General features: G+C 38.9%; 1 long non-coding RNA gene across 3 annotated transcripts; it reads right to left on the reverse strand.

Moving 5' to 3' along the window:
- Nucleotides 30,105-60,445, reverse strand: LOC110399484. 3 transcript variants are annotated; one of them, XR_002439236.1, is made up of 5 exons: nucleotides 55,081-60,445; nucleotides 53,234-53,269; nucleotides 52,077-52,212; nucleotides 32,233-32,446; nucleotides 30,105-31,345 (listed from the first exon to the last, which is right to left on the reverse strand). It is a non-coding gene; the product is annotated as an uncharacterized LOC110399484 (long non-coding RNA). The 3 variants fall into 3 exon arrangements; XR_002439234.1 differs by having other exon boundaries at nucleotides 32,028-32,446; XR_002439235.1 differs by having other exon boundaries at nucleotides 32,028-32,446; nucleotides 53,234-53,273.

A 60,948-nucleotide genomic window follows, 5' to 3' on the forward strand; every position in this document is an offset into this window, starting at 1 on the left:
TCTGCATCTCAGAAATATGCTGCTTTTACAGTAAAATGTCAGCAGAAAAAAACATCCTTTCAGGATCAGATTTGAATTTGCAGTGAGATAATGGTAGATCTTGGCTGACAGACTTAATTGACTAAAAGAAGCAAAAGGATGTGGCATGCTTTGCCCTAATAGCCTTTATCTCGTACCAAAGCTTTCCTGAATTAACAACCTGTCCGTATCCCAAAAGAGAGGAAGGAGGGGCTGGGCGGAGAGCAGAGCCAGTCTGCTGAATGGAGTTGTTTTTTTTCCTCTTGCTTACAAGCCTGCTTCGTCCACCTAGTTGTAAACAACCACACTTCTCTTGTATGCTTCCCTTGGAATCCTGGGGACCGCAGAGTAATTGGAAACCAGTCTCAGACTCTGTCAATAGCCTCCTCTTTGTGAATTTGTCTGAACCTCCACAGCAATAGAAGGAGATGGGGTGGGAACAAATGGGAAGGCACTGTGCACACGGGGATGCAAATGGCCCCAGTGTGCAGCCCTGCTCCATCACCCTGGCTGCAGGTGCACAGGTGATTTCCAATCTGGTGTCATCCTTCTTGTCCCGACTTCTTGCACTCTTGGTTGTTGTTACAGTAAATATACATTTTTGATGGTACTGATGCTGTGTACAGTGCTGTAGCAAGCTACTGCATGCATTATAAATCTCACAGTTAAAAAGTTCATTAATCTTATCAGCAGACTGTAACAGCAAGTTGTGACCTTTTTGTTCAATTATGAAATGGAACACCTCAGCTTTGTGTCATTTCTGAGGGAATCTTTCCTGGGACTGGGACTGGGAGAGCACTGGTCACTTAAGTACACTAATTATTAGTCAGCATCTCAAGAAATGATTACAATTCCAACCACGGGGTTGGACAGAGAGAAGTACGTTTCACATGCCCAAGTTACATGCACATGCAGTGGAACTATCCACGTTTTACAGTAGCATCGTTCTCCTGTTTTGCATTGTGCCAATTCTTTTCTTTTTTTTCTTTCTTTTTTTTTTTAATAGTTTTTGTACGTACTTATGATCAGAGCATTCAGAAGGGGGGAGAGGACATGGACAGAGCATGCTGGGTGAGGGAAAAATGAGAATCCTTAGTCAGTCAGAGGTACTATTTGTTTATTTTGGTGGCTCCATGGTGATTGTTCTTTTCACCTTTTATTAACCTGCAAATGGATTAGTCCTCGTAAACTAAAGAGGAGAAACTAGTTCACAACCCACTGCCCCACAGATAAGGTCACAAAGAGGGGACGTGTCCTGGGCACAACCTCGGAAAAGAAATAGAAGTCTGAAGGCATTTACACTAGACTGCCATTGCACTTTACTAGCGCTAGTGTGATTTACCGTATCAGCTCAACTGCTGACACCTTTATGTCCCTCCCTCCTATCCCAGCAGGCCACAGAGACACAGCCCATGATAGATGCTGGTGAACTTTTCCTCTGATCACCTTCTGAAGAACTTTCCCATAATCTATTGTTTTCCATCACAGTGGAAAACAAAACAAGGGTTTTTTTGACTTTCAGTTACCAGCTATTTTGCCCTAACTTTAAAGCAATGTACTGAATTTATTACATCAGTGTGAAAGAAGTTTTAAACTCTTGTCTCTTTATCTTACTCCCTGAACTTAACATGGTCCAGAGTAAATCAACGTAATTGCTGTTAGACCTACATTGTTGCAGGAATGTTTTATATTCCATGTTGTCAGTTATTTAGAACAGTTAATTGAAATTGCAAACATAAAAAGAGGAAAGCTACAGTTAAGAAATTAACTTTTTTTCTCTGCCTGTGTCTACTGTATGAATTATGTAAAGAGGTAACGTTAACTTCAGCATAAGACCAGAAGTGTCTGGAATATCTAAAAGAGAAAATGCAGTTGTGTATTCAAGGCAAGTCCTTTCTTTAATTGACCACATAAATGTACACATACTCATTCTGGAAGCAGCTGACCTAGAATAACTCTAAAACATCCACCTGATCCCCCTAGAATGTTGCATTTGCTTCTGAATAAATAAATGCTATGGGCCACACCTGCTTTTATCTCATCAAAATTCATTATGAAGGCAAAAGTCACGGCAATTTTGGGAAGGGACATATAGAAGAGAGTGCACTTTGAAGAGAAATGGCAAAACCATGCTGCAAGCTCTCCTGCAAGGGCTGTCCTGAGCACACCCTGCTCCAGCTGGATTCCATGTTACCACAGCCTGTGAGCCTATGAGCAAGCTGGTCTCATCTCAATGCACAGCAGCACCAGTGCATATGTAACGGTGAGGTAACTGGCAGCTGCACCAGGAGAGGAGATAGCTGAGCAAGGCTGATTCAGTGCCTGCCAGTAATGTTCTCATTGCTGCACTGATCAGCTTCGTCCTTTCAACAGAGAATTACATCTGAGGAGGTCTATGCTTGAGATGTTTCCAAATACATTTTCCTAAGGCTCTCTGCCCTCTGTAGGTTGTGACAATACATCAGTACATCTATTTTATAGTTCCAGTATATCAGCTATTCCTGTTAAAACATAATTTTCATTGCAGTGGTCTATGAGGCTACACTGTTAGTGTGATGCTGTCTTTCACTCCAAAAGATCCCGCTGTGTAGCTGGTCTGTGCACTGGGGCAGTGGTGAGCTTAGGAAAGGATTAGTACCATGGGTTTCAGCAGGATGTAAAATTGCATCTCATTTCCACAGACTGTGCAGTTTGCCTCGCTATCCTGAACAAGTCAGATGGCCACCACACGTCCTATAACTCTGCCCTGAGGTGAGGAAACAGTGCCATTGCTGCAGGGTTCCTGCCATGTTCCCAGTGAGCCCTCTGGCTGAGGAGACTCGTTTTCCCCAGAGGCTGGAGAAGGCACTGGGATTTCAGAAGAAGCTTCCAGCTCAGATGTGCTGCCCTTGCAGCCAGAGCAAGGAAGATGGAGGAGTGGGGTCAGGCCGCCAGCATGGGCTGTGTGGCTGCCCTCCTGCCAGCTCAGTGCCTTTCAGCAGAGAAGACACAGCTAAATTGAGGAAACAGCAAGTGAGGAGGGCAGAAACCCAGCACTTGCAGACTTTGTGGTTCCTGAAGCGGATCTGGGGTGGTGTGAACTTCCTCATGTCAGCTTCCAGGCCTTCTTTCTTGTCCTCTTGTCCCCAGGGGTGGCTCTGCACTGCGCTGCCAGTGGTTTCCCCCTGCTCTCACAGACCCCTGAGCAGAAGGTAAACGTGGTTTCACATCATCTCATGCTCTCTGCATCTCTCTTCCTTGTATCAGGCTTTCCTGTCCCCTCGTCGCCCATGGGAGGCCCTGGCTCCTAGCACTGCCCGGAGGCTCCCATCCGAATCCCCAGCCTCCTACCCCTGCTGAAGGCAGTCTCTCCAGACTTTATTTGTCTGGGAAATAGCTCATTTAACTGGGACAGGGAGGATGGGCAGAGATGAGAAAGAGCCATTGTTATGCTAAAAGCAGTTAATGGGTGCCACCATACACTTGTGTGATCTACAGACCGTGGCAGGAGTCCCTTAAGCCGAGCCGGTGCTGCCCAGAGCGCTTCTCCCCTCCCAGTTTTCTGATAGGTTTTTCCCCCCCCCCCCCCCAGCTGAAGAAGGGTCTGGTACCAGTCTACACAAGTCCTTGGCATTTCTTCATGGATTGGATGGGGTAGTCGCAGTACACCACACCTTGAGAAAAGGCCTTGCATCGTGCCATCAGTGACCAAAGGCCCTGGCTTTGGAGAGGGCAGGAGCTGCCCTGCCTGGGAAGGACAGAGCAGACAGCGCTCAGCTATGTCTTTTTGGAGTGAGCTGGGCACTTGGTGGCTGTGTGGAGAGAGGGCTTGGGCCCTCACTTTCTCTTGTGTGTTTAAACATGCCACAAAAACAAACAAACAAACAAAAAATCACGTTGCATTTTTCATAGATAGACTCTGAGCTTTCAGCAGATGTGTCAGTCAGCTGCGTACTCCAAGTGTGCTTATTTGATTGAGGAAGTCTTTGAGCTTCTGTACAAATTTGCCTTAACTCTGGATTGAACACTGTCAAATAATTTGAAAGACTAAATTATAACTTTACTTGGGCTTTTACACCAAAAATCATTCACCACTGCATTTCTTCCACTTTCCAGGGGGCTGCCTCTTGGTGGGAATATGAATTGTTGTTGCTCGCATTTTCAGTTCTGCTGTCCAAAGACTTGGAAATAGCTTACATTTTCATCCTTTCTCATTTTTTTTTCACCTTCATTCTCTATCTCACAAATGCTGACTTTAGTATTTAATTCTCCATAAGTAGTAAGCCTACCTGAGAGGCTAACAATGTTTTTCTTGTGGCCAGCAATTTGGAATATGAGTAAGACTTCATTAGGCAGAAATTGAGTGTTACTGATTCATTTAAGTAAATCCAAGTGGCTGGTGGGAAGTAAATATGCTGTAATGAATCACCAGTGACCTCTAAGGGGAAGATAATGTGTCTAAGATTGCCTACAGGTACACCTTCTAGATTGATATGGAAGATGGCTGTTCCCATATTCCCTGAGAGGTGTAGGGAAGAGGCTTGAAATAAATCTTGTAAGAAATAAGGTGGCTGGCATATGGTGTCAGTCACCTACGAGTCACATCCAGCCCAGCAGTGGCTGAAGTTGTTAATATATCATTGCCCTTTAATGGTCAATGAAAATGAACTTTTGATCCCAGTCCTGTTTTAAGTAAATAGATGACCCCATCAAGCAACACCATCCCATTTGGGAGCACAACAGAGGCTAAAACTAGAAGTTAAAGATCTGCAATTTACAGACATTGCTAGTCAACTGTGAACTTTTGTCCGGGGTGATAGCGGTGAAAGGACACAGAAGGAAGAAGGAGTGAAATTTGGATCCGCCCAATTTCTGGTAGATTTTTTTGAACTCTACTTCTTTCTGCCACAAGACATTTTGGAAATTAAGAATATTATTCATGGATAGTCTCAGGAGGCAGAGAAGGTTACTAACCCTGCTGTCTCTCCGGAGGCTGCTTGTGCAGTGGCAGGAGGGAGGTCACCTGTGGTTCAACTGTCCTCTGCTCAGAGGACGGTAGTGACAGCATAGCATTGCTGCTTTTAGTTCGAGTGATGGTGAAAAATGACAGTTAGCACATGTGCAGGCTTTGGCTTTGCTGATCCAAACTCGGTGATAAAGTAAATAAATATTTCTACTGGAACTGGCATGCAGATTGAACTATTTTCCATTTCACTGCAAGGAACTGAAAAGGTGATGCAATGTGCTGCACTTAAGGGATGTGACAGGTTGCTTCTAATTTGATATAAAAAATGTTTTTTTCATGAACAAGAAAATTTACTGTCTATAAGTATTTTATTTTGTTTTATTTTATTTTTTACAGATTAAAATCTTCTTTGGTAAGCCCAAACCAATAGTTAAGAATTGTCTTGTACCATAAAGCTGGATAACCCTATTTTGCTGGGGGGAGGGAAGGGAACTGCACAGCCTTTCGCCCTCCAGCTTTACAAGCAAAGCCAAACTTCTGGGCAATCACTGTGCAAAATGCTTTCTCCCTCCCCCCCTTTCAGCGATGGTTGCAAACAAAGGTCTTTAGGGCTGGCTATCCCAGACTTCAGGACTTTTAAGGGTCTTTACTTGACTGGAGATCAAAGGTTTCTCCTTAAAGAGTTTATCACTCAGACAAATATTCTGCAGTTAGCATTTCAAACTGGGTTTACAAGTCAAATAATTTAGCAATTTCTTCCAACCATGTGGCCTTATGCAGAGGCTGCTGGATGCCAATTGTAGCACCACTTTGACATGGAGTGCAGCAGTAGCTATTGACAATTATGTGTGCCCTTTTCACCATTCCTTGCCACAGGGAAGCGTTTTCCACATATTCTGAGTAGATCTCAGACTGCTCAGCTGGGGTCTCAGTTCCCATACTGGGATTGCTGATTTCTTACTTGTCACCTTCAGGACATGTCTTCACCTCTCTCCCTCTTCAGAAAGCCTTTTTCTCCTTTAAAAGCGTGAGAGCTGTGGAGACATTTAACTGGATGGTGGGCATTTATTGTAATTGGTGTACAGCACAGTAATTGGACTAAAACAAAATCTTAAATACTATTGTTCAGACTACCTTTACTATTAAGCCTTCTCTGCTCATGGTTGTTGTTAAAATATTGTGGCATTAGGAAGAAGAGTTTGCCTATTGCACTGGTAATAAAGGCCAAGCCACTTCCCAAAATGCTGTTGATAACAAACCTTTACCAAGAGCTCTCTCATGCAGGATGCCTTAGCTCAGAGCTCCGTTTGTATTCTGTCCTAGATTTTCATCTAATATAGTCTAGGTGGGTTCTCTTGCTTTTTTATAACTTTAAGCGTCTTCCAGAAGTGTATTGAATAATGTCACTAGCACCTGTCTTGGATTCATGCATTTTTTTCATTTCATCAGGCACAGAAATTGAGTCAATGGCTTGTTGAGCAGTGTTTCCACCATACTGAAGGCCTTGGCAGAAGAAGTCGAAGCAGAGGAAGGAGGTAACTACATCACTTCAAAAGCAGGCAAATTCATTTCTTTAGAGCTTTCATATCCAATGTACTTTCTGGAGATTGTAATGAGATCAAAATCTTGCTTAGTTGTACTGAGAAAAACTGATGCCCTGTTGTTTCATTTCTGAATCCTTCAGAAACAAGTAGCGTTCAGGTGAAGGCAACGACAAGTACTATGTTTGTATCATCTAATATGCAACACTTTAAAATCACAGTACCTTACCCAAACTACCCATACGAAAAAGCTGGCAAAACAGAAATATGGAGAACACTAGATTCTGATTTATTCAGGTACTAACTTAATTACCAAAAAGATGAACAGATAACTGTTATGTATGATATATGTAGTATATAGTGGACTATGGAAGAGTGGTAGAGTGGTAGAGCTCAACTCCAGGGGAGAAAATGGATTTTACTTAACCCATTCATTCCAGAACAAGATTATAAGTATATACTGAGCTGACCAGGAGGCAGTCGGAAAGTAACAGAGCTTGACTCCACTTTTTGTAAAGTAGAATGTCCTTTGAAGAAAACCTCATTAGGCTGAAGATGAGTTTTATGTTGTCATTCTGGCTACTATGGTGGTGAGAGGGATAGACGAGTGTGAAGCTGATGTGTTAACCTCCGTCTGCTTTTTACGCTGCCATCTACTACCTCAGCACTGGAAAACCAGCAGCCACACTTTCTAATGATGAGTGATTTTAATTTTTGAGAGCAGAGTATTTTTTTAAGGATGAAAATTAGGCTTCCAGGAGAGTCTGCTTACAAGGGTTCAAGCCTAACCCTTCATGACTTAGTTCAATTGTTTCCTATAACAGTACAGACCAATGCACTGGGTAGCATAATTGCACATTATGGTCATGAGAATAGTAGTTAAAACTGACAAGAACAATTGAGGCAAAAAGCAGCAAAACTAGCTTACAGTAGACATACTCAGATTTCCTAATGGACTGTCCATGTTTCAGTGCTTGAATATGAACACTGTCCACTTTATTATCTCTTTCTGGAAAGACGAATTGGGTACAAGATAGACCTAAACCTTTATGAGTGATTTATCAAGTAGTAGGAGAATTTGGAATATGAGGGTTAAATCTGGAAAACAGCTGTGTTATGGACAGAATCAATGCAAAATATAAATTCCTTGATCTCTCATATCCTATTTGGTTTATTTTATTTCAGTGTAGTAAATGGAGATTCAGTTTTGCCTTCCTTACTCAAAAGAATAATTAATGTAAAAGACTTATGTTACCTGAAAAGTAGTTGGTCTGATAGGTCTGAATTAAATAGGACAGGACTGAGCAGTAAGTCACACACTACAGATGAATAATTCCCTGACATAATAATATTACGTGCCACAAAAAGTAGAAACTAAAATATTCACACTGACTGTAAAAGTATCTTTCTACACTTCACCACATCCTAAGGTATGTTTTCTTTTGGAAGTAATGATGTACTGAACTTTCAATATAACGGGGTCAACATTTTGCATAATATATTCCTATCGTTGCTATTGCTTTGTGAAATGGTTCTTGTTAAGTTTAGTATCTGATGAAGCAAGTGGTGGGAGGAAGTGAGGAGAGAAAGAACTGTTGTTTCTAGAATTTAATTTTGTGGGACACCATATTAATATGTCAATACTCTGCAGGTGTTATTTTACAGATAACTTTATTTTGGCAACAGTGTGGTAATTTTTATATCAGAGCTAGTGTGTTTTATCACAAGCAATATATCTTAAAGTGACAGACTGGAAGAAACCTGCTTTGATACTGCCATTGCAGGTATCTACTATCTGGTCACAAAACCCATTCTCAAAATGTACCAAACTCAACAACAGTAAAGATTTTTGATGCTACTAAATTTAATGGAAAGCGGCACTTGACTGTCACTTTTCTAGTAGTTCAAACCTTTGAAATCCAGAACAAAATGCTGATCTAGATTATATTTACTTATTCTTGCACTAATTTGGTTTAAAATTCAGTATGGTTTTTTCCATCTTGAGTAATCTTTTTTTTAATGTGCTCGTAGAGAACCATCTTAGCAGTCTTCTCTCTGTTGTACCACGTGAAGCTTTTCACTCTTGTCTCCATTAGGCTGTTGGTGAAAAAAGTCTCTCCAGTCATTCAATTCTGAACAAAAAATAATTTATAATATGGGAAAATGTGAACAGTAATCCAGATGAGGCTTGAAAACACCTTCTCTGGTGTTATGAGAATTTGACTATTTCCACTGGAAATGCCTCGCCTCATATATTCCAGGATCACTTCTGGCTTCTCATGGTTGTATCATGTTGGCAATACAGTCTTTCCAAAAACAGGTAATACCTCCTGATCTTTTTCCCCTTTGATATTTCCAGTTGATGAGCCCCTTAACTAATTTAAATTTTCATTATTAGTTGTTAAATATATACTTTTACTTGAAATAGTACTTTTCTTCCAGTTTCTACTACTGTAACTTTCAAGAGCATCTGTTTCCTCTTGTGTTGTTCTAATCATTTTTTGCACACACCCTCTCCCACAAGCTTTTTGTCATTTTATGAAACAAGATTAATCACAAAACTGATCATTGCAAACTTAAGCAGTAAACCACCTCCAACCAAATACTCCTTCTTTCAGCATTTTGCCCCTGGCAAACTTTTCATCCACCTCACAACTCTCTCAGCTCCTGCTTTCACAGTCTTAACTAACAACTACTTATGAAGACAGCATGAAATGCTCCAGCACAGGCTTTGCCTGTTGCCCAGAAATTCTGTTATTTTCTCAGAACAAGCCATAATAAAATGTATCATCCACTCTGGCATATTTACTATAAATTTTCAAAGTAAAGCTGAGCTTCATGTTGGTTCTGTAGAGTCTTCTACAAAACAGTCCTTAGGAAAATGGAAATCATACAAGAATTGATCCAGTGTTATCACAGAATGAGAAAGAAGAAAAGAGATTTTCTTACAAAGCAGGTTATGTGTTTTCAACTTTATCAATGTTATCAAATTTGGGACATTATTGTGGCTCCTGCTTAGGCAAAGATCACTGGAAGGATATTCTAGAGAATGTTATTTGAGATGTACAATGGTATGCATTTCAAATATTGGTGATAGTATTGTTAATAGGTGTAGCTTTGTGATGCATTGGGAAACATTAAACAGTCAATTCCTCCTTTCACAGAGGAGATAAAATGCACCAGTAGGATAATTTTTTTTGAAATCTTCATCTGACTTCCATGATTGTCTGTTGGTTTATCCACCCAGATTCAGTGTGGTAAAATTATTTCAAAGCTGATGAAAAAATTCTCATGATTTTGAGTGGTCCTGTGGAGTCAGGAGTTGGGCTCGATGATCCTTACAGGTCCCTTCCAACTCGGGGTATTCCATGATTCTGTGACTTCTGTTGTGCAAAACATGTTTATTTTTTGACTTGTTAAATCTTTGAAATAACAACCTGGCTCTGCTGATCTGCTTCAAGAAAAAATAATGTTATCCTAATTACATGGAGTTGATGTAAAATAATGCCTTCATTTCTGTATTGTTTTATTATTTTGTGTTCATTTGAATACAGATTGTCATGACACACAACTGAATTGAGAACATTGAAAGGGAATTTCCTGCTTTTCTACTTTGGCCGACTTCAAGCAAATATAATTATCTATACAAAGCTGTCTGCATACCATTAAAAAATATGAGAGACTTCAAAAAGTTTCCATTCTTGGGCTCTCTTGTAAAATATCTTCTGTAATTTATATAGTGGCCATTTCTTAATAGTGGAAAAGGTTTTTAATTCTTTATGTGCAACCTCATAGTTGCACATAAAGAATTATAAATATATATATTTAATTTTGTCATTAATAATGATTTGGAAAAGGGAGTAACTATGTGGTTTGGGCTCATATTTGATATATATCTGATATATCTATCAGATATATATCTGATAAGTCAACAAAATCTTTTCTCTACAAAATAGAAAGAAGCCATGAAAGACAGATTTTTCTTTCTCAAAGAAAAGTATCTGTATTTTTCTAAGTTCTGAAGTCCAGCTAAAAACAATAAGGAAGTAAACATTCAGACTTCAGACTTAGACACCTGGTTTTGAAACACAAAACCACCTGTGCTGTGTTAAACATGAGAGGAAGGAAGTACAGTATACAAGGTAAAAAGTACAGAGTGAGGTGATGTGATGTATCCCTTAGGTCAAACAAGAGGCTGTTTGTAAATGACCCTTCTGAGGCAGACATATGACTTCCCAAGATTGGAGCTTTCTACAAAGGGATGCATAAATAGCAGTTGTTCACAGCAAGGGTTATACTATATGGCTATTAGAGTGAATAGAAGCAGCTCACTTCTTGCCAATGACAGGAAATAAGGTCAAGTAAAGATAACAGGTCTTTGAATTAGAGGTTTTCAAAATATTAGTCTTATGCCTTCAGTATGGAGTTGAATGAGTGGTTCTCTTTTAAAATGGTCTGCTTCTAAAACTCAGAGATATTTGAGACCAAGGGCATGAAATAGCAATCTTTAGATTTTATACTTGCCTTACCCAGTTTCACTTACTCCAGAAGGCAGTACAATTGATAGCATAGCCAGCCTGAATGTAAATAATTAAAAAACACAACAGAGGGGCTTGGGGCATGTTTTAAAATATTTTTGTTTGACACAATTGTTCTCTCTAAAAAGAAAGGAGAAGAAATCGTGAAGTATGTCAGTTCTGTAATAGAACTGATAAACATTTGACTTGATAAAATTTTTGTAACAACATATTGTCATTTATCTTTAATATCTGTATTCCTGTGGTGCACGTATGTTTCTCCTTTTCCATGACCTTTGAAGGGATTAACTACTTAATCCATTTCCAGAGCATCCAAACACTCAGCTTTCTTCTCTGGCATTTGATAAAGCAAAAATTGATCTTTTCCATTGTTTGTTGCTGAATATGTCTCATAAGTCATCATCCAAAGACAGTCATCACAGTGTTTTAGAATGCAAGCATTTTAAATCAGAATTTGTTAGAAAAATAGATTTTAAAGTGATTCCTACAATTTCAATCTGAGCAACTGTCCTCTTACCTCTTGAAATCTCATGTGCCTTCCTGTGAATAATTTAAAAATGTAAAGTGATTAGATTTGACGGGTATATAAAACTAAATCACAGACATAACCTCAGGATAATTTAAACTCCTGTGTGTACATATTATGTTAGTAAGAAAATAATAAGTAAGCCTTTATATACTTGCTGCATAACGGGATGAATTGAAAATTAGTAAAACTATCAGAAGAAGAGAGGATCTGTGCAAAACATTAAAAAAGGCAGATCTTGTTTTGTAGCTCCCTTACTAAATCAGCAGATTCCATTAATTTTATATAAATATTTTGCAGTCCAAATCAGAAATTAAAAAATAGTTAAATGCAAAATAATTTATTCAATTTTGCACATATGTTGTTATTTCAGTAAAATACAAGTTGTTGCTAAATGAATAATTTCTGGATAGTTAGTAAGGTCATGTAGCGTGAACAGACAGACTTCATATTTTCAGTGTTTGCATATTCATTTGTGTTTCAAATCAAATGTACAAGAAACAATGGATTTGATCATTTATTTTTTAGAAAAAAGTAAAAAATCTGGTCTTTCGTTTAGCAAGAGAGGGTAAAAACTCTTGATGTTCATTAACATGTGTTAGGTGGGCTAGAAAAAAAGATTAAACATCCTTTTGTATTATCCCTTAATCATAGGCAATTTCCTTGATGCAGGAGTTTCATACCTTTCATAGGGATGTCAAAGTGACTTGTCTAAATAGATCAGCTGCAAGACAAGGGGAGAAAAAGGTTCACACGTTTGTGTTGCTTTTGTAATGCCGCAGTCCTTTAAAATGACAGAAAGCATATTTCCACCTGGAGTTTTGCATTTAAGTGAAAAATCTTTCCCCTTCTATATTTTCTGCTTTGTTCAGCACTGACTAAATAAATATTGTGATTACATGAGCATAGTATTTGTTTCTGGTAAAAATGTGCTGTTTAGGCAGAATAAATCCAAAATATTATAATGTGTTTAAAATAAAAAGTTGTAAGGATATATCATGCCTACAAGAAATATTCTTATCACAGAGTGATCTATAACTTATAATGAAATCTACAGTAAGGAGCAAATGCTGTAAATAATTATATTCCAGCTCTATTTTAAGGAATTATGCTTTGAAACAGTGCTAAGACAAGGTTCTTTAGCTAAAATAGATTTCTTCACTACTGTACATCTCAAAATGGTGTGAATAAGAAAAAGACAGTAGTCTCCATCAGCTGTACTATCATATTAGAAAGTCTGAAAATCTGAATTGTAGACTGAGTGCACAGGCTGGGAGATACTGTCTTCTTAAAATAAAGACACTGTGCCAAGTTCACAGATCCAATGGCTTAAAAACTGAATATAGCATCTGCCTACTATCAAAACTTCTACTAATTACTTTTTGCACGTTCCAGTGTCTGTCTTTGGGAGGATAGAATAACTAAAAAAAAAAAGAAAAAAAAAAAGAAAAAGAAGCTATGTTATCTAATTTGCAGCCTGACAAATCTAAGCAGATCGAAGTTCAGTTTTAATTGTTCTCTCTTCTGTTCATATCTTCGCCATTTGGTGATATGATGCTTATTAATGACTACAGAGTGTCAGTGGGGTGTTGAATGTCTGAACAGCATAGCAGAAAAATTTCCTGCTTCTCATCCATTTCCAATAACAAATATGTTGTTCACGAGTGAAATGTAGAAGTATTGTTGAAAACCATGAAGCCCAATGTGTAATAAAATCCAATAAAATTATAGAAAAGGAAAAGAAGGAAAAAGAAAGAGGAAACAACTTACACTCCCCCACAGAACTGTCTGAACTGGTCAGTTTAGTATCCTTAGATTCATTAGCTCATATGAGCCTGAAGTTCTGTCAACAGTACATTCAGGTAAAAGCTAGGTGTACTGGAGGAGGATATCAACTCCATATCTGGAATTTCTCAGTGTTTAGTAGTATTTGCCTCTGAAGTTCTGAGTCTACGCACTCAGCAGATGCTATTCAACAGTCAAATTACGTTAAGGCATGAACAGTGATCTGTATTAAACTTTCCCCAAGGCACATATATCCACGCATGCTGTAGCAACCAGGATTGGTTACATTGCTTCTCCCTGTACTGCTCCTGCCCTAGGAAGCTGTTTCTTATCTCCATTTCCTTACAGAAAACTCCATTCTCTCTGTCTTCTTTTGGCCTTACTGAGGAAATGAAAGAGGGAAAGAAAAATATTTGCAACTCTACTTTGGCTCTTTTCACAAATGTTATTGTTTATAAACGTCAGTCAGTCAGTGCTTGTGCTGTTTAGACCTTTTTCTTTGTGTCAATTTGACTTTTTTTTTTTTGCTAGTTTTGAGTAAAGGATACCTTCAGTTTTCTTTTAAATAATGTGTAGAATATTATCAGCTTGACAATATGTTCTTGTGCTTTGTATTTCAATATATATGACAGATTATCTGTCTCACATTGGACTTTTCTTCTACTCTTCATTAACTTTAATGATTGCTTATTTCTACCATATATTCTATGAAGTCCCTGAAGTAAATTTCTGAGTGGTATTTCATTTTCCTTCTTCCTTGATTTTTTTTAACTTTTATTTTAAAACATTTAAGAACTGGTGCTACATTTTCCTGTATTTGTCATCTTAAGTTATTCCTTATTCTTTAAAACATTTTACTCAGAGCTAACTGATTCTGCTAACTCTTTTATTCAAGTCATTTGGGGGCAAAGGATGGCAGTTTTCCAGGATTTGAATGATTTTTTTTTTGTAAATGTCTAAAGTTAAATACTTTCATACGTTCTTGAGAGGTTTACCACTCCTCCACACTTGCCACCTCTACCTGGAGAGGATGTACTAATTCAGCATGCTTGGCTGTGCTTCTGCACCATGACAACCCTCAGCTCAGTCATTCTGCTCAAACTTTAATTCCCAAACTACTGGAAGGCTTCCTGAACAGCTCCACCTGAGATACATCTTAAAATTGGTCTGCTCTGTGTGTGGTCACTATGAATATAAAACCTGAGTACTGCAGTCCCAATGAATTTTTCTTGCATTTTCCTTAATAAGGAAAGTAAGTATGTGTTGTTATTCCCATTTCACACATGGCTCTTCGTGCTTCAGTTTATAACCAGCCTAGTCTTCTGGTGGATGACACCCATTGACACAGATTTTCATTTCTTCAACTTACATCCTAACTGCTGAAGTCTTAGGTTACTGTGTTGTATGTGCAGTTTCTATCTTAACTTTTAAAAATAATATTCTTTAAAACATAGGAGCTCCTACAACCCAAAACTATTGAGTTTTTAGACAAAATATGCTTAGAAATTGTTGCACAAAATTAGTATGAGTTTGAATCCTTCTGCTTTGTCTTATTTTCTATCTAGGCAGGTGCAGATTTTTTTTCCTCTTGCCTTACATGTATGGACTTTCTGTGTCTATTGTAGCAACATTCAGAAACATTAATATTGTATCTGAGGTGCCTGCTGAGTGTTTTTGACAGTTAGCCTGGGAGGGGCACATATGTTAGTAATGATATCTCCAGCTGCTGCTAAATAAATCATAATGCCATCTTAAAAACATTGACAAAATAGAACCAGATTCCATATTGAAAGCTGGCCAATGCTTCACATGAATGTCTTTTGCAGAAATTGCTGGGCACCTGTTATAAGACTTACTCTTCACTTTTAATTAAAAGATATACATAAGTATTTTTATTAAATACCTAAGCACAAGTGGTCATTTCTTTTTGTCTTTTGCTTCTTTTCTGTGTAAAATCATCTGCAAAGCATTGTAATCTGTGTGAAGTCTGTGCCTTGAGGGTCACGCTGAAGTGGAGAACCTGACAGATGAAAAAATTGATGTACAATTCTGAAACTATGCTTGTTTATCCAGTGCATACAATGCTGTCTTCAAATACAGGCACTTTTGTTTTATTTTGTTTCAGGCTGTATTGACTATAGTTCTGTTACCATTTCCTGCTGGAGAAGCCTGAGGGAAATAAGAGGGAAAAAGTACTAAAAGTGATACAAAATTAAGGAATAGCAGAACAGCAGTAAACTAATGCTAGCTGTCTTAAGAAGGTAAAATGAGGGAGAATCTTAGGATATCCAGACTAAGGAGACAAGCATGTATATACCAAAGTTTTAAAAACTTTCTACATAATTCTCCTTAAGAGAAAGATTCGTGAAGCTGAAAGCCAAATAGAAGTAAATGTTTAATGTCGACTAAACAAGTTACATAGCTGTCACCTGCGAGGAAACAGTCTGTAACACAAGAAACATATTTAGACCGTTGACTCTTCTGTACAGTGGCAGAAGTAGGGTGTGTATTTAGAGGCAACCAATGCTGCTAACATTAAACTACAATTTTCAGTGTGTTAAGTCTGCTGCTGTGCTGAAATTCTGTACTGTGAGAGCTATTAAGAGATGGAGTTAGAGAAGCAGTGTAGCACTGAGTGTTGACATATACTCACTCCTGATGGTGGCTGATCCACAAAGTTGTTACGAAAATTTATTTATCAGCAGCTCTTAAGAGAGAGAGGACACTTGGTCAGGACAACATAATCTAGCAGAAATTAGCATGGACTTGTCACTAGCCAATGGAGTGCTAGTATGAAATCATTCCAGCATACCTTATATCAGAGGTAGTATGTCATACATCTGGCTAAGTTCTGTAGAAAACATTGCCAAACCAGGAAGCCCAGTGTACCTATGTTGAATATGCTGTATTTATTGCCTAACACCTTGAAGAAACTGTTAAAAAACTGTTTATGCAAAGAGAATCCCTGAAATTGTGCCAAGGTTAATGTTAGTGTGGGTTATAGACCATTCCAGAGCCCATTGGGCTAGAAAGTCTGCCCAAGGGCATAGGAAGGGTGTAGCACAGTTTGGAATGGATTAATATGATAAGGAATGTAATGTAATTACTGGATAATGAAGAGTAACAAAGCATTTCAAATTAAATACAGGACTTACATTTTTTTTTCTCCAGTTTAAATATATGCAGTGGAAAGACAACTTTTTCAAAAAAAACTTTCTTCTTCTAACCTTGTACTTCAAGTGATTATTCTTCGTGAATATTGCATAGTTAACCATCCATATTTTAGAACCTTATTCTCTTCATTAATCTCTTTTCTTGAGGTAAAGTCCTTAAAAGCCAATACTTTAACTGTGAGCTCATTTAACATCGTCAGTGGAAGTGTATGTATATTGACAGCGTAACATAAAATGAGTTTAAAGTTAAATTTAATGAATAAACCACAGTGACTATTTAAACTGTTTCATGTAATAAACAAAAAAGGGGAGTAAAAACTGTCTGGGGCATTGTCATACACAAAGTACGCAAAACATCTCATCTGCTTTCTGGCATTAACCCAGCTGAGACCTAGCTACCATGTAAAAAACAGATTAAACTAACATCCATCAAGGTGAAAGATAATTATTGCTTGTGTCAGACAACACCTGTTTTTGCAGCATTCCTCAACTCAGTTAAACTAGAGACATGCTGAAGCTTTCCACTGAATTTTACATTTGACAGTTCCCTGAGGCAATTGCGTCTGCAAAACACCTTAAACACCTTCACCTCTTCCTTTGTTTACATTTTGGGTAGACTAAAAATGTTAAAATACTAAACAGAAAATTATTTAAAATTAAGCAGAAAATCCCACTGCAGAATATGTAAAGACAACGATGGACATTTGCTGGAAAAAGTCCACATAAAGATCTGTTGAAAGCATTCATTTGAGAATGAATTGTTTACCTTACTCATGTGAGTAATTTCACCTACCTCACTGGAAGTTTGTAAGATGGAAAGAAGTAGTCCGTAAAAAAGGCCATAATGCACTCTTGCTATCTTTGATTGCACTGCATAGGTTGTAAAGCAAAATGTTCTTCCTATGTGTTATCTGTATTACAGGCCCAAGACTTCACAACAAAGTCATGATTCAGATGTGCCAAACCAGCTTAGGGCTTGTGGATCAAAGTGCATTCTGTTACGTGAAAAGGAATGATACGTATGCTTGCTATAGCTTTTTATAGGTCAGCTCACAGAGGGATTTTGTATCTTTTCTGTTTTGTTTTGCCTTTATTGTGAGGTGTAGGATAAAGTTTGATTTTGTGATTGCAATATTAGCAGAGGTCTTTTGAAATTGACCTTTTTTGAAATATAGCTTATTTTTGCTGTAAATGGATTAAAAAAAGTTGAGAACTCTAGGACATCAGCTACTCTGCAAGTAATGACCTGACTAGATCAGGTTAAATACTGAAAAGTCCAATCCAGACTGCTTATGTCAGAAAGGGTCTTTTAATCAGTTGGTGTTTGGATTATACCTGATAGAAAGGCTGGGTGGATGATTGTGCTAAACGTTAGCCCATACACGAATTTGACTGGAGGAGATGCGCAGCCTCTGGTCCAAAATGCACATTGAGCCGAGAGCGATTGGAAGTGGGTAGGAGTGCATATAACCGAGTACCAATCATCCTATTAAAAACAAAACTGCCAGCACACGGTAATCTATGGCAAACTGTGTTCAAAGGGTGAAGAAAACCTCTCTGCAAAAATGTGCTTCCCAAGAGAGAAACACAGAGGTACACAGAACAGAATGCACTGAGGTCACAGATGTGATATTTATTGGGGCAATAGATCCAGAGACAGCACAGCATGCCTCATTGCAAAAGGAGGCAGCAGTTAACAGTGATTGGTACTAGATGTTTTTAATGACACAGTGCTTCTAAAGGCTGCACACAGATTTGAAAGCAATCATGTTCAGATGGGAAGATGTGAACAGCTAAATATATATATGCCTTAAAGGAAAAGGTGCTGCTGCAAACAAGTTAGGGTAGGCAGTTGCACTACTACTGACAGAAGTTTTAAGAACATCTTGTGGGAAATGTTCATTAAAAGACCAGGTAGAGGAAATATTGGGTCTATCTCAATTATTCTTAAGGGTTTTATCTGGGAGCATGTCAGGGTGATATGGTCAGCAAGGGCAGTGCTGATGCCACCCACAAAGAAAAGGAGTTGAAGGGACTGCAGTGTTACCTTTTCCTTTTGAAACTCATTTTGGGGGCAGACCTTGGTTAGCAGAGTACATCCTTAAATGAGTAACAATACTCTTGGTAGAATTAAGAGAGCAGCAAACACAACAAAATCAACAGAGGAGACCACAAATTTGTTAAAATGAAAGGGTATCACTCTCAACAAACAAACAAACATAAAAACAAACAAACAAACAAAAAAAGCAAAAATCTGAGTGATCTGTATAGATCCCTGAGTTTTTGTTAAGATTGTAATACAAGAGCAGCATTAGGTACTGATGGAAGAAGGACAGCTGGTGACACAACAAGCACAAACATTTCGTATAAAGGATGCTTTACAAGAATCCATGGTCTTGCAATAGATGACAGGATGGCCAAGATATATGCATTTCAAAATATTTTAGTAACATCAACACAACAATTTGCAGAAACTTTAGAACTATGGATGGAGAGAGACTCAAACCTAATGTGACAATACAGTAACTAGAGGCAGGAGTTAAGAGAATGCAAACAGCAAGAGTGTGCCTCTGGAAAGTGTTTTGGAGACAATGCATCAATAGAAGATGAGGTCAGTGGAGAAAGCTGTCAATTATTTGAGCTGGAAATCTACATCGCTGTGAGCTGTATTAACAATACAGCTGGTACTGATTACATAAAAGCAGTACAGGAAATACCAGAAACACAAGATAAAAAATGTCCTTTGGCTTAAATATATGAAAAATACTTTTTTGTAGTTACAGTGATAACTGTGGAAGGTCTAGTGCATTTCTTTACATTTATTTTAATATACTGATTCTATGTTTTGAATAATGCGCTTAGAGCATGACTCAGTTACATCGAACCTAACTAAATAAAAGGTGCAATTGATGATTAGAGAAGTACAATGAGATCAGTGTGAAGAACCAAATAATTAGGTCCTATATGATGTTTTTGCGCATTTTATTTTTCAGACAAATCTGAGTACAGACCTAACATGCATTCTTTCAAATCCCAGACATAAAAAAAAAAACATTGTTACGGTTATGAAACATAATAGTCTTAGCCCTGAGTTTATTGCCTAGGACTGAGTGCCAAGTCTATATTTCTATCTGTGTTAAAACTTTAACCTCTAATACTATCTGAATGACTGAAAACTGGTAGAGAGTAACCAAATCCCTAGGCCAACAGCCAACTTGAAGAACAAATCATTACAATTAGTTGCCAAAGAGGAGATGATCACAGCTAGATCCTCATTGAAGGAACTGGCCCACTGATCATGTGCACCAGCTGAATCCCATGTAATAAACCCTCACCCATTTGTCTGCATACCATGTACTTGAGTTGGTACCAGTGTTGAACATGGCACTATATTTATCTTACAGATTTGTTTCTGATACACAACTTCCAGATACCTACACAGCTAAAACCTTTTTATAAAACTCTCACCCTCTCATATCTCAGTTCTAAGATACCTTTCTGTCTGGTTTTCACAAATTCACTTTTTCCATGTTCATTTCCATTCAGAAAGACAGCTAAAAACTTCATTTTCCTACACTGTTATTTCACTCATCTCTCTCTCAGAGCCATTCTCTCCATAGTGTAAGTCAGTGTAAATGATTTGTCTGTGAAGGAGTTTCATAGCTTTATCTGAGCTTCTCATTCAGCATCTAAAGGTCGACTCCTATTTTTAACCCATTAATAATGCCAGTGTCTATTTTCCACTTGTTACATTTTCAAAAGAGCACCATAGTGCTTTCATCCATATATTTGGCAGAAGAGTCATTAAGAACTTCTTTAGAAGTGGAACCTATTTATCTTCATTGCCCTTAGATACAATGCCTACACAAAAATTGCCATCAACAGACCACTTGGGGTCCTGAGATGCCTGCTCCTCAAGCTGATGAGTATTGCTCTGGTGTTCTGTTGAAAAGCTCTCTCTGTAATTTGTTCTCTTCTATGTAACAGTAGAGCTCTTTGGGGCAGGGACTTAGGGATTTCTTCTGCTCTGTGTCTATGCAACATTATTAGAACCTGCAGTGATGCCAACAGATAAACAATTGATAAGGTAGCATCCAAAAGTATGACTCCCAGAAGCCAGGGTTATTTACCACTATCTTATTCCTACACACCGAGAGTTACAGCCAATAAGTGGAAGACTTAACTTTTACATAATCAACCAGCTATCTATCTTGAAGTCCTGACCTTTCTTTAGCACCAAGCATGGAGTTTGTGTGTGATTACATACATCATGTCTGAAAATGGACTTTAAAAAAGCCTGCAGCATAGCTCCAAACATCATACTCTACACGTTCACGTGTATTTGGCTTCTGCTAACTCCAGGATTTATAAAATCGGCCCTGAATTTCAGTGGCACTGCTCCCTTCTAAACTTGCTCCCTCCTAATCTCTTAAAAATGCATGCATCAACACAGCAGCCTAGCAAGGCATTTTAGGGGCTGATTTGATTGATGCTTCTGTAATAGGTTGCCAGTACAAGTCCTACAACAAATTAGAAAGAAATGGGAGAGCAGCAGCACACACAGGGTCTACAGAGCAAGGGTCAACTTCCTAAGTCTCACAGAGGGTTCAGTGTTTCGGTTGGGGAATGGGTTTGATATACTGTTCTGAACTTCCCAGAAGGAAGACAAGGGGATGTGAAGGATTAAACACATATCGGTCATCACTGCGAAGGTAACAGCAGCCTCAGGAGACCAGCAGCAAAATATTTCCTGTGCATTATCGTTACAGATGCCAGGGGTAACCCTCCCTGCTCAGGTGCCAGCAGTGCCTTCCTCTCCACCATCAGTCTGGATGAACCACACGGAAGGGCTGGGCTGGGCTGCTCGGGCTCCATCGGGGTCTTCTGCGGGAATGTCAACTGGTGGAGAAGGGTAACTTCACCCCTGGTAAAATTCAGCAGGTTGAAAATTCTCCACTGCACGGGGGATACTTAGAAACAGTGAACAATTCAACTGATTTATTTATTTGTTTTCAAATTAGAACGAGTATGGGAGGGTACAGAAAGTTCTCGCTGTAGGTCAGACCTCCATATGGAATTTCACCGTGTTATCGGCCTTATGACAGTGACCCAGTGCCTCGCTGCCCGGGTCTTCGTGTACCTTAGGACACTGTGGCACACAGGTGGGTCCCCAAACCGAAAAAATATTAAGAGAAAGCAGCTGCCATCGTTGATGGGACTCCCTGGCTAACGAGAGTGCTGGATTCCACCTCCAGGTGCGATGCCCTTTTCCAGAGCGCGCTCCGCACACTCTCACGCCCCGCACCGCTCCCTGCTCGCGGCGGGGTGCTCTGGTGGGAGCGCGGCCGTTGGCGGTGAGCCGTTAGGGCAGCGCGTGGCCGTGCGCAGGTGCGCGCGACAGGTGCGGGCGGGCAGTGCTCCACAGCGGGCGGCCCGCGACGCACCGCAACCGGCGCGGCCCTTCTCTGCCGCCGGGCTCCGCGCCGTGCTGACGGCAGGGCTTCCTCTGCTGCAGGCGTCGCCGGACTCCGGCTCTAAAAAGCGACTGCCCTCTCCTCGCGAGCGCTGCGCGGTTTTGGTCTCCTTTGGAAGTGACGTAAGAAGACGGCGGGACTGCTCACCGCAGGTAAGAGGCGCTCGCTGGTCTGACTGTTTGTAGTTTAGCGGCTCTGCGGTTGGCTCTGGGCGCCGGTTGCTTATCGTTATTTGCATCTGTATAACCCGTTAATTGCACGATCGGGTGGCTCGGTAACTCCCTGGGCGCGGGCCCAGGGGGTAAAGCCGCTCGTTTGTGCCAAGCGGTGGCCGGCTCGCACCTGCGCATCCGAGCGGTGGAGCCGGGGCGGCCCGGACGGCTGCGGGGTCAGAGCTGCCTGCGGATGAAGTGGAAGGCTTAGAAGCAGAGCTACGCCACTAGGCTTTGGTGCTAAACTCTGGAAAATAAAGTACTATCGAGTGTCTTTAATCTGATGTAGAAGTTTTCTGGTGCTCAGATTTGTTTTGGTGTCACTGTTCAGCTGAATGAAAAGATGGTTACTTCATTAGTAAGCTTTGTTAGAGAGGTGACACGAAATGCAGTATTGTTAGTGATTGTTACAGCTGCAGTAAGTAAATAATTACAGTAAGTAATGTCTGAGTTGCCTTTTCCACTCTTTTCAATGGAAGGAGGTACTGAGTGACTGTAGCCCCGCTGATCCTTGTGTGGTATCATTATTTTTGCAGGCAATTTACAAGAGGCTGAACAGTTGCAGGGCTTTATCACCCATCTGATGATATCGCAAGGCTTGTTTGAACCCTATGTAGTATGCAGTGATCACTTAATGTGGTCAGAAATCTTTGTCATTATATGTGCTGGTGAGTTACAAAACAGTGAACTTGAAGTACGGAACATCTTGCAGAGTCTTAAAAATAATTTTTGAAACCTCAAAATATTTTCCGAGTTGTGTTGGCTGATGGGTCTAAAGTTGATAAAACATGAATTGAGGCTGCTCTAGAATTTTTAGTAGTTCTCTTTAAGTAGATCTCTTATGATCTCCCTCTTATGAAGGGATCATAGCAGTTGTGTGCAAGCAGGCTGAAATTTAGGGTGTGTAAGGAGCATCAATAAGAATCTTAAAAGCACCATGTTCTCTCCCTGCTCTTCCCTCCCCTCCTCCTTATTTTTTTTTTAAGGATATTAGTGTGAGATAACTCAGGAATGACTGTGACAACCTTTTTCATTGGGGGGGGGGGGGAATATTTCAACTTCTCCATAATAAAGAGAATCCAGCATGAACTTAAAAATGAAATTGCAGTGCAGGCAGCCAAGTGAATTCATGTGTGCAGAGTATATGCATTTTAACTAACTTTATCTGTGAACTCCCAGCCCTGGGGCCTATTTGAAATAAGATAGGAAGCTTCAGTCTTGTCACAAATGCAGCTACAACTTGTCCTGGGGAAGCCTTCGTAATGGGGTCAGGTAGAGTTCAATGAACTACCAAACCAGCACTATTTCAGAAATGCTAAGGTGCTCTTTCCGCTGATCTCTCCACTCTCTCTGGCTGTTATTAAACTGGTAGTTTTTACAACATCAATAAAGAACTTTCCTACCCAATTGCCCCAGACAAAGGCCTGAAAGCTAGGTTTAAACTATGAAAACTTTGTGTTAGGTTCATTTAGATTGTTTTGCTGTGTCAAATACTCACTTGAGTTCAAAAGTTCAGATGAACCATGAACTTTGTCATTTCACAGCAGGCAGTTCTACAAATACAACCTGAAAGTGAAAAAACTCACAAAATTTGGGGTGCATTTGTTGTTTGGTACAGAATATACTTGGAGTTTTGTGTTTGCAAAGTTTTGTCTGATTTAAAGCAATTTTTAACCCTTTAAAAGGAGGGAAAAAACTAAACAATTAAGCCAAATAATTCCTTGATCCCTGACCTTTTAGGCTTTCAAACCAACACATATTCAGTGACTAATCATTACTGCACAAACTAAACCCAGCTAATCTTCTTAATAAATTGTGAGGTCTTGTATGTCTCATGGTTTCAATGATGGCTTTTCTCCCCGTCTGGAACACTGTGGAATATCAAAACAAATGGGTCATGGCTTCACGTATTTGTTTAAGGCTTGAATCTATGTCATCTCATGATACGGTCTTGTGTTGAGCAGATTTTATAAGTGTGTGTGAAGTAGAAGACCATTAGGAATGAAAAATCAGTCAATGCAGTTTCATCTATTTATTAGATAAAAATGTGGCAGCTAAAACAGTTTGTGCAAAGCTGCTTTTTAAATGTGGAAACTTACCCGACTGAGGAGCCTGTAATAAATTCAGCTTCTTTTCCATGGAAAGGAATTCTTTATGCCTACTCCCTGTGCATCTAGTAGGTCTGGAGACTCGATCTATCAGGAATAAGCAGCATTTTATTTCAGACTTAAATTTGACATTAAAAACAACTGCTTTAAATCTGTCATCCTGTTCAAAAGTTTGTTCAAAAATTGCTATGTCTGTTTTAAATAAATAATTAATCCATGACGTCTAAACTGTATTATTATCACACATCTTGTGATTTTTACACTAGAAAAAGCTCAAATTTTTGAAGTTATCTTCATGCTTTATAAGAACTGGGACCTTGTTTTGAGGGCTTGTCTTATAACTACAACGCTCTTGGAAATCCTCATCTAAGGAAAATATCAAATAATTATAGAGTGGGGGTTTTTGTTTGTTTTGTTAAAATTGCTGTATTTGGTCACTATATGAGGCACATGTTCTTTGCAGAAGGAATCATTTGATTGTTTAAAATAATTGATCACTATTGTGTTACCCTGCAAAGAACAGACAAACAAAAGGAAGTAATTAATAGTCAGGTCCTTTCTGAACAACAAAGATGGGAGAATGAGGAAATGTCAAATTTGTGGAGATCTGCAGTAGTTCAAAATCTATGGTGCTCAGCCAATAGTTGTAGTTGAGATTGTGATCAAGCTTGTGATGTGAGCTGTGATTGTTGCTAGGATCATAACCCTACCTCCTCCCCCTTGATTCTGTTAAGTGGAAATAAGTATTTGTAAGAAAGCTTTCATTATCTTGGGCAGTTCTGTTACATCAGAAAAGGCTGCAGTATCTTAATGGCATGCACCTATTCCAGGAGCTGGTACTGCTTATCTTGTGGGGCTAGCTGTGCTGCAGTGTGAACATCCTGCTTCCAGGATGTTGTGGAATTAAGCTAGTAAAGGAAAAGCAGTGCATCTCAGTGGCAATAGCTCCTTTTTTAGGGCTAGCAGGAAGTATTATATACCACAGACCTCTTCTGATGGTTTGTTTGTAACCAACCTAGCTTATGTGTATGCATATATAAGACTCTCCTCAGTCCTTCATGCCAGGTAAAAATCGCAGTGGCAGAAAAAGCTCTAAGAATTCCAGGTCTAGGTAAGGCTGTGACTTCTGCTCTCTTTTCCAGCACTTGTGCAGATGGGTTGGTGGTAGGAGAATTACTGGAGGTGAGGGCTGTGGCCTACGTCATGACCATAATTTTGTCAGGGAGTAACCCTAGAAACTGTGAGACAGCCTAACATCAGAGAAGTCTCAGAGACAGCTTTAAGCTGGGCATTCTGAAAGCTCTGTGTGAATCTCCGTAGGGATACAACATACATACAGTCTCTTTGAAGAGCTGTGTAACTTGAACTGATTATTTGTTGTTGTTTTGCGATGTGTAGTTTTGGCCAAAGTCCTGTATAAATGTCTGAATGAAGGTTGTTAGCTAACACCGAGGCAGCTGTTCTTTGCTTCCAGTTGCTGACATCGGTACAGGTAAAGACACAGGAAGGGAAGGTTATTTTTCTCCCATTCTGAACCTGGCCAGTAGTTTTAAACATCACCTTCTTCCATTTGGGAACCTGTGTTTTATCTGAAGAACGTTCTGCTGAACCAGGCTGCAGTGCTAACAATGTTTATGCTAACAAGTACAAGTACTTTAGATTTGATTAAAATAGACAATGAAATTTACTGAGAGCAGTATTTTTCTACTTGCAGATACTTCTCGCATAAATAGATGTTAACGGTCCAATTGACCTTGGTGGGTCCTACCAGGTGAAAACTTCTTTATAGGTCTCCTGTTTTTATTATCATTTCTCCTAAATGTTTCAGGAGTGCATTTAATGTATCATAGAGTTACAGTGAGAAAACTGAAATTCTAAGAAGAAACAAATGTGACTCGTTTTTTTGTTAGAAGTTTCTTTCCATAGGTCACCTTGCTAAGTACAAAAGAAAAATGATAGATGCAAGATTTCTTACTGAAGCTACATAAAAAAGGTCTAACTCATGTAGTACCGATCCACAAATTAGACTATAGTGATTTCTCATTTTCTTTTGACTGAAATATTGTTGGTGGCAAATATAATCAATTTTTCCTTTCAGGTTGCTGTTACTCGGAGTGATCTTATTATTTGGTGAATGGAAATAACTCTAGGATTAGAGAAAGTGACTGACATGGGATTGAATTCCTTGCAAATGCTTGAATTACTAGACTTTTCTAGTTATTTATTACATTTATAACTTATTTTTAACAAATGTAACAGATGTGATATGTTTATTTATTGTAATTACCTGAATGATTCTTTTTTTTATTGTTTATGTTGATGGACTGACAGTGTATCAACATAAAAAGAAAGCATGATTCCTGTTTCAAGATATACTGAAGTTCTGATTTGGCAATTTAGGCACCTAAAATACAGTCGAGTTTTCTCAAGCTTCTCGAGACTTGAAATGTTGGACAGGAAGCTTGAAGCAGAAAGTCAGTTTCTGAAATTAACCTCTTACTTTCTATTTGGACGTATTTGGTGAAGAGAATTTTCAGTGGTATTTTGGCCTTTTGGCTCTGCTTGCAGGGTAAGTAAGATTGAAAAATCATTAGGGTTATTTCAGAAACATTCTGTTTAGACTCTATGTAAAAACATTTAAAATATTTTTGGATGACGGTGGTGGAAAATTTGTACATTTTTTCCGAAGTGCTTGAACCATCACTAACTCTGTGCAGTATTACCCATAGAATGCAGTAGAAGTTTTGAGCTTCTTTTTGAAATAGTGTCCTTTAACAGTAAATATTAGTCTTATGCTCTACCTCCATAAATGTTGCATTACTTTGGTTAGATTTGCGTTACTAGATCAACTAGTCTTTTGGGATCTTACTTTAAATAAGAGCTGAACAATAGAAAGGCTGGGACTGGCAGTGAGACTACGGAGAAGGTAGCGGTGCACTTGTTTCCTGCATTAATAGAAAGCTCACCAAAAGATGTGCTTAGAAATCTGAAAATAGTACAGTAGTATTGGTGTGCTCCCAAGAGGAAACAGGGAAGTGGCAAATTGCAGTTCCAACTGTACATGTTTGTAGTCAAGCCTCGTATGGGCACAGAGACAGCTGGTGTGGTGCGTTTCACCATTGGTGTGCAGGAGCAGGGAGAGGTTTCTTGTTGTGACTTGCAAAAGTGTTTGCCTTTAACAGGAGTGTTTACATACATAGCAGTTTACTTGTGAATGGCAAGGAAAAACACAATCAAAACAGTGGAAAGAGAGGAATGATAATGTAATAGCTCCAGCAAGAAGTTGGTCTGTCTTCTGGAATGTCAAGTGTTTTCTCTGACATCCTGTTAGGGATACTGTCAAGATAGGTCTTTGCTTTGACCTTACGGAACAGTTGCCGTTTTCCTGCTGAATGAGAGTCTCTCCAAGCAGGTTAGTCATGAATTGATGTAGTTTCAGCTTTCATATCCTCCTCCTTCTCAAATCGGATAACTCACCAACTTGTGGTTAGCGAATCTAGTTCTTTGGATGGTTTGCTGACTGCAAAGCTGCATTGCCTCGGCCTTTAGCACTGTCTCCTGTCCTTCAGCCACTTCTTCAACTGCTACCCTCTGTTCCTCTATTCTTTTTGAAACACATTTCAACTGCTAAAAGTGATATTTTTACCTCTATTTTCTCATGGCTAGATGAAAATGAAGAACTGTCAGTACTGGCTTCACAGCCCATAAAAGAATCTGCAGTATTGCTAGTTTTCACCACAGTTTTTTGGGAAGTTTTACTGTTGTAGGAAGCTGCTCCTGTGCAGCTGTCTGAGGTCATGCAGTAATGTGACACTCATTGTTGCACGTTTCCACCTTGGTAGGCTGTGAATGCTGCTGGCCTGTCCTGTGCCCTAGGAGATTATCCCACCAAAGTGCAAACTGCAGAGGCTTAACTAATTTGCTGTACTGAGAATGCTAGTGCCTTGTCAGGTCATTCACTGCTGCAGGTTTCTGATGTGGCCCGTCTTGATTCGCTAGTTGTTTGGGAAGTGAAGCTGAATTTCAAATGGAGCTTGTCAGCATTTTTGTAACTTACTTCACTGAAGCAATAGGTGTATCTGTACGATTGACAGAGATCCTATGCATGCAGACTGACACACTTTGATTGCCTAAAAAAGAGTTTATTTCCAGGCTTTCTTGCAGCTGCAAAAAATCTTAATGTAGATCCACTCCTCAGGTGTCTTTTTATGCATTTCACTGCCAATTTATACAGGAAGCGTATTTATTAAGGTCCCTAAAGGACACCTTAAGAGCCTCAAAGCAATGTTCGGTTGTGTAGACCCTTGTCTCTGGCAGGGGGCCTGCTCTGAAATCATCTGTGCTAGTAGGAACCCTTGAGTCCTTCCCCAAGTCAGAACCTTGAGATTCTCAGGATTTTGTGAAGAGAACTGTCCCTGCTTGCAGTCATGTCTGGCAAGTATGCTAAGCTGCATGCATGTGCTTGCTTTCTGGTGCGCTCAGAGTAGGCCCAGCCATCCCTGCTGTGTGACTGAGACGCTGTTTCAGAATGGAGTGTTCTGCTATGTGACAGGGCCTTGAAGTTTCAGAAGGGATAAAATAACTGAGAGAGACCTTTAAATAGTTGCATTTTCCGAGTGTATTCAGTGATATTATGTCATTACTAACAACTTCTTACGGTGAAGTCTGGTGGGAATAGGAAGAAGGGAAGCCGCTACTTACTTTCAAATAAATCCATCGCATCTACAACCTCTCTTCAGATAAATCCATTATATTCAGAACTTTGATTCTACTGACATACTAAGGTTTTACATCTTACTTATATATGAATATTGTTGAAACAACTTCATATAAATACATATATATGTTTGCTGGGAACAAACATTTTAATGAATAGCTTTTCTTCCAGTGTCAGCTTTTGTATACAAATCCAGTCCTTACCTGTCTTTATGCTTGTCTTTTGAGGCTTTTTCTTAGATTGATAATGAGCAGTGTTAAATGTCCACTTTCCTCTTTCAACCAGAAATGAAAGGTTATGCAGTGACATCCTATTAATCTATGTGGAGTGAGTATCTTTTGACTTTAAATATTGTTTATTATATAGGTCAAATGTATTGTGAAAGATGGTATTCTTTTCCGAAACAAAGGCACACCTGTCTGTCATTTGCTAAAATCCCTGTGCTGTAAATTCTGTAAACTCAGGTTTTGCAAGTGTTTGCTTTTTAATGTTCTGAATAAACTTACTGATCTTCATAGGAGTTGCTTCTTTGGTTAGTTATATTAGTGGACTTCCTGATGTTATGTTTCCAACTTAAGATAGTGTTGTTCACGCAGTACTTTCACAATTTGTTTTAGTCAGTCCAAGGAAATCACTTTATTTAAATGATTCACTGTGCAATCTGTGCACTGTGTAGATGGATGCTTCTCAGGCTGTTTCATGTAGCTCACAATTCAGTAGTGACACTGATGATCTGTTCAGCCTATATTTTACTGTGCAGACATCTGTCCTTTTTGTAGTACTTGTGTTCTCTAAAAGCATAATGTTGTGGCTGGTAAATCTGAAAGTTTGTGGTCATGCTGGAGGGTCAGAATCTGTTTTAAGTTCAAATGATGCTGTACTTATTTCCTTTGTTTGTATTCTGTATGCTTCTGGAAGGTATTAATTTTTCTTTTAAAAATGATCTCTTCTACCTGCTGTCTTATCTATTCACTTTCATATTAGCCTCCTAAATACTGGTAAGAAATGGCTGCTACTTCAGCCATTCTGTGAGTGTAGGAAATATACTTCTTTCAAAAAACGTTTTAATGAAATGGCTTTCTGTCATAGAAAAATGCAGAAAGCACAGCTAAGGACAGACAGAACAGAAGAAATCTCATTTTTATACTACCTCACATTGGGATCTAGTTATATTCTGACACAGGCATGCTTAGAGCAATCTTGTATTACTGCTGATGGGTTAATGTGTGGTCCAGGACAAGTAGAGTATATGATAGCCTCGAAACTCATCTTCTCATCTTCATAGGTTTTTTTCAGTCTTGGGTTTCTGTAAAGATGTTATTATGGCAGCAGAGTAGCGATAATCATTTTTGGAAGAACGGCACTTGTACCTGTTGAAGAATGTGCAAGTATAGAACCTGGCTGCAATGTACCCACTATTTCCTAGGAAATATTTGATCTCCTAGTATTAACGTGTCTGTGATATGTGGGTTTTAGAAGAATTGTAGAAGACCGGGATTTTTCAGGCGGTTTAATATTTAGAACCATGCAGAGCTAATAAAGTTAGGATTGTAATGTAATGAAAAGACTGGATTCCTGGGCAGTATGGAAACCTCGGAAACCAGGTGTGACTGCTTAGAGAAGAGGGGAGAAGGAAAAGGTAAAATCAAGAGTTGATGAGAAATTATTTGGCATGGGAGGATGTATTCATCATATGTCAATGGCACTTTCAAATAACAGTCTACCTTTTAGATGTTCTTGCATCTGTGATTTCTACTCTGAAAAATCTCCTCTTGCATTCTTTCATTTTACAGCTGGAATATTGAATAAGTGACCTTTTCTGACTCAGATATATTGTTCTCTCTGACCTCTTCAGATCATGGTTTCACCTTTGTTGCTGCCAGATGCTTGACTACCTTCCATCTCCCATTTCTCTACCCCTCAAAAACTGTCCTTCATTGCTAGCTGAGGCTTTCCTGTTGGTCTGTCACAGAGCTGCTTTTCTCAAGACTTGCCTCTCAGATAATTGTAATTGACAGGCATTTACATTTTGTTCCACTTTAGGAAAGCAACTTCCATATGGAAAACACATTTTATTTGATGCTTGTTTTATCCAGGAGCTGATCTTAGTCATAATAACTGTTTCTCATACAGGGTTGCTGCTTTTCTTTCTGTGTCTTCCAGCTGGACTGTTTGAGGTATAGGAGGTCAAGTGACTTGTCCCAGACTGAGTCAGTGCTGTAAATCTGGACTAAACCCAGTATCCTAATAGCTCTGTCTTCTCCTCTGACCATCGCTAGACCATGCAGCATCTCTGAAAGGCTTGGCTCTATGGAAGAAAAGAAATAAAGAACACAGAGTTTGAATCGTTAATTCCCAGAATGTAGCCATCGAGCCTTACTCAAATTACAATGAAAACATGTTTTTGTAAGTAAATAAACCATGTAACAGCTTTTTTGGTTTTGAATTTGTCTCTTTTGTGTCTTCCTAAGTCCATAGTAGTGATAAAATGTTTTTTATCACCAACTAATTCAGCCAGGAAAGCATGAAGGGGAAGAAATCTAGAAATGTTTGCTCTGTCAACTATGATTTAACATATTTTGGGCAGTCTGACTCCTTCTGTAGCTGCATGCAATTGTAGTTGGGTAACTATTCCACTTAATTTGAGCATAATGCTGTTGAGAGTTTGAAGGTCAAACCCTCTTCTTTATCTGTGATATATACCATGTTTTTTCAGAGATGCCTTCTGGAGTGCTTAGGCTTCAGAGACCACAGTTAAAACATTTTGCTTTCAGGGAAGCTCCACAAGGTGACGGGGCACTCCTCAATTTAAATGAAGTATGATTAAGGTGAAGAGGGTTGGTTCAAGAGTGTCTGCTCAGTTTGGGTCTCCAGTCTAAAGACTTTAGACTTGAATTATGAGGGGAAAAAAAATTATTGCTTATGCTTTAAAGGATTTTTAAAAAACAACCAGCCAATAATAATTAAAAGAAACTGAATACAAAAATTACTTGTTCACAACATCATTGTGATTCCACGAGATGGAATTTCTAAGAATTCATCCCATAGGGACTTCTGGCGGAGTTTTTGGGTTGGCGGCACTTGTAGTTTGTTGTCCTCTGCCACTCAGTAAAGAAGTAATCTGCAGACATCAATCCTTTTGCTGAGGTCCCATGAAGCCTTTTCTGCTTTGTTGTTTTTGTTTGTTTTCCTCACCCCATCCTCTGGCTCTTCATCCTGGTCTCCAGGCTGAGCATATGCATATGCAAAATAATGATCTCCCATCTAAGTCTTAAGTCTTTGTGCTTAAGTGTGATAGTGCCAGTCATTGTCATCTGCATGTCTTGATGGAGCAAAGTTATTCCTCATTTCCTGATCTCATTTCAGGGAGCAGTGGTACTGTTGCACTGAAGCTGTCCAGAAGACTGTCCTAGGGCAGATAAGAGAAATAGGAGCATTCAGGTTAATCAGTTGAGGATCTGGAAAATTAGAGGCCGTTGATAATACAACGTGAAATATAGTATACCCTTAGCTTATTTTGAATCAGATGTGCATAGAGTGAAGCTGCCAGTGGTAAGCTGGTTCTGCAAGAGCTACTGTTACATTATTAGTATGGCTATGGGGATGAGTTCTGAAGGGAAACAGCAGAACTTGGCTGACAGACAGCAAGATTTTGCTAGGTACCTGTGCTCCATCTTTGTATTTCCTGTGTTCTTCTGAATAACATGCAGACCCATGGCTGCCTCCACCTCTTTTATTACCTCATATATGATTAGGGCTAAATTTACTTTTAGCCCAAATCTCTCATTGACACTTTGAATTTCATATCTGTATTACTATAAACCAGTGGTAACAGCAATCCTGATAATGCATTATGTAGTCTTTTAGAAGATCTTTAAAATACAGAAGCTCATCTGGTTTTGAAAGTACCTAAATGTGATTGTCACACTGCTTTTTGTCAGCTAAGATTGCTTGAGTTCTCTGGTTCTTATGTCAGGTGTTTTTGATGATGCTCAGAATTTATTCTGAACTGGTGTTTACCTAGGGGAGAACATCTAAAGGGAGATGGAAGATCTGAGACTATCACCACACAAATTACCCAACTGTATTTTAATTTTTTTAATTTTAAATTTGTTTTGTAAGCCTCTAGACTAAGGGGAGTACGAATAGTACTTGAACTAGCACTTCCCTAAAAATAATTGTTAAAGAGGTCCAGTGTAATTTAAGATTGAATTGAAAAAACGGGCACGTAAGAAATGGCATACTGCAAGATTCCAAGGGAAATATTTCAAGATTAGCAATTCTTGTAAGACGTTTGCTCTCTGAAACTCAGTCCTCATGGAAATTCATATTCTCATGAATTTTTCAACCAGTGAACAGACTAGAGCTGGAGCAGATCTGTCTGGTGTTGATTTTAACTGTAGTCAGAGCTGTTGGTTCAGCACTGGGCAACTTCAAGGAGACTGGCTTTCATATCTCAAATCCTTTTTTCTGCTGAAATGTTAGGCTGAGGCTGAGATACATAGCTGAGGTTCTGACTAACTCCTGTCTAACACTTTCCATAATCATGTGTACGATAGCTTTTTTATAACTAATTTTGTTTATCAGCTTATTCCTGTTGCAGAAGATAAACACGGGGTGAGGAAGTGTTGCATGTTGTGGAGATTTTGGGAGGGAGAGTGCTGGTGTGTTGCTTCTATTTGTACTTGTTCTGTTTAAACTTAAGATTGAACTCTGGAGGTAAAACTTTCCAAAGAGTATCTCTCTTGGATATTTTTTAGACATAGATACTTATGAAATGGGGAACATCTGGTTCAACATTGTTAACCTCAGCTTAGAAAATACCAGTTACAGTAATACCATTACTCAGTCTTTATGGTGAAAAGAAAATATTTTATCTTCCAATGCCATCTGTTGTTTTTCTGTGTTTGAAACTTTTCTGAGGTAGCGGAACAGGAACGGTACATACTTAGTAAATACAGTGAATGTGTTACATAAGCAATGAATTTTTTAGCTCTGCAACTGTGAACCGAATAGTTCTAGTGCCAGCTCTGTCTGGAAGGCTGAGCTAAATAGCAAATTATGGTTCTGCTTACTTTATTGTGGGACCACAGTATGCAAACTTGCAGCATAAACTGTTGCATTCAAATGAGAGAAAATGAGGGCGAGGGAGGCTTGCCTGGTTTTTCACCTGCTGCTATGAACTTCTGACTTCACAGAATTTGTACAAAGCTTAGAAAAACGTTAAAGTTTAACAGCTACTGGTCCTTCATCAAATCATTTGTAACAACCGGTGCATAGAATACTAGTTGCTCCCTTGAGTTTTCTGTGTGCAACACGAGAACAAAGTTTTACTTTCACTGTTTCCTGTATTGCTTTTTCTCATATTTAATAAAAATTACCAAATGCTTTGTAAGATCTGCTTTTCTGCATACATTGCCAGCCTCCTACAACTGTAGCTGGTAAGGAGAGTAAAAATGTTTCAGTGCTTTTATTTTTATTTTGTTGGGTTTTTTTATTTCCCTTCTCCTTTCTTTCTGCTTGGAGCAGCCCTTTTATTGTCATTAACACTTGACACTGATATTTCTTTGTTCCTCTACAGTACTTTACAAAGTGGGCAAATAATTTTACTCATGACACAGAAATTAAAGCTGTGTATTAGATGCTGCTCTTAGCTATTTGAATTTCCTCAGTCCCATCTACTTCTTCCAGATACCTTGCTACTGAGGTAAGGTGCTGAACACAGGAACAGGTAGTTTGCGTCAAAGACTGCCTTACTGCAGCTGTAAGTTAGTGTTAGGAAGGAATAACCCTAACCCATAATACAGTTCCTTTAATTAGTAGGTGTAACTTTTATTGTGGTCATCACTGAGGTTTGATTTTGAGTTGAGGGTTTTTTTTGTTTGCAGGGGAAAAAAAGAATGAAAACACAGAATATCCTTTGGAGAGGATTTAAGTAAAAACAAACGACTTTGACAAATTTTGCTACCTTCATTAACTGGGAAGTTAAACGAAGCAAGTTGTGATATTCTGTTGCTTTAGGGGAAGGAGGAAGGTGACTAATTGCTCAAGATCTCTGAAATGGGGGAAAGAAATCTGTGGGAAATCTGTTTTATCTTTATTGAATTTTCTTTTTAATCAGTTATGACATGGTGCACCAAGAATGGCTATTTCTCTCCTTCCTCCCCCAATGAATTCTTCAACAAGTAGCAAATTATTTAAGATAAATGTCTACTGCTGTAGACAGCTGCCAGAATAGAAGTGAAAATAAACTGGTGAAAGGAAACTGCCCAGTTCATGGAAAGGGCAGCAACGATATAGTGCAGCAAGTCCATGACACTTCTGGATACACATGCTGAAAGACTTACCCTGGCTGGCCTGCTACAAATCTCCCAGTAATTCATTAAGGGAAACTCTCCTTGCAACATTTCACTCCTATTTTTACACCCTTTGTCTTTACTTTCCATACTCAGTGGGTTCATTCCTATGTCAAATGAGCCTCACTGAAACCAGTTTTTCATTCCTGATAAAGCATTCTGTTTTGCTCAAGTAGAAAGAGTAGATGGATGCTTTTACTGTAAGTATTTTAACAGTCTGCGGTATTTTTCAAGGTTTGGGGTCAAAAGAAGGATATGATCGTTGTGATCCAATAAATAATGTAGACTAAAGTAGCGTGACTAGTGACTGTAGCAGTGATGAATGTTGTCATGTTTTGCCATAACTTTGAGAGACAGCCTTGAAGAAACAGTCATCCTCTAAATACAATGCAATCTGATGTATATTAAGATGGAAAGATAAAAAAAATATTGTGGTGTTTCTGATCTGCTTTAAATCTCTGAAATTACAGAATTAATTTATTTTCATTATCACAGAGAGCAATTTGAGGGCAATTTGCTATAGCTGCTCAGGGAGGAATCCCATTAAACTCACTCTTGAATTTTTCTGAATGCTGACCGTGAGGTTTGTCCCATTTAAACAAAGAAGTTTGCCATTTATGCCAACTAGTATTTAGTTATATCAAGTGTCTCTATTCTTCCTTATGTAACATGACTACCCTAAAGAAAGTCATAGCTGAGTCCTGGTTTAGTAATTTTGTATTTCTAAAACAGATCAGAGTGAGACGAGACAATACTTGAATTTACACAATAGTTTCTGAAATATGTTGGCAGAAACCTGGATCTGGATAACCTGAGTGCGTGTATTCACTGAAGTCAAGAATGTCATCTTTTGCTTACAGTTCACGGTGTTATAAGATAAGGCAGAATGGGAAGGCAAAGAATAGGAATACCTGTGCTTCTGGTACACTTTTATTTTAAACTCTAATAAGATGCATAATGGAAAAAGGTGCATAATGGATTAATGGTGATTGCTACTGTAGCTAGAGCTAATTTGATTTTTCTGAACAGCAGTGTGCAGATCTTTGATTGTAGTTTGTAGAGAATGGTTCTATCAGGAGAAGGCTTCAGAATTGTTCTATCAAGCATGCAATTCAAGAAGTGGTCTGTTTAACTTTAGTGCATCTCTAGCTACAGATTCCACCTTCTTATATACTGGGAAAAAAAAAAAAAACAAGACTCAAAACGCTTATCATTGATGGCCTTCTCTGGGGCGTCTGAATTTCATTCATAAACGTGATGAGATTTCCCTGGTCTGGAGATATATCCTATTGTGCATATGTGCTCATATATATGTGCGCATGCTGTGGTGTTACCTCCATAAAGGAAACTCCTTTTTAGTGGATGCGTATAAATGAGGCATCATGTGGCTGCTGGATTTTTATATGGGGCCAGGGTGGATTGTATGTTTATACTCATCCCTAATCCTGTAAGAAAGCTAATTACTATAGTACTTGCAAATTTTATTGGCTGTGTCTTGTGTTGCTGGCATTATGCATCATTATTGTTTTGTTGTGCTTTTTAAAGTTTGTTTTTAACACTACTAATCTATGTGACTAGAATCTAGATTTCAATAACTGCTGTCAAATCTCATGTGGATTTCAACTTGGAAATCTGGTGAGCTGCTGTTTCCGTGGTTTAATGCAAAAAGTTGTTTCATTTGCTTGTAAGTCATTGGGATGGGAACTGGTAGCATTATAAAACAAAAGGATGCAAACCCTTTTCAGTAGGTATTTTCTTTTACTCTCTGCTTTAAGTTTGAGGTACTAACATCTACTTCTTTAAGTCTGCTCCACCTTTCTAAGTGATGAGAACATCTAAGTGATTAGGTTTTTATGTGAGTGTTTGTTTTAAGTTCTTAGAAAACGTGAGGAATCTCTATTTGGCATCATACCAAAGTCCTATGCTTTATGCTTTCTTATTATTCACGTAGAACATTATTAAAATTTCTTTTTCACTCTTACATATTAGCATTTCTGTTTTTCCTTTGTGATCGTATTTTGTGTCTAAATATTGTTCAATGTGCTGTGGTTCGTTTAGGCTTAAAAAGTTGTCCCTGCTCTGTCAGATACATGCATCACCTGCTTGGTATTGTAACATATGGTTTGTACTTTGAGAGTAGAATGCAATGATGCAGTCTGAATTCCAACAAGTTAAGAGTATATTTAACACTCTGTACAGCTTTGGAACCTGAAGTTTCCTTCTCCCAAGGTGAATAAATTCTCTGTTTATCTGTGCGTTCTTGTAAAGCCCACCATGTCCCACAGAGTAGGTGCAATTACAAGGCTCCACACTTGTAACTGGGAGATAATTTTTCCCTTTGTTCTGTGTGGAAATATCTCCTTGCTTTTCAAGTTCTTTCAAAGTACCCTCTTTATTTGCACGTATGGCTGCTAAGTTAGTCAGTTCTTGTCATATATGGGCAGGAATATTCTTTTCACTCATTACCTTTATATTCTAACAGACCAGGCAACTTTCATAATCACACTTTTAGTTAAGCACATGTTTCAAACTGTTTTAATTTCTTGTGTCTTTTATTCCAATTGATTGTATTAGCCTTCTGCCACTTTACTTCATATTACCAACCCACCAACAGTATCTCCCTTTTTGGTCAGCTAGCATAATCTAATCAGAAACAGGCTTTGAGAGCAATGGCAAATCAGTGTGCTAATATGAAAAGGAAACAGTAATGAAGGTAGAAGAACTAAGGGCAGTAATAAATTGAGTAGCTAACAGAGGAAAAAATATTAAGTAATAATATTATTTTTGGGTTACTGTGATGGGTATGGTTTTAGCTAGAGCCTATTACAAATGCCTCAGTGAAATAAAGTGGTATCAACTAGTTAAGAAGTAGTTCCATTGATTTTTGTAACTCTAAAAATAGGTAAGTAGCAAACTGTGATTAGTAACTGCTTACAGAGGTGTTCTCATCTGTCAGATGAGCTGTGGTAGCAGGAGTCATTACAAACACAGAAAGATTTAACCTACCTGAAAAATGCAGACTGATTCAAAGTGAAATAAAAGTAAGGGACTATGCCACATTTTGGATCACAAGGAGATTTTTTTGCCTGCAGTAGTATGCTGATTGTAATCAACTTTAAGAAATAAGCAAGTATTTATTAAAATGCATAGGTTGTTCCAAAAGTAATGCCTCCTATTTATTTCCATGGAAACTACAACAGAGACTACAATAACACTACTTGGTAGAGCAGTTTTTCAGCTACAAAACACTGTTTTTCAACATAGTCACCACCATTAGCTATGCATGTTTGCCAGCAATGAACAAGAGCTGTATACCATGCTTGTAAACATCTGCACCAGAGGAGACTAGCCACTGCTGCCGTCACCACTGCTGAAATGCACCACCCACTGCCTCGCTGTGCTCACATCCACTGTTTGGTCTCCATAAACATTATGCAAATGTTGATGAACATCAGTGGATGCAATTTTCTCTGCATGGTGGAATTCAGTGTCACACCTTTGCTTCACAAGCACTTCCATGTCAAATGCCATTGTGTCAGACTGCCCCTCTGCTGCCATCTGTCACACGACAATGTATAATGGAATATTGGTGGGAAAGTACTGCCATACCACCAGCATCCACCTCTGACATCGTGGGCCAACATAATTAAATAAGAGGCATTACTTTTGGAACAGCTCTCTTATTACGTGTACTTAGATGTTTTCTATGTTTAGACTTTTCAGAATATTATTAGAAATTGATTGCGATACGCGTACCTAACACCTTACTGAGAGCATGCTTATAAGGACATAAATAGTAATAGGCATTTGTTTTCTGGGGGAAACAGGGCCTGTGACAGCCTTTAGATCCATGTTTTGTCTTGAATTTGTTTCTTGGTGGGAAAATAGAGGTAGAAAGGTTTGTATTTCTACTGGAGATGTAGTAGCGTGATTTGTCAACCAAGTTGTGGGGGAGAGTTTCAAAAACTTAGGGAATAGAAGTGCCTGAAGTCTTACCAAGTCTTTCAAGGAGTTAGGCACCTTGTGTGCCTTTGCCAGAAGTGTAATTTTCTTTTACTTCTTTTAGCAGTCCTACAGATTGAGCTTAATGTGTTTCACGTGACGAAGTAGACCTTTTTCAATAGCAACTCTAGTTAGTATTTACTTCCCCTGTTTGGTTTATAGTTGTTTATGAATTACTTCTTCAGGGGATGACCAGCTTTGTAGAGCTGTGGTTAGCAAGATCCATTAAATATATACACATTTGCTGGCAGAGAACAGTGGAATCCGTCTGTTTCTTGGTACAATGTGCTTCATTAGTGCTACTGTATTTTTCCCCTCATGTTTAACTTGTGTTCTGTTACTGCTTTGGAATGTTAACTCCTTGCTTTTTGCTAGATTGTTTGTTTTGGTAGTTGGTTGGTCATAAATCTGATTTCCTAAATAGATATGAATCAAGAATGGTTGTTGCAGTTCTACTGATCTGATAATTTGTGCATAATCTTCTTTAACTGGCAGAAAGACACAGCATACGTACTTGTATGCAGTTTGCTGCGTAATCAGAGAAAAGCTTACTTTTGTGCTTTTGGAACTTCTTACATATAGTCTGCAGACTTTTAATGCTAGATTCCAAACTAAGGGCTCTTTTCATCAAAACCCAGGAATTAATTTGAAGCTCACAGGAGATGAATGAGTGCACTTAGAGAGGCTCCCAACACTAAAAAGAGAAAAATGTTTGGGCTTGGTAATTTCCTGTTAATTTCTTACTGTTGGTTTTTTTTTTTTTTTTTTTTCCCATTTGCCTTTGAAACTGAAAGGAGCAGTGTAAAACTAGAGTTATGCTCAAGGAATTAACACTTGGCTGGAGTCAGAAAGGGCTCACAGAAAGGGAGTCACCAGCAGGCTCACTGAGATGCCTCCACCTCTTCCTCTGTCTCCCTCACAAGGTTCTAGTCTGGAGTTGTAGCCAAGTTATACGTCAGTCTGTCTTCATGGAGGAATGGGCTCGTTTCACATACATATTTATACAAACAGTGGCCATTTTTTCATGTCCATGTTGTGCTTCTAGAGTAGGTGGAGATCTAGTTAAAAATTTTTGAGAGGTCTTCTAATTAGCTCTGATGGGCTCTGCATGTTATGGGGCAAAATTTTTTCTAGAAAATGCCATCTTCTTAAGCAGAGCCTATATTCTGATCTCAGATATATGTTTATACTGCCTTCACATGTAATTCATATATAAACTTCAGATTTGTTTGGCAGTTTAAATACATGAAAATACATCTGAAAAATCTCTTGTGTACAAATAAGGTGATGCATGACCTTAAAATTAGCATTGAATACTTTTCTGTTATTAAGATTCTATGTTTATGCAAATAGTCCTTGTTCTATGTGAGGTGGGAATGGAAATCATATATTCTACAGTCTTTTTGCAAATGAGATAATTTGCTCTTAAAGTATGTGATGTTTTTTGCTTTTTCTAGTGCATTCAGTTTCTGAAACAATGAGTAACTTCTAATATTTGGAAAGCATTTCAAGAACATTTCAGATTCAAAAAATCTGTGCCTTACTGATACAATACCAAATGTTTTTGTATGTCCAAGGCTGCTAAAGTAAAGCTCTCTAATTTGTAAACTCTTTTGGTAGATAAAGTGATAGATTGAAAACCTCTGTTACATAAATCATTGTTTGCACTTAAAGATTATTTGCATGCCCCATAGTTTGAGCATGGCAATAGTACGCTAGCAAATTATTGCTTCTTGTTTACCATTCATTATGAGAATCCACAAGTGCTGCTGTGTTATCCAACTTCAGACTGATTGCGGCACTGGTTTTATGACTTTAGGTTTTACTGCTGGAGTTGCATTGCTTTTTTGGGAGTAAGGTAAACTGTTACTCCCCTTTTTAGCAGGAGGTTAATGAATAACAGGTACAAGAAACATGTTCTTATTTCTGTGATTTGAGATGTCCTTGACCACAGTGAACAAATTAATCTGTTAGTGGTAGGAGTAATTTGTTTTCTTGCAGATTTGTGTTCTATTGTGTCCCTATTTCCTAGCTAAACCCTAACTCCCTCTTAAACTGTATGGTTCCCTTTGCAGTGTGCTGTTTCCTTGTCTGACAGTTGCTCCTCTACTGAAGAACACCTGTGACTGTCCTTTGTTGCAGCATGTCCTTTGGCTTAGATTTTATTGTACTTATTTGCCAGTCTGTTTGTATGTCCAAATTAGCCAACATGCAGGCCACACAGAATGGGTGGCTATTAAATAAAGGTTACAATGTTGCAGTGATGTTGCTGGTGCATACCTCTTTACTCATCTTGAGATCCGGAGACCACTACTTGGCTTTCTCCATTTGCTTAAACCAGTTAACAGGCATAAAAATTCTGGGGGAAAATGACAAACTATACAGTTTTAAGAATCATAGAATCATAGAATGAGCTAGGTTGGAAAAGACCTACAAGATCACCTAGTCCAACCATCCACCTACCACCAACAACCCCACTAAACTATGTCTCCCAACGCTATATCTAAACATTTCTTGAACACCTCCAGGGACGGTGACTCAACCACCTCCCTGGGCAGCTCGTTCCAGCGCCTGACCACTCTTTCAGAAAAGTAGAATTTCCTAATGTCCAGCCTAAATCTCCCCTGGTGCAACTTGAACCCATTCCCCCTTGTCCTGTCGCTAGTTACAAGAGAGAAGAGGCCGACCCCCAGCTCACTACAACCTCCCTTCAGGTAGTTATAGAGAGCGATGAGGTCTCCCCTGAGCCTCCTCTTCTCCAGACTGAACAATCCCAGCTCCCTCAGCTGCTCCTCATAAGGCCTGTGCTCCAGACCCCTCACCAGCTTCGTCGCCCTCCTCTGAACACGCTCCAGGGCCTCAATGTCTTTCTTGCAGTGAGGTGCCCAAAACTGGACACAGTACTTGAGGTGGGGCCTCACTAGGGCTGAGTACAGAGGGAGAATGACTTCCATACTCCTACTGGCAACACTATTTCTGATACAAGCCAGGATGCCATTGGCCTTCTTGGCCACCTGGGCACACTGCTGGCTCATGCTCAGCCGAGCGTTGACCAACACCCCCAGGTCCGTTTCCTCTACATAGTCTTCCAGCCACTCTGCCCCAAGCCTGTAGCATTGCCTGGGGTTGTTGTGGCCGAAGTGCAGGACCCGGCACTTGGTCTTGTTGAACCTCATCCCATTGGCTTCAGCCCAGAGATCCAGCCTGTCCAGATCTCTCTGTAGGGCCTCTCTACCCCCAGGCAGATCAACACTTCCTGCCAGCTTGGTGTCGTCTGCAAACTTACTGAGGGTGCTCTCAATACCCTCATCCAGGTCATCAATAAAGATATTGAAGAGGACAGGCCCCAGCACCGACCCCTGGGGAACACCACTCATGACTGGTCGCCAGCTGGATTTAACTCCTTTAACCACCACTCTCTGGGCCCGGCCCTTCAGCCAGCTCCTTACCCAGCAAAGGGTGTACCTGTCCAAGCCACAGGCTGCCAGTTTCTCCAGGAGAATACTGTGGGAGACAGTGTCAAAGGCTTTGCTGAAGTCTAGGTAGACCACATCAATAGCCTTTCCCTCATCCACCAGATGGGTCACTCGATCATAGAAGGAGATCAGGTTGGTCAAGCAGGACCTACCCTTCGCAAACCCGTGCTGGCTGGGCCTGATCCCCTCACTTCATGAAGAGCCTCACTTCATGAAAACTAATTAGAACAGCATCTTTTAAGCCAAAATATCTTCTCTGTTTCAAGAAGAGCTGATGTATTCATAGCACTTGAAGAGCTTACCCTACCATGTTCTGTCACTTAACTTATAGATGAGTCTTGTAAAACAAATGAAATTAAGTAGCTGTTCAAGTTGATGATGAATTTGATTATCAGTGATGAACTTTGATCAACCTCTGCTGCTGTTTTAGCAGCTCTTTGTCATCTTCTGTTTTCACGTTCCCTAGCAATGAAGAATTAAAAGTTTTATTCTTGTGTGCCCTGTGAGAATGTCTTCTTTTTAATGATCCATCTTATAATTTTTCTTCAAATTCTCTGGTATCTAAGCAATGATCTTACTGTTGAATCTGAGGAAATATTCACCCTTTTAGTTTATGCATTGTTTCTTTTTTTTTCCCCTGTTCTTACTTGATCCTAGACAGAGTTAAAAAGTTCAAAGGAAACCTGTTGTCTTTTTTGCATTTTAGCTATGTGGGTCAGGAGTTTTTCTCCTATAAATTCTGCAGCAGCTCAAAACAAGAGTAGAACTGTCAGTAGCACATGAGAGGGGAATCAGTTCCTCTCTACAGACTGCTGAGCTTGTATGGAAATTTGTGAAGGCATCTCACTCTGAATTCCTAAGTCGTGTCGGGAAGAACTGGTCTGCTACCATTTTTGAAAGCCTACTGTATATATACCACTAAAACTTAGCAATGAAACACCACTGTTTTTGTGCACAGACAGCTACCATTTATATATTTATTCCAGCTGTAGATGTCCCTGTTCATTGCAGGGGAGTTGAACTAGACCTTTAAGGGCCCCTTCCAACTCAAACAATTCTATGATTGTAGTCATTGGTGAACTTTCATGAAGATGTCTTCTTTGTGTGCTGTTTCCTTACCTGGCTTCTAAGTAATAAACCAGCATCTGGGATTAGCATGTTTGAACTGGCTGAAGCTCAAACATGAAGCCACATCTATGATTTTTATTTACTTGTGTGGTCCTAGAATAGCACAATATTAGCTTTCTTTAGGCTGAGTTCAATGTTAAATACCCAATTTAAATGTGTAGCTTTCCTAAATGTTATCCTGCAAAGATTTGATTTGTTCATCATCTCCTTGCTCATGCAATGGGCAGTAGAAGCAAGGAGGGAGGAACAAAAGGCCTTATTAATCTGTGTGTCTCTGTGGTCAGGGTGTACTGTCAGCCTTTCACTGATCTGTCAAAGTTCACAGGGGAAAGCAGCCTAATGATGCAATGTTCCTCTCCTGTCTTTCATCTTGACATTGAGATTGTAGTGTTAAGCTTCAATTTTTGGCCTGTGCTTTCTGAATCTAGCAGATACATAACTCGTAAGAAAACCCAGACTCAAACAGTGATGAGATGTAGTGAGGGGAGATGAAAGGATTCTTTAATGGCAAGTATAACAGAAGCACAATGATGTTATAGCAGTCAAAGAGGTGCTGCATTTAAAGCCACACAAGTGTTGTGAAAGGCAATCCTATCTTTCATTGCAAATGCACGTGTTTATGATACAGTTTTATTAGGAACTCTTTCATGGTACTTCTAAAAGCCTGTGCTTTGCAAAGAACTATTTCTCATCATGCAGACCTGTTAATCACTGGCTCCATAGTTCATCCAGAAAACAGCAAAAATTGGTGTTACTTTCCAGAATTTCATCCGTTGATACCCTGATGATGTCTGCCCAAAATTTCAGATAACCCTGTTTTTGGAAAATGAAAGTATAGCTAGCTTCTCCTTTGAGAAGGGCTTGAGTGACCTTCCTGCAGGAAACCTTACAGCTCCAGAAGTGCCAAGTGCATTGCCTTGGAAGGTTTTAACTTGTCTGTACACTGTAGCAGAAGTGCTACAATCTCTGGGTTGACACATAGGGTTATTAATACAGGCACATATTGCTTGTGTTTAAAAACAAGACTCCCAAAGCTAAATTTTAAGTATGTACATTTTGCACATATAGACCTATAGGATGGAGTGTCTGCCTTACCAAAGTATCTTAGTTTAGCATAGCAAGAAGGAAACTCTGTAATGCATAGTGCAAAAATGAAGGATCATTGTGAGTGGCAGTGCTTTGCTGGATCATGTTCCTGCTTCAGGAAGTCATCCTTACTTTAGGAAGCATCAAAAATAAAAAAAAGTGAGATTAGAAATGAATCTAACTGGGCATGAGCATACACACGGATGTGTGTTAGAAACATTAAGATTCCGTAAGATTTTTTTCTCCACTGAAAATGAAAGAATGTTTCAAATAAGGAACTTGCAGCAATTCAGTGCCACAAGTGTGTGCTCTTTTAATTGCAATAATTATTGGGGTAGGAGAGGAGACAGGAGAGATCACTTTTGTCATGCTGTTTATTCTTTCTAGCACGTTGTGTTGTTGAATGTCTGGCAGGAGGGGTGTCCTGACAGGCTTTTGTGACACTTGAAAAATGATGGATCAACAAGAAATCCGAGTTTAGTGTACTATGACCAATGAGTTACATTTTCATCTGGCAACAATGTCAATTGAGGCAAGTGTTAGAGGGAAAGGAGGACTTTCACAGAGCAACAGGTCTTAGAAATACAAATTTCCAAGTGTTCTTAAGTGATAGAAATGTATAGATATTAGTAAAATAACTTTCGAGAACAGTGTATGCTTTAGTGGAATAGCTGCATATTTTCTGAATTAGATCACATAAAATGCTGAATTAGCTCATCCCTACCTCAGCCACTTCAGAGAAGAGCCAAGAGCCTGTTTATCAGACAACTAGCAGTTCACCAGGGGAGCAGACTAAAGGCACAACCTGGTAGGTGCCCTTTCATACACTTAATGTTCTCATTCCTTTCCTCTGGGAGTCTCTCTCCATCAGCTACTCCTGGGAACAGCCAAGTGTGTCCTGTGAGATAGAGAAGCCATTTACTCCTACACTCAGAACACTGGCTCATCTAGAGTTGGGCTCAGGTTTCAGAATTTATTGTGACATTAGAAGTGCCATAGATTTGTCTGCTAGGTAAAGTAAAACCCTCAGACACTTGAGTTTGGATTTGTCTTGCTATCACATCACAGCACTAAACAAAGAAATCAAAACCAATACCACTAAATTTTATTTAAACCATCAGTTATCTATGACAAAGTTGCTAGCAATACTCATTCTTGAGCATGAATATTTACTGAAAAGAAGAGAAATAAATAGAAGTTTCAGAGCAGCTGAGATTACTTCAATCCGATAATGAGCGGGTCTGATTTTTAAGTGAGGTCTCTGCAAGCTTCTGGGGAAATTGATTACGAAATTCCCTTTGCTTTCATGATACTTCTGGATTCCTATTTGTTTCTGAATTGTATTATGCACGTAATCAAAAGTGCATCTTTTTTCTTTTTGTGGAAGCAGTTGGGTATTTGAAGGAAAATACATTAAAGAAAGAGTTCAGAAATCACTTTATATTTTACACTTAAGAGTTGAGTTACTATTGTAGTTCAGATACTGAATATCTGGAATACATTCCTGCCACCTTCAAAGAAAGTGCAGTGGGAAACAGGGATGTCCATTTATTCTTGGGAAAGAAAGGTATATACCTGCAGGTTTGTGCTTAGCCCATGATCATGAAAAACAAATCAGTTTGTCTCCTGCTCAGATGAGAAACCATAGTACCTCCACCAAAGTGTCTAAGACCTTTATTATAACATAAATGAAGAGATGGCAGTCTTATCTTAAAGAAATTTCTGAAGAGAGGACTCTCTCTGTTCACAGAGTGAAACTGAGCTTAGAGAAGTTCTCAGACTTGCTGAGGAGCCCTTAATACAGGACAGCAAATGCTAAAATACAAAATTAAAAGTGAGCTTCAGTGAGCTGCCATGGGAACTTCTTGGGTGATTAAGAATTGCTGTGAGTAAATGTTGCCCGCGCAGGTTTACCTAGGATCATCTGACAAGTTAATGGCTGTGCCAGGAATAGAGCCTGGATCTCTTGGCTTCTGATCCAGTGACTTATCCATTGCTAAAAGTAAATGGTGATTAACGAAAAAGCATCAATATCGATTTTGGCAAAAATAGGAAGCCATAAAATGTTTGAGATGGCAAGTGCCAAAAAGCTGCTTAGTCCACCTCTTAAACACGTTTGAATTACAAGTACATTAACAAATCTTGGTTAGACAAATGAGCAAAAGTCAGGAAATGTAACATTTCTAGTTAATCTTATTTTATTTAGTTAATCCTGTAATTCATACAAAAGGGCTCCTGCTTATCCAGAATAGAAAAACAAAAGGGAAAAGAAACCCAAACTTCACTTCTGTTGAGATTTTAGTTAATTGTTAGAAATGTTATGTTCCATTGATATTTTTTTTAGTAATTTTTTTGTTTGATTTTTTTTTTTTTTTAAATATTTTCCCCCTTTGGTGTGTAGTCATTTCTAGATACTTTTTGGTCCTATTTTCAAGCAGCATACCTGATTTACTGTATCCCTTTTAACTTGAGTTACAAAGTTTTAGAAGTTCAATAATTGTTTTTCTTGCTATGAAAAATGAAGTTCTCAATGAAAAAGGCTTTTATATGTTGATTGATAGGTCTACTGTATTTCTGGTTTTAAAATTCACTTTGTTCATTTTTTCCAATTTTTTTTGCAACAAAGAATAGTGTCAATATTACATTCTATTCAGACGAGTCCACTATAGGCTCTCAGATGTCAAAATGTTTCAAAAACATATAAAAAATAAAGAAATGAATAGAAGCTTCCTTGTTCCTTAAATTATTACTGTGTTACCCTGAACTGTAAGTGAACCCTTTTTGCTTATAAAAGAAGCAGCTGTTCATGCGATTGAAACCATGGTTCATTACAAGCTGACCTCAAATTCAGGAGTAAAACTTCCTCTATTTTACTACAACTATTCAGACGTGGACTAGAGATAAACAGTAATCAAAATCAGGATGAAACTTGACTGGGAAACCCTCTATACTCTTTGGCAGAATTATAGCAGCTCTTGGATCAGGGAGAGTGATATAATGTTAAATGACCCTAAAACATTCCCTTCTCAAATGCAGCAGGTCTGTGCTGCCAACTCTGTAGCAAACAAAGGCTGATTGTAATGACTCCTTAAGCATAAGAGTATAGAAACGTTAATTATCACATTTTTTCACATTAAACATTTACAGAGAGTCAAGATGTAAGTGGGCCTGTTTATGTTCATTTTACACTTATTTTTGGGTGAATTGCGTCCTATTTGAATTTCTTATCTTCCCTAAATGGTTTTGCTTTTTACCTAGTTTTGTAGTTCTGTTGCGTGTAAAACTAATAAAAGTAAGCTCCTGTGACGCTACTCTTTTGACTGAAGATGTACGTCTCGAATAATGTCATACTGTTTAAAAAAAAAAGTAAACTAAATTAATGCTCATTACTAGCCAGCTCTCCTTTATAAATGAAGTAGGGCAGTGACATAGTGCCTTGGATGTATGTTTCTCTCTTTTGGTCTATTGTGTTTGTTATCCCTTTTCTGTAGCTCCCTTGTTTGTTGTTGTCCAATTTTGAGACACAACAATCCTTTCTAATATTATTCATGACCCATATAACAAGACTTAGAGATATGATCATTTAGTATTAACTAGAGTGCCATAAGATTTCCTTCTGAATGTGTGTTTGCCATGATTCATTTAATTACATAGATTTGGGGTAACAAGTTTGAGTCAATGAAGTACAGGATGCATTAAGTAATAGCAATATTAACGATACTTGTTCAGTAATTTGGAATTCTTCCTTGTGTTATAACTGTGTTCAGACCACTCTTTTGGGATCTGGCCTAAGTGTGGGAATTTTAAAAACTCTGCAATGAGAGATGTCTCTGGATTTTAAAAATGCATTATGGAAACATCTTAAGAAATGACAGAAGTAAAATAAAATAAAATAAAAAAAAATAGGGAAGCTGTTTGCTGGCTGGGAATTGATGGCGATTTGTAATGCTGTTCTGAGAAAATCTGTACACAAAAGCTGATATTATCTCCTATTGATAGTTTTTCTTATGCCTTAGTCTCTCACTGAAGTGCATGTGGCTTGGGACTCTCATTATTGATAATGTATAACATTGTTGATTTCCTTTATCTGCAGATTATTGAGAGGTAGTGTTTTTCTGTTTTTGTTTTTTTTTCCCCACATATGGGGTCTAGTCTTTTAATCTTAGGAAAACAAAAATTTCTTCTCCTTTACTGAGGGGTCATTTTGAGTGAAGATCACTGAAACGATAAAATGTTAGATTTCTCTGAAATGTTTTCTTAAGTTTGTTGAATTTTCTTTGCTCATAATGCATGCACTGCATGCAGTGTCACCTTCCCTGTTCTGTAGAATTCCACACTTTCTATGTCCAGGTCTCTCCTGCTGTTTTGGTAAATAAGCCAGGAGATATCAGCTAACTTTTACATCAGTCTTACTAATTCCACTGTTTGGTTTGATCTCAGCACTTTCAGACTCCATCGGGTTACTTAGTCTTCTTGCTAGAGTATTGAGGAGTCTCGACTGAAGCCACACATGGGAGAGAATAAACTACAGTTGACTGGGCTTTTTTCCTCTCTTTTTCTTCTTAAGCTTTGCCCTACTGGTTCAAACTCTGCCATAGCCTAAGTGGAGAAGATAAAGGAAAGGGCGAAGGGAGGCTGCCTTTCTCTCCATCTGGACTCCAGGGATGAGTCCCTTTCACAGGCTGCATGTATCCTGTTATCCATGTCTTACAGTTTCCTTTGTAGGTATCTGTTCTGCTAGAGGAATCAAAGCAATCTTACATTTAAGACTGGGACTCCACTTACATTCTTTTGGTAAGTCAGCATCCACCTTGGTACTGACCTTCTTGATATTTGATGGGCATAAGCTCATTGGTCATTGAGACAACTCTGTGGTGTTTTAGAGAGCTTCAGGTAATTTCAGAACTTTTTGAAGGCTGTTCTATGTGGAGCAAATCTTAAGTCAGCTAGTCTTGTATTTTCTAAGAACAGCTGAAACTTTGCAACAGATCTTGGAGGTACCTTTCAACAGGCACATCAAATATATCAGGCTGAGAGATTACTGCAGAGATGGATTAGGGCAGAGCTTCTCAGTTGGAAGAGATTTATAAGTTACTCAAAATCACTTCATCCGCTCTTAAAATGGAACTGTGTCACTTCCAAGAAAAGGAACAGAGGATGTGTGCTCTAGGAGAATGAACAGGACTGTCCAGAGAAATTAATAGGCCCACCCCTAAAGATGGCCTGAAATCATTAAAGATCTAAGAGACCAGGAATATTTTTTGTGCCTGTCATAGTGCATTGCTCTAAGTGCCTGGTTCAGAATGCTCTAAAGCCAAAGGAGCGTGTTTTCCTTGCCTGGTGGGAGTAGTGTCACCTATTGAACCACTGTTTCTGTTGCTTACAGCATCCTGGATTGTCTTGAGTGTTTTCTTGTCTGTCCAGGCTTTACCAGGCTAGTGGTAAACTATTTAGGTGTCAGTGTGATGGTAGAAATTGCAGAGCATCTGCAACATTCTGCCTCTCTATTCAAACTCACAGACAAATTTTATAGATAAGAATATTTGTAGCTTTAACCTTTCTTCTCCTTTGCAGTGGTTTGAGTTAAAAATGAAGTGTCAGATGTAATTTTTAATTTCCTGTCTATTTCATTTTTTCCCAGGTCTTTTTGCTTGTTTTAATCAGTGTGATATTTAAATGCAGCTGTTGACAAGTGACTCTTGCTTGGGCATGTTTTAGAAACACGCAAAATATCTGCAATTTAAAAAGCAAATGAAGCATTGCAAAATTGAAGAGTATAAAGAGCAAAGTAGACTTATTTGGCACTACATTGCTAGAGAACAACAAAAACAGGTTATCTTAAAGCAACCTAGAGTGGACTTTAAAAAAAAAAAAAAGAAAGAAAGAAAGATCATATGTACTTGGAAGATGCTGCATAGGTGTGGCCCGTGCAGATGAAAAAATGGTTTAAAATGTGAGGGATGATTTTCATTTATGAGACTTCATAATGTTTTGAGGCTTTAAAAACTGGAAAATGGAAAAAGTTATCCACTGCTATTGATTAATTGTAAGAACAAAACAGATAAATGTCTGTATCAAAACTGATATTAGGATAAGGCCTACACAGAACTTAAGTAGCTGCTTTTAAAGATAGAGGTAAGATGTACTGTTTGTTGTGATTCATGGTCACTGTTTTAGAGAAGTTAGGTTTCCTTGTAGTCACATTGGATTTGCTCAGGGAAACATAAGAGGGGTCTAGACATCTCGGAGAGGTCTTCTGGTGCCTGATGCAGAAGCTGCTCTTGTGGTGATGTAGATTGTATTTGTTTTCAAGAAGAGTCAGAACAAAACCACATCTCCATGACCAAAGCCAAAATATAAGGTACCTGAAATGTATTAATTTTTCAGTGCCTTCTTTGTTCTGATACTGCACCATCTGTAATTCTCTTGAAGTATTTCTTTATTTCTTACTGTCTGAAAGTTTTTTGCTTTCGTACGCGTTAGAAACATTTAAGAAGGCAGCACTGTGACTAAAGACCTTACAAGCTAAACAAATGAGATGTAAAGGGAGAATGGACATTTCTATTTATTTGTGCTTGTCTTTGTTATTATTTTGTTTTCCCCATCTGCTGCTTTACATAGCTACTCTGTTTTCTAGCAGATTTCTGTAGTTACTGGGCATTTAACTGCTCACGTGTGCCTTGTCTTGTGTAACCCTTTCTTAATCTGTTGTACAGCTCTTATGAGCTTTTCCATTTCCCCTTAGATTTCTTCAGTTTTAAAACTTGCGTACACAACATTTCTTTCAGCTGTAAAAATGTAATGTTCTGCTTCAAACTGGTTGGTTATCCCAGGCCTTTTTGAGAATGGCACCTAACATGTAGGTTTTTGTTAAAAGTGCTTATTAGTCTGCCAGTCATCTTACTATGCCAGAGCCACTGGGTATCTCCGTCATGGCTGTGAAAGATATGCCTACAGCAAGAATGAAACCTGCGCCGCGCTTACTACTTACGATCTACTCTGTGCTTGCTAGTCCCAGGATGTTGCAGCCTGTGACATCTTTTACTTGCTTGCCGGAACATTAACAGTGTGGTCTGCATACAAGCGCCAAACAGGTGATTCATCCCATTTTGGGGATGCTAGTGTCCCTAGGCAGAAAAGAACAATGGACTTTGATATCCTCTGTGGTTATAGAGAAGGTAGTAAAGAATGCAGGCACTTGATTTCGCAGTTCAGATATCTTATGAGACAGATTATTTGCAGAGGACATGGATATTAAGTCATTTTGTTTCTGTTACGTTAGCTACTGTTAGTCTCTAATCTGATTTTTAAAAATAAGACAATCTATCAAGAGATGCTGATAGCTAAGCCCAAAACTGACAACCCCTGCAGTATTTTTTTCAGATCTACTCTTGGCTTTTCTCATAACTATTTTGATCGCTGTCTTTCATTCTCTCTTCATTGTCCCACTTCAAGAAAATCACACTATTTTGTAAACTATCAAACTGTTAATGAAATGAATATTAATACTTCCAAAACAATTACTAAATGAACCAAAGAGCTTGGTTGGCAAAGTCATATTTCAGCTCAAAATTCAAGATCAGTTAAGTGGCTTAAATCCAAAGGCTTTGATGTGGTTTTATGCTACTGCAGATTTTTTTTTTCACTTATTTTCTGTATGGAAAAGCAGACTATGCAGTGTGGGGAGTGAGCGGAAATTGTGTGGAAAAAGGTTTGGGTCTCAGAAGTCCTTAAAAAGGGCTTCTTATTCTTTTAAATCAAAGAAGAAATTTGTCAGTTATTCTGCTTCACAGCAGTGGGACAAATTTGGTGCGAGTGAGGACTTCTGGCCCAAAGCTACCTGAAGCTGCAAGTTTTGGCTTTGTTGTTGATCCTTGACAGAAACTGTAGTCTAAGTTCCCCTCACCCTCCTGAGACATCAAGAAATGATTCTGGCTTTCTTCCAGCTAAGGCAATATTCCAGAGGAAGGTAGAATAGCTAAGCCAGGTAACTGTCTGAAAGTAGCTGAATTAGAAAGGAAGAGTGAAAATAGAGAATGTCTTTTCGTATAGAAATAAGAGTTACTTTGATACAGGTTTTTAAATTGATTTATTCTGACTTCTCTCTAAAAATATCCGAAATAGGTTTCCCATTGGAAACACGCTTACCATGTCCCCACTGGAAGAGACTGGCTTGAGGAAAACCTGGCTTAAAAAAATATATATATATATTATTATTAAAAAAAAATCTAAAAATCAAGCAACAAGATTTAATCAGTGAGCATCATTAAAATTTCATTTCATCTGAAACACTTCTCCAAAGCTGAGACAGGAGAGAACGATGATAGTTTACAGATTGGCTAGAGACAGTTAAAATTAAATATCACTTAGTGCTGGTTCTAAAGTAATAGTTCTTTTCAACCAGAAGATTAAATGAAAGAACACAAACTTCTGTAATAAGTGATTGAACTGAAACATCTTGCAGGGAAAGGTCACCTGCTTTCCTGTCCTAAGCCTTGCAGAGCATGGATTTCAGATGCATGTGACCTGGGAGCTCCTCTGATGGCCGGGTGTAGGCTGACTACTTTGGCTTTCCTTTCACATCATCTCATACACTCTGTACACTTTATAGGGAGTAAAGACAACTAATAATAAGATCTGCATGCTGTCTGGGAGGAGAGGTACACCACAGCATATGTGAAGATTAGTTGTTGCATTGTCCAACATGAAAATGCTTCCAGCTTTTATTGGGTCCGTCCTGAATTTTCTTATATGCTGCTGGTCATCTAGAAGCCTTGGGTATATGAGATGGGATCTGTCCAGCAGCTTCAAGCCTTAGTATGAAAGATCTAACAAAAGATGGACAAAGGAAATATAGTAGGATAAGCCTCTTTTCATAGGATACCAAGTTAAAACTCTGAATTGGGTCAGTGTTTTGAGATCTTCTCAGAACTGTACCTTAGATGAGATTTGAAATAAGTTATTACCTCCTGGGTTGTTTTTTTTCCCCTTTATTTGTATGACTTTTTTCATGCTGCCTCATACTGGCTAGCTTAAGTAACAGAAGTACTCACCTTCAATGAGCTTAAGGTATCTTGCAAGCCACTCAATCAATCTTTTCAACTAGTGAGTGCATAGAAATAAGAAAAGTCTAGTCTGAACATCATAATCTTGAATGTTTACGACAGGTGATTATGGATTCCTTTTTTCAAGTCTAACCATAATACCAAACTCACTCAATAGGTCAGAAGAAATAGTTCATGGGGCCAGCCACCATCTTAAAAATGGTGGGAATGTGTTGTCTCTCCCTGGCATTGCCACTGTTGCCTGAATGCTTGCTCCCTCTTGTATTCCCCGTCTATGCCTTAGTGGAGATTCCCACTCCTATTGCGCTGAGGAGATGTCAGCCTTGTTTAGCATCAGCCAAGGTTAGAATCACTGAAGTTGATGCATCTGCACAGTTCAGCGTAATTTGCCACAAAGATATGGCTCAGGTCCCAAAAGCAGGATATTACCGATACTAATGCGGGGCTGCACTTTTTCTCCAGAGAATTTATTTGGGTATGGCACTGATTTTGGCTATAGCAGGTGAGAGTTATTATTTCTTTTAAAAGCTCTTTTCAGGCAGTGACTCTATAATTGTTACCCCGAAACCATGGAGAAGTTTTGTTCTGGTGGATTAAAGCTTGGGCCAGAATTTAAGAAAACTGACTCCTCTGGTTCCTGACCTGTTGATGACAATGAGCAAAGCTTGATACTTAGCTCATAAAGCATGTTCACATGCACTGAAGCTAGATATCACTCTTACATGCCAGAGCCAAAGGTAAGAGTGTTGTACTAGAATATGAGCTGTTTTAGCCTGATGTGACATTTATCTTTACTCATCAGAAGTGCGATCAGTGGGGAGTTACCCAGGCCTTTGTTCCTGAAGATAAATGTCAAATGTTGTCAGTCCAAATTGTCATACATTGTCTATTGTCACGGTACCTAAGTGCCTCCGAAGCGATAATACTCACAAATTTGCACCTAAACCAGTCAGCAAAAGATGATCATAAAGATGTCTCTGATGATTTTTCTGGCAGTGTCTCTTTGGATCAAATCTTTCCTGTTTCCTTTAATTCTATAACAGACAGAGATAAGCTTGTTTAATTATTTTGGGAATGAGGGGAAGGATTAAAAAAAGGCTAGATATGGACTCAATAATGGAGTACTAATTTCATAATGAATTCTTTCTTTTACCTTCCTCCTAGTTTATCTTTCTACCCAGGGCGCTAAGGACATGTTCTCTTCTGAAATCAGTCTGGAGTAAGCACTGCCAACAAGGCCAGGTGTAATTTAAAAATATTTATGCGTTGTCAGTTCTGGAATTAATCTTTCTTAATTGAATTGACACGAACGCATGTCTGCAGGTAATGTAAACTGTCAAACACTCTGCCAGTGACAGCATGTTGGGGAGGGTGGTGAAGTTAATGAGAGGTCTAAATTGTGATGGAATATCTCAGTGTTGGCTTTGGAGCCTGGTGTTTATAAATGCATTAGTAACATCACATTAACTACAGGGTACAGGACTCCTGGGTTCAGAAGGGCTAATTATTTGTTTGCAGTTGCTGAAAGAACCAGGAACAAGATGTTTGTACCTCAGAAACAGGAGGCTGTAGTGAAGTTTCTTTCTCTTGAAATGCATATAATGGAAGTTTTAAGCAGGGTATGTTTCATTTGATAATCTGTTTTTATAGACTGGATATACTATTTTAAAATACATGTATTGCAGCATTCATCAGTGCTGTCTAGGAGTGTCTTAGCCATTTCCACTGACAGCTAGATCAAGCCGACTGCTACCTTACTACAGAGCAGATAGTCTAATAATGATGCTTTAGCTGTCTAACATCTGGACTAGTGCAGGAAGGATACTGTGTGTATAGCAGAAATTGTAGATAACACTTGAGTTGAAGGAACAAAATTAGCAGATGAACCGTTGCTCACTGTAGACAAATGTTCATAGGGGTTTTCCAGGTTCCTCCAAGCTTAGCAAAGTATGCGATCTGCGTGACATGCTCAAGAGCTGAGGCTGCAGCCAAGTTATCTGAGTGGAGGTTGGAGCTCATGAATGTGCAGCCTGAGTGATCTATATCCTGAGAGAAATACTTGCTTAAGTGCTATAATAAATACTAGTATCACGCTGCTTTCTAGGCTGGAGTTCAGATCCTCTTTACTATATGCAGGCTGAGCTCGGTGGAGATCTACCATGTGTTCCTGGGTGGAGCCCTGGGAACAAAGAGTTAAAATGTTTGAATATGAAATATTTGAATGCTTGACATTGGGACAGCCACACTGTAGATCTGAGTACAAATGAGCTTAGAATTAAGTTTCCTTTGAGACATACCATTTTGCTCTGGAATTTGTCAAAAATACTCATCTTTAAGCCACACACAAATCTGCCAGAGAGATGTTGCTTAGTTCTTTAAGATAAGTACATAAGTGAAATTTTAGGTTTGGGGGTTGCTTTTTGACTGTTGGGAATTGTTAATAGCTGATTATCTGCTACAATAGCACTAATTGAGGGGATACACTGACACCTGTACAGGCAGGCCTGCTTTGCTATGAGAAATGCACTGTATGCAAAGAGCAGACAGGTGACTTTTTGGCGTAACCCTGTCAGAGTGGTGTTAGGTTTTGTGAGAAACTTGGGATGTTGTGATCTTTCTTGTTTTATAGTCATAGTGAGTAATGTAGAGTTTTGGAAAAGGAGACAGCAATCCACAGAAGCAGTCTTGTTCACTGATAAATGTTATTCTTACCAGATCACTATTTTCTAGTGTTTTTTTTTTTTTTCCAAGGAATGTAACTCATTGGCCTTTTTCCTAATATACTTTCTTAGCACCATCATAAATTACAAAAATTCTGTAAAGCATCCATCCACATTTTTACAAGGCAATAGCTTGTATGGCATAATTTAATACGCTGCTAATTTGTGTCGTCTTTTGATTTCTTCCCTGTTACTCATTCTCTTCCTTATTTAATGCAGACAAAGATGAAAGAAACTTACAAATGGGTCATCTGAAAAATGCAGACCCAATAAGACTACAGGTCAACAGGATCTCTGGAGCTGGTGTCTTCATGTTAGCACTTGGCTTCCACATTAGAGTTCATTCTGTTGTGTCTGTCAGCTAATTCCATAAGTTCTTTCAGTTTTCTCTTATGACTGGAGAAGTACGCCAAATGTTAGGGTAGACAAGTTCAGAGTATTCTGACCAGTGTTTCAGCTCATGCTCCTATGGTCCTGGTGATTTTTCTGGTTAAAATTATGGTAACTATTTTAATCCTTTGATTCTATATGGTGGGTGATAGCATAGTTTGTTTTTTTTTTTATATCCATACTCTTGAAAATTTGTCCTGCCATGATTCTGGGCATAATCATGAACTGTTTAAAAATAATAATAATAGGACCAGCACTTGAACTGGTAGGCCGTCATGACCAGGCCTTGCCTGTATGGATTAATAGAAGGAGCTTCTACTTTATCCGAGGCTGGAAGTAGCTTACTTGGTTGAAGCCATCAGTAGAGAGACCATTTCTGAATGAGCTAAGCAGAGTCAAGGTAATTGCTTCATTTTAGAAGGATTATGCATAATAAAACATAAGTTCAGTTAATAAATAAATTTATTTCAGTTGAGGTAGCGTGGGCATGTTGATCTTTTGCAGATAGTGGGACAAGTTTCTATTACAGCCTGGCTTGTAATCCTGAGAGCTTGTATAGTTTCAGCACTACATGGGACTTGTTCCTCTGCCCAGTTCACATGGAAGCTACTACTACCACAGGCAATGCTGGTAGCTTTCTGCAGGTTTTCACTGAAATTGAAATTTGTATTCACGATAAAACTTAACGTGTATGCTACTTTCACTGATCAGCAATGTTTCTTTCTTCTTTTTAAATTTTCATGCCAAATTTTCACAGCAGTTAATAATATTTTATTTTCATTGTTTTCAGACCAAAATATGTTGGAGGTGAAATTTGGGAATTCCAGTTTCCAAACTGGAATCTCAGCTTTTGAGGTAGTAGTGACATGCTGCAGTGGATATGTACAAGATAGCTGAGATTTTATGGAGCACGTGTCCAGATGCTGAACGGTTTTTGTGGGAAGGTATTTTAAACGTGACTTTCTCACAAAGACCCTGCATCAGCATCTCTACTGTGCGAGCTCTGCAAAGGTAAGGCTGGCTGAATTAGAGACTCTTTCCCATTCCGAAAGGGACTAAGAGCAGATTAGTAGTTAAAACTGATGCTAAGAGCAGAACCCTCCCAGATTTTGCCAGGCTGGCCTAGCTTTTGCTGTGCAAAATGAATTTGGGGTTTCAACTCATTTTTTCCTCTTCTCGTTGCCCTGAATGCAGAAGTTTGCTTTCGGTCCCTTTTGCTAGTTTGTGAGCAGGGAAGGTACATTTCTCTTCTATTGCTTTGAGGGATTTCCATTCCATTTTCCTTTTAATTTGCTCCTCCCTGTTAATCGCATAAGAGAAGCTTAGAGTGTTAAGTGAACAGATAATTATTGGTCTATGTATATGGACAAGAAGAATTCAGATTTACATGAAAATAGCTATCTTCAGGTTAGACCTTTACATTTGGAAATAAGCTCTTTTCAGGTCTATTTTCCTTCAATTGTTATGTGCTTTATTTAATGTGAATGGTGGATGTTTGAGGAGGGACAGAGGCTTGTTGGACCATTCAGATTCATTGGCAGGGCTTAAGTTGGCACAGCATGGATCAGAGCCAGATGAGTGGAGACATCTGATTTCTTTAATTAAAAACACACGCAGCACATTTACTTCTGCAGTTGAAGTAAATCAATTAAATCATTTCTCAGAGTCGATGGCTTCTACCTGTCTGCTTTTTTGTGTGTCGATGTTTAAACTCGCAGCACCGTGGGACCATCACCATTTTGTTTCAGGAATTTCTAAGGCAAGAAATAAAGCCAAAAGCCAGAACAGGTCTCCTGTAACAAAGCCTCTGAGAGAGAACACCGAGATGAATTTCTGATCAGGTGTTCCAGTTCTCTTATTATGTAAATACTTGTTTCGGTCTTTTTTTTCCTCTTTCTTAATTTTCTAACGGTAGCAGTTACACTGCGCAGGCTTTTGCGGGAGGGCTCACGGGTTATGTGGTAGAGTGCCTGTGTTTTGGGCTAGGTGGATCTGATGTGGTCAGGATTAATTTTAGAAGTTTCACTGTTTGTCTGCCTCCTGCTCTGAAATGGGAACCCTTAGCTGTGGGGGAAAAAAAAGCAAGCTGAAGTTAACTTCTGTGGCAGTTCAGGGAGTGTCAGAAATTTAGAGTAGGAGCTAATGGCTAGAGCTGCCGGAGGTGCTGGAGTCCGGAGTGTATCTTGCTCCCTAGAAGTAAGGGCATAAGGCTGAAACAAAGGCGCTAATTAACTGTGAACAGTTCTCAACCACATAGTTGTCTGAAGAATACATTTGTCAACTTTGTTAATTAAAACAAAGGCTTCATGTGCCCAGGAGAGCAGATGCACGTACAGAATATTTCTGCAACATTTCTCCCCTTGAAATCAGGCAAAGGAGCATTCGGAAGTCTGGAATTTTGCTGCAGAAGCCCTGATGCGTTTCACCCCAGATAGCGATGTGTTAGGGCTTGCTACTAACTGGAGCTTTCATTGTGTTACCATACACTAATGACTTTTACATTTAGAATAAATGTCAAACATCTAAAGGGCTTCTCTTAACTGCTTAGCTGTCATACTTACTAGAAATCCAGAAAGACCTTGCATGTATGTGGACTGGTGGCTAAATACTTTTTAGTTGTTTGGTTTTCTTTTGTTCTCTTAGGGAGGGGTGGGGGCAGGGGGGAATATTCTGAAGGTCATTCTTACGTTGTTGATGTGTTCTTTTCCTTTGAATGTGGCAACTGCCCTGAAAGAGGGCTTAGGGGCAAGGGGACTTGCTAACAGAGGTCTTGACTTCAGAATTTTTTTTTTTTTTTTGGTGTCTTAAGATATTATCCTGTAGGATATACCCTCTGTGATTTGTGTCAGCACACTGTAGTACTATGGTTTGAAGCAAATAATAGTTCCACACTAAAAACAAAACAAAACAAAAAAAAAAAACAGCAGGATGTAGTAAGAAATTGGTGTTGTTTCCTTTTGATCTGATTTTGTTGGCTGAGGATGTGGCAGTGGCCAGGAGTAAGTATCTAAAGGTACTAATGGCATCACTGCCAATGTCTTGTGAGGCTGTTGTCCCCCTGGAATGGGGACTCTGAAGCTGATCCACGATATTTAGAGCGTTTCATTAATCATTTCTTCGTGGTATTTGATCTGATAGCCTGAGTAGTAAGAAGGAGTAGACACACGAGTCAAGAAAGCTTGGCAGTTTTGCAGTGAAGAGCGTCTCTCAGCTGTGATTGTATACTGCTGTTCCCAGTTGCGCAGCGCTGAGCTGAATGCCTTCCTAGGGATTCCTGCCATAGGCATGGGATGCAGTGAAATATTGGAGCTTGTCTATTTTGCAGTGTTTTCCTAATATGTAAATGCAGGAAGGTATTGCAGCTTTTCTTTGTTCCTGTGGAGTTAAATGCTCTGACATTGTGTTCCAACAGTAAGCTAAAAATCTGAACTAAAATGTCTCCGTTAACATTTTGTAAATTTTTTTTTTGCATTTTTATGCTCAAGATTCTGAGGGGAAGAGTGAAACTTTGTGTGTGCTTATGTGTGGTCTTAATATTCTCCCTGAAGAAAAGCATCTGACTTATATGTTCTCTACTTCCCTGTGGCTTCCATTAGATATATTTCCTTGCTACTCTGTCGCTTCTCAGGCTGGTGCTGACCTCTTCATCTTTTCTTCTACAGGAGGTCTTACTGATTACTTTCACTGT

Source organism: Numida meleagris, chromosome 5 (assembly GCF_002078875.1).
Source record: "Numida meleagris isolate 19003 breed g44 Domestic line chromosome 5, NumMel1.0, whole genome shotgun sequence".
Classification (NCBI taxonomy): Eukaryota; Metazoa; Chordata; class Aves; order Galliformes; family Numididae; genus Numida; species Numida meleagris.